Below are 72,089 nucleotides of genomic sequence, written 5' to 3'. Positions count from 1 at the left end.
GAAGGCACACCACCACCACTGCTACCCAAGAGATGGCAGCCCGGGACAGTGACGCCTCACTTTTCCCACCTGGCACCTCTTCATTTCTGGGAAAAATAATTATAAAGAATATAACAAACAAATTAAAGATGAGTAGGGCCTGGTGAGCAAGCAAAGGCATGCTGGGAAGGGTGTGAGGGAACACACTTCGGGCTTTCCCAAACCCAGCCACATCACCATCATCTGGCACAGTGTCCAACTGCACAGCCACAGCCCACCCCCTCCCAGCAACAGACTTCAGGCTGGACTGCAGTGAAGAAAGAATCAGGCTCTTGAAAAGATGGATGAGTGGTCCAAACCCATCAAAATTGGCAAGTATTTAGCTGACATTCATTACACCCAAAAGGCCATTTGGGCATGAACTTCATGCTAGATTTTAAGCTGAGACATGTTTGCTTAACAGAGACAGAGAGCAAACCCCAAGCTCTGAGGGAGGATGTGAATTTTAAAAACATCATTCAGATTTCAGGAAAACTGCAGTAGTTGCCTCATCCATGTCCCTGCCTATTTAAACTCCCTCCTCCAAAACAACCCCACCCAGAGATGGCTGCTATCCCGGGAAGTGCTTTACTTCAGCACAGCTTGTATTTTGAAGAGGCAGACTGAAAGCTGTACTCATTCCTTGTTTGTTTCACCTTTTTTCCCCCCTTTCTTTCCTAAGTGAACCATTTGGTGAATGTTTGACTAAAAAACAGCAGGACCTGTTCCCCAGAAATGAAAGACAGCAAGCTATGCTGTAAACAAAACAGATCTTTGCTGGACTCAGATATTAATGATGCTTCTTGTGCATCTGTACGGCAGAAGTGGACTGGTGACCATAGTCTACTCTATTTTTCTTCCTGCATTATAAAATAATGCTCAGACTCCATAAATACTGACCTTTCTGACTGGAACTTGGCAGCTCTGTTCCTTGTGAAGCAGTCAGAGCCAGGAGATCCCCAACCAAGATGTTACTGCTGGTGCTTGCTGTGTTACGCTGTTCAGCTGGGGGCTGTTCAGCAAGCCATGACCAGGCATGCTCCTCTGGGGCATCCAGGAGGGTCCAAGCGATGGAGAAAGAGAGCAGCACTTAGTTTAGCATTAAACCACTGAGAGTAATGGACACTTTTGCATTAGAATTCTTGGAGGGTGGTGGAGGGGCAAGAAGATAGAGGGTTCCTCAGACATAAGGAAACCAGAGGATGAAGGATTAAAAAGAAAGCACTACAGTAAAAGTAAATTATTTAAACTGCTGGAGGGATGAAGCTGTTGCTTTCACTCAGTCCAGATGCAATGGATACATTTGCCATGGTCCAGGTTTGCGTGGTACCAAAGCCTTAACCCCAGCAATTTCAAGTGGACAATTAATGTAGATGCATTTACAAAATGCTATTTGGACACAGCAGTGTGTGGGAGCATCCAAAACAAGCTGCTCAAGAAGGCAAGCCTCTCCCTTTGAGTAGGTTTGGGCAAAAAGAAGAAGAAAAATCCAGAGGCCTAGCAAAAACCAAAATGTGTGTATGGAGAGGTGAGCCCAAACCAAACAACAGAGAATTGTGAACACTGATACAAAGGATATGTACCTCATCATGGCTATTCCCAAAGAGAGATTTTCCTGTTCCTATTTGAGGTCAGGATGTGCACAAAACAAACCAACATATGTAACCGATTACGACAAACACAAGGGAAGGGTGTGGGCAGCTACCAAAAGCCAAGAAGTGTAGGATGTCACAAGCAAGCGTACAGCCTGGTGGACCCACAGTGCTTCTCCAAGCAGAGGTAAAACCTTTCCCGTACAGACGCAATGGTAATCTTGGACTATTTCTTATTGCTTGTCAAAGAATTTGGCACCACATGAAACATAAGTGAAGTTCCTCCTCCCACAGGCTGAACTATTAAGTCTTGCGACATGTTTAGGAGGTCAATACAATAGAGCACAGATTGGTTATTTACCCAGAGTTCTATGATAAGTGTGGAGCAAAGCTAAATGCAGAGCTGAAGCCAATAAAATACTTGAGTAGCTGCAAATTTGGCCCAACTGACTTTGTTATGCAGATTTTAATCACAGTAGTGCAAAATGGTTCCACTCAGACCTGAACATTTTAAAGCACCATCCTGGGTATGTGGGGAAGCAGGAGGTGAGGGATCACAGGCATTTCAGGCTGAGGACATGTCTGAACTCTGCATCCCTGTGCAAACACGCTGATCGTTAGATCTCTGTGTAAAGACTATCATCTCCTCCTCAGACTGCATTTCCAAAGACATGTGGCTAGGTGCACAGGATCTGTACACTGAACACCTAAAAGGAGCTTTGTATTCCTGCCTTTTCTGGGAAGTTCCTCCTTCCACCATTTTTTGCCATTTCTTATTCTGCATCTGTTTTATTTTAACCTAAGCTATTATTCTTCACCACAAGGACAAGGCCTAAGGAATGTCAAAAAAGCTGCACCCCAAAAGGACATAGGCTGGTAATGAACACATCATCCTTCTTATGTACCATCAGCTGGTGCAAGGGAAGGTAGGTGAAAGAGCAGGACTTCTTCCACCTCCTTCTTGGGCTGCTGGTCTGCAGAAGGGATTGTCTTCCACAGCCATAGAAGGAGTAGAAGGAGATGAAGAGGAAGAACCTCTGTCTTCTCTTTCTGGCTACACGGCTCCTGCTCAGTAAGGATGTAGCACAGGTTGTTTGTTCTTCAAGACATTTGGAGTCTGTAGGTCCTTTACTTCCAATTATTTCCATCAGTGCTGGAACTGAAAGTCTAGGGTCCTGCAGACTTGTATTCTGTGACTGGTTAAAGCTTGTTTAATTCTCACATTCTTTGCAAGTTCTCTCTGCTGCATAGATTTTCTGATAACTCTGCAGTCAGGGCACACTGAGAAAATCACCCTTGTCCTTTTCCACTTGCCTACTTTGGTGAACCTTCAAGAACACTGTTATCTTTGAGACCTCCCCTGTCTATCAGATGTGGTTGGAGATGGCTGAAGGGTCAAAAACCCAGAGAGACAGACTACTCTATGTCTGCCTGAAGAAACTAAAAGAGTGTGTGGCATGCCTCTGCAAAAAACATTTCATAAAAACTGCTTCTCCCATCTCTGTTTCTATCTCTGTCTTCAAAATCAGTTAAAACAAAGGCACACACTATTGCCCATGAGGTTTCTTATAATCAGGTTTCTGTCTCTGGAAGGCATCACTTTTCTACAGAGCACTGGATGAAATCCAAAGCACAAATTATGAGATCCATATGAGGGAAGCAGATGTTTCTAGGCAATGTTTATGGGGAACAGCAAATCTTTGGGGAGACTTAGAATTACATTTTCTTTAAAGCAAATACTTAAACCGTACAATAAATATCCAAAATATAAAGCATAAGAATAGGGAGATAGAGACAAAGGTGTATGTAACTTTGTTAAAAAAAGGTTAAAAAGCACTTACATAGATCACGTGCATTTTAGTGGCTTGATACGTTGGGCAAGTGGTGTGGAGTTCAGGAAGCCCCTCTGACTGGCAAGGCTGCAATAGGAAGCATAGCACCTCTGACCACCCTGGAGCTGCACGAGGCTGCCCCAAGTCCCCAGACAAAGCTGGTCATGCCAACCTCACCACCTCATCCCTGTAATCATTGACCTTACACCAGCGATTCCAAGGACAAGAGGAAAGAACCCTCTTAAGAGCAAAGCAGCTTTTTCCCATTTTGGGGAAAGATGCTCTCTTTGCAGCACTGGTTTGGTGTAGTCACAAGGTACCTCTCAGGCAGCCTTTGAAAAAAGTGTCAGGTCAGGCGTCTCCTGAACTCTGTCGGGACAGCTTTTTTTCTTTCAGTGCAATATCTGAGGCTAAGAACTGAGCCAAGTGAGGGAAACTGAGATCCTCTGACCGTTTGTTTTGTAGTTCCCATTATGCTTCTCGTTATTTGAGATCAAACTGTACATCAGCGTTTTTTTCCAGGGAAGAAATGAACCACATGGGAGAAACATTCAGCTCCTGAAGCACAGTCAATGTCTGCCAGCTGAGGAGCAGATGGCTGGCACCCATTTGCACAGTAGCCCTGCAGTCTTGTTTGAGAGGTCATTTTGGCTTAAGCAGCCATTTCTGCCTTGGAGAGCTTATTCGTGTATGAGGATACTGGGCCCACACTTCAAATTATGTATTCATCATTCTCCTCTCAGAAAGACCATGTGAAGCACTGGCAGAGCTTAATGGAAGCAAAGTCTTTGACGCATAGCACTTGAGTCTTCGTTTTCTATGCTCTTAACTGAATGCTACTGTACTGGCCTCAGTCTCCTCCTAAGCCTTCACAAAATAAATAGATGTCACCGCATACTTGGTTAACTTCACAACTGATGGAGAAGAAATCATTCAGAAATTATCAACTACATTATCCAGAAGAGTAGAGCCTTTTCTGCTCCACATACTGGAAAATATCAGCGTAATATGGGTTTTGGAGAGGGGTTCAAGCTGTCAGGTGACTCCACAGGGGACTATCTAGTCCAGCCAGCCTAACGAGCCCAAATGCAGGGGTGGTCATGCTGGACATTGGCTGACCCCTTGCACAACTACTTCAATGTCTTACCAGCATTTTCAGCTGTGAGACGGAGATGTGATAGCAGCTGGGGCTGGCTCTGGGGCAACCACATCCAAACCACATAAGTATACAGAACCTGCAACCTGAATAAAACACTCACATGTCAATGCTGACTGTTTCTTAAAAAAAAAAAAAAAAGCGAGGGGATTACAGACCTTTAAAGCAGTCTGTTTTTCAGAGTCAATGTGCTTCATTTAGCAATTAGTGTGCTCCAAAATTGTTTGTAACTGTTGCAATAGGATAGTGTAGAGGCACGTAGGGCATCTCAACTAGAAGGCTAGTTAATAGGTCAGTGTGGCAGGTAATGTATTACATGTTAATAAATCATTACAGAAAAAAAAATCAGACAAAATCTTCATCAGAAATGATTCTGAGCCCAAACTCAACTTTCAGAGACTGTGGGGGAAATCCTTCATAGAATTTGTACTCCTGTAAGCCCAGCTCAGAAGCCTTATTGCCAGATATCTGGAATGAAGTAGGAACCTTCTTGACCAGTGTTTCTAACATTTCTTGTTGTTTCTTAAAATTGATCTAATATATGGCCTTTCTAGTCAAGTTAAGAACTGCACCTACATCTGTTCAGGTCTTGCCAGTGAAAAATTCTCTCTAAAGCCACCAAACTCTTCACAAGCACAGTCTTACACTACTGTTACTTGAGACCCAACTGATACAGGTAGATGGTAACTGCTATGTTGTACAGAGAGCTGTAAATGAAAGGGAAACATAACACACAAAGAGGGAAGCCAAAATTGTTTTGTAATGTACTGTTTCACTGTACAAAGTTTATGTTTACAGTATAATAGGCTGGAAACATTTTCAAAAAAGCCTATGAAGGCTGCTGATCTCTTTGACAAACAGTTTCTAAAACAGGAAAATGTAAAACACTTACGGGAAACCCACCGCCTTTCCACACTTGCCTTCTTCACCCACCATTGCTCCATCTGCCTTTACATGCAGCACTAGGAAATAATCTTTTCCCTAACATTAACAAAAACAAATAACCTTTTCACTAACATTACCCAAGTCACCTGTTAAATCAGACTCCTGTGTCTTTCCCCTTTTTACTGGTATGCTCTCCTTACCCCTCTAATTCAGTTCCGCTCGGATAGCAGCATACACACCCCTTCCTCCCTTGCTTCATTTCACTATTCTCCAGAGTGCCGCCAAGCTGGTTTTAAAATTATTCAGAGAGATTTAACTTCAAATCTTCAGGCCTAGATATTTTCCCTGGGTACCATCCCAAGGGAGTGCTGTGAAATTTAATTTAGCCATCACACCTGCAAAGCTGCAGCACATAGACACTGAGTCCGCTAAAACTTCTGGGGTAGGATTATGTTTCATGCATACACACTTTTCCCTTTGTATTGTGGCAGAAAGCAGCTACCGAGGAAGCTGCTGTAAACCCATGCTATGCCAGTAAACACTGCCTTTCTAATTAGCATAGTTCCTCCAACTGGTGAAGAATGATTATTTTTGGTAAAAATTGGAGGGGGCAGAGCCTGAATTTGTTTAGTTCGTGCATGTTAGGAATTCACTTTAACCTCGAAAGAAATCTTTTAATTTTTCATCAAGACTTTTTAGTTCTTTTGCATCCATAGACTGACTTGAAAGTATAAATAGGGACAACTTTCACAGTCCACAAAGATTCAATGAATAACATCAGCAAGAGATGGTGTCTTTTTCAGAGAGGACTAGAAAAGTTTCTAATACTTTTAAACCAGCTTTTAAATGAGCTCACTAACTGGTCGCTTTTGAAGCGGTACAAAAGTATCAAACATTTTTCCCTTCTTTGCCTCCCCATTGTGTTCAGAGAGGGCTTAGACTGAGGCCCAACAGCAAGAACAAATGTACAAAGGCAGAGAAATCAGATTCACAAACAAAAGCCCGGTGAACAAATGAACTGCAAAATCATAAAGGGAGAAATGAACATTAGGTGTGGGAAGAAATGCGTTTTGTTATTGCTGGAGCGGAATTGGAAGTCCCAGTGGGAAGGTGGAGTGGGGAGATGGAGTCAACCAGCTGCCATTCACAAGTGTGCATCACCCTCTTCTCCAGTCCTCTGGTGCTCAGTAGCAGAATATTATTTCCACCAGCAGCAAATCCTATCTTTCAACAGGGATTGGCTTTCACACACTGAGGGAAGCCAGAACGGACATGTGTGAATTCAGCATGTAAGGGAAGGCATCTCGTAGTCCATGCCCAAATTCTACTTTCCAGCACCTCAGAGCATCAGAACAAACTGCAGCAATGGCTCCAGCTTGCAGAGAACTGGAAACGATTCCTCATCATAGATGCACACACACACAGTGACACACGCTACCCAAAGGGAGGGCAGCTTGTTTGGATTAGCAGCAGGGAGAGCCAGTAGCCTATTGCTGACAGTTACCCTGGGGGTCTGCTCTGCTCTGTCTCCCTGGGCACAGGCTGTAAAGGTTTTTGTTTTCTGTTCTCGGAGAAAATGACTCCTGCTAGTCTGCTGTAAACCTATCCTGCTCAAGGACATCTTGTTTGTGTTAATCCTGTAGATTAAGCACACAGCTTTTCAGTTGCAGCTTTGCAGCTATTGTTACCAGTAAACCCCTTAGAAGACTTGTGGGCCAACGTACATTAACTTCAAGGCCGTTATTGCAATAGCATGAATGACGAAGAGCCCCCAAAAATCATGAGAAGTGACTCTCACACCAAATATTCCATGTTAAAAAAAAAAAAGGTTGGAAGAGAATTGCCTCCTGTGATCTACTCTGCATTGAAGGGTCTCAGCTGTTACTGGCAAGAGGAGACACCAAAGCTGAAGCCTGCACGCTTGTAGCAAATACAATGGTCCAGTGTACACTGCAAGGGGAGCTTAGCAAGAGCTGGAGCCTCCAGGGACTCTGAAGCAAACTTGATGCTTGGGCTGGAGCCCACCAAGCAGGATGGTCACACTGACAGAGATAGCAAAGTCAGAATTTCCAACAGCATGCGGAGGCACACTCTTGCACAATCTCCCCTCCTGCATTTGGCTTAGTCATACCAAGGTCTTGGCTAAGCTTGCAAGTGTACATTAAGTCATCACTCAAGCACCAGGCATTTGTTGGCTTGCTGTTAATTATGAATGGTGTTACCTGTAAAACATTCACATAAGGTTTCATGTGGGTAGAAAAGTATAAATAACTATGTATTAAGGGATAATTTTATTTTTACAAATATACAGGAAATTAGGAACAGCTGGACTGTAAAATACTTCTTTGTATACAGTGTTTTTAATATGACTTCCATCAATTCCCTGAACTTCACTGTTCAGCAAAACCTCAGGACTAAAGAACTGGCTTTTAGATGGTGTTTTCTTGGAATCAAAGCTGGCTAAAGCATTCATGCTAACAGCAGGATTTTCACAAGCTTTGCTCGTTTTACTTTTTTTAGACAGTTAATTCACTCTACAAACAGCCTGTAATATTTTCAAAAGAGCAATAAACCATGCAATAGATTTATGCAAGAGCTTGATTCTGCACATCATGTTTATCCTATAGCTTAGGCTTTTGTTGAGCAAGATTCAGAAGCGCCTCACTTTTAAATACAGTTGATCTCAGGCTAACAACATAGAGACTGAAACACTACGTTAGCTCAGAACCTCACGTTTACTGGTCTCAAGCATCTTTAACACATCAGAGCACTCTGCCTGCTGGAGGCAGCTTTTGTGAACACTGCACAGAAATGTAAAAAAAAATAATAATAATTCTTCAGGTATTGTATCCAGTACCTAGGACTTTGTCTGTAGCGATGGAGCTGGGGCATTTGCAGTTTCAGCAAGCTGCACTTACAGAGAAGAACTTCCTATGTCTGTGTATTTAAAAATCAAATAGTCTACTGCAAATATTTCTGGACTCCTAAGACTGGGAAGTCCATGTTTTCCTTGCAAATAGAGCCTAACTTTGCCCTGAGAGGACTTGATAGTATAAACTGCCATTCCAGGATTTTTGAACTGAGATTTGGCCACACTCCAAAGATTTGGAAAAAAAAAATATATTTGGATGCCATCAACCCAGGGATGTTTTGGAATGTGCTAATAATTCCCAGCAGAAAGTGGCCAGGTTTGACTCCTAGTGACTAATGAAGCTGTCATACACCATTCCTTCCTGCTGTTTAATAATGCTTTCGAAAGAGCTCTTTATGGAGATGAATAGCGTAGTAGTGTTGCAGCTGAGGAACTGGCGTGCTGTCAAAGAAAACAGAGGCCAGTTTACTATGCATGGCACTGTATTTTTCATTATACTTCACAAAGACTTGTTATTAACTGCAAATGAATTCATCATTAGGGGACAGATACTGTTTAATAAATAGTTCAGTACTGTTTTGAGACTTCATTCCAATAGTCAGATTTCATTATAGCAGCAAAATTACCTGTTACTTTAGATGTTGACACAATCCTCACTGTTTCTTAGATCCTGAATTTCAGGGGATTATTATCAGCCCTACCAGCAAAATTAATTGAGGTGGAAATGCGGTTCATTCTTTCCACTTTCTCCTCAGTGACATATATATGCATACACACTGTATATAGCATACAGTTAATAAAGGTGGCAATTAAGTCAACTCAGTGATGAAAGCAACAGAGACATGACAGCTCCTACATTCAGATCCAGATATCAGCTTCTACTCTGTTTGTAGAGTGATGTAACCTTAAGTCACATGTGATTTTTACATTCCTCAATCGACTCTTGGTCGACTCAGGCAATTGGGGGGCACAGCAATATTACAGCTGTGCAGAACACTCATATCAAACATTGTTCCAGCCTGTAAAAACTTACGGGATGCTTTTTCCACCCACGTGGAAGTCCACAAGACTGCTACCTTAATGCTGTGTCCATGCCTGTCAGGTGAGTTCACCTATTTATGAACTCTTGTGGGGCCTTCAGCAGCAGCACTGGGAAGCTACAATACACCTCTACTCGCTTCTACTTGTGCTGTGAAGCATCTGGGAAAACCAAACGCTCTCCATAGCCTTACAAGCAGTCTTCACCACATGCTTTCAGATTTAAAGCAGGGAGACAAGACACTGCCATATCTTATCAGCTCTCCACACCAAAGCTCCATCAACATCAGCCAGAGCTTGAGATGAGTCCAAATGGGTTGCAGTGCATGCGTTTGAACTTTCAGAAGCTGCGGTGAGAGACCATAGGCCTTATCTTTTCAGGGAAATTTAGATTAAATAGTGCAGTTAGGTTGCTTTAGCATACCTTGGGCTTGCACAAAACCTACTTTAACTATTTTGAACAGATGCCAGTATCAGAGGTGGTATTACACAGAATGTAGCTTGTCATTTCTCTATTCTGCAATGGAGGAAAATACCCCTGATGACTTTAAATCAGTATATCCCATGTAGTTCTGCATTTGGAGAGTAAACTACTGCGTGATCCAGGGAAGCATCCCATCCTGCACACAGCTTCACTCCAGTGTTTCTTATTATGCGCTCCCTTATCCTTACTGAAAGGTTCAGAGCTGAAGAACTAGAAGTCAGCTAGAAGGTCCATAATTCTCTTGTGACATACCTATTTTGTTACTGCCATTTTTGAACTGCTGGCCTAGAGGTCCCAGTGCCAGATACCAGACTGCTATTTGTATTTGGAGTCACACAGGCAGATAAATTTAGCACAGCAGTTTCATGCTGCTTTTGATGCTGAAACCAGCTAATTGGAGAGGAATAACAGGAGAATTTAAATCAGGCAGTTACTTCTGTGAAACCTCTCTCCAGCAACTTCAGTCAGTAAAGCGTTATTGCTGGCTTCCATCAACTGGCAAGTGACAATTTAGATAGGATACTTGAAACAGCCAAGGCCACTGTCCTAAAAAACTATAGAGTGCTCACACCAGAACTAACATATCAAAAAGGCTTCAAAGGCTACACCTCTTGTCCCAAACTCAGATTCTAACAAGCAGAAATCTAAAGCCTAAGATAAGGGACCCCTGAACCTGTTAGAAAGCGGGATGTCTGCATCCCTCTCAGAATCTGAAAGAACCAGGGGGGTTTATTTGTCTTGTTTTTTAAAGTGGGCTTGAATCAATGCACAGGATCATTTTGCATCTTCCAGCATCTGTTGAAGCCTTCAGCCTTCACAAAAGTCCAGAAAACAGAAAAATACAAACGTTTTGTTTATTGTGAGAAGGCAGAATGTTTTGTGCATTAGGGAAAACACTGACAGAAGGATCATTTTTCGTCAAGAGGGCTTTTGAGCAGTTCTGTTGCCTAAAGAATACCCTTGTAACTAGATAGTCCACAGATTGGATCTTGAAAACAAATGAGAACCATTAACACCAAACACCAATGGCTAGCCAACCTACATATTATCTACCAGCATCCCTGCAATACAGTCCATTAATATCCCAGCCTATGTTATAGTACAAGTATTCCCCAACATGACATAGTGTAGACAATGTCTTAAAAAAAAACAAAAAAAACTGGTTTGTGGAAGTCTCCCACCCCATTTGCACAGACCATATCTTTATTTATTCATGATCCCAGTACATCTTTTTGGCAAACAGAACAGTGTCTTACACGGATAATAATACTTGGAAAGTGTCCATAAATTTTCAATTGTCTTTAATGCAGGCAACAGCTGGAAACACACAGACAAGCCAGCTCAAGAGAGACCACCAGCAAGCACTGCCCGCCAGAATTTCAGGGTTGTTGGTGTAATGATCTCAGCGCCCACAAACTAAACAGGGTGCTGCCAGATATAACGTCCTCGGAGGCTGGTGGACACTGCTAAACACAGCAATCTCCCTAGAAATGCATTCTTCCCTTTACACCAGCAGCTAAGGCACCCAGTGCAATGGCAAATGACACTGCCATGATAGGTGCTGTCTTTGGACTGAAACGCAACCCTTTGATTGCTGGAGGTTGTGACATGCCATTAAGACATTGGTCTAGATTTTGTTCTGGCTAAATTTCAATGATTTGGAAGGGAAAATTTTTATGTTAGCAGTATCATAACTGCTTATAACACTCATGCAATATTCCAACACGTGATGGAAAGCTCTATTCTGTAAGAAAACTCCTTAATAGGTGCCATCATTTATTTTTATCTCAGTCTTCTCTTACAGCTGTGACACTCAGCTGATATAAAAATATTTTTATTTCATCTGAGGAAAATGCACTGAGGAAATGCTGCATTACACATACCACATTTTAAAGGCACAGTCTGGAAAACACAACGGCTAAAAGAAATATCATTGCTTCTAACAAAGCTTAGCTGGGATATTTGAAACCAGATCCATGCACTTTAGTGCATTAGAGTTTCTTTGGATCTTACCTTTCCATCAGAGGTTGTGCACACAAGTTAAAATGTGTTTGCTATTTCATAAGAGACAGAACATTGTATCAATAAATGAAGAGGCTGGTAGCTGGAGAGGGTACTAAAAGCCCAAGGTGGATTTTGACCAATACCTAGGCATGAATAGCCACAAGAAATTAAAAAGTAAGGAAATCCCTATTCTATGTTACTCAGCCACAAACCCACTGTCACCATGGCTGCCAGCTCCTCTGCTGATGACAAACACCCAAGAAGTCTGTCTGAGCTGCTCTCCTCTTTTTCCCTACAATATTGGATCTGGTAACAGCAGCAGCATGTGTTTCACTGGTTTTCATAAACTTTAAACTGCAAAATTGAGGACCAGAGAGCTCCATTTCAACACAGGAGCAAGACTGAGGCACAGAGAGGTTTCAGCCCATGTTATTAAGCAGGTTTTATACTGACCCAAGATAAGCATGCAAGTTAGAGGTACCTAGGATCTCCTTGGCTTTGCTTCATATCAAGACCAAAGTCCAGGCAGCTTCAACTGTATTTTTTTCCCCCAAGTTGTTTTTCAGCTCCTCCAAGAGCTTGACAAAACAAAATGCAAACAAACGCAAAAAAGTGAGTTTTATTTCACATCTGAGTCATGGGCAGAGTTACAAGCAGAGTTCAAAGGTTGTCCATATGATGGGAGAAGGCAATAAGCCCTGGGCTTTGGCAACAAAACTTCACTACCCCATCACTGTGTCCTTTGGGAACCAGTGAGCTACTATCAGACATCTTTTGTATCCAAAAATTAATTACATTGTCTTGCAGTCTCTGACCAGACAAGGATACCGTTAGAGAGGATGGCCTGTTACAGTGCCGTTAGAAAAATGAAACCTGCCCCCAGCCCACGCCAAACCCACACTTAGTGGTATACAACGGACTTGCCTTCTGGTGGTATAAATCCGTAATACTGCATGGAAGCCAGGAGAGTCACATGACACCACCCAAGGGTCTGACCCATTCATTATAAAGGTGATTATATGCACTGCCAGTGTTTAGCAGAGCAGCTATACATGTTTTCTACTAAGACCACGCTTGTTATTTTTCCTAGAAGATCATTGCTTTCAACTTTAGACCTTCCTAATCCCTTGACAGAAGCTTTAACCACAAGTTTGCTTTCATGCCGCAAGACATGCAAGTGACCACCAATTTCAGTTTCATCCCCAGAGTTTACATTATGGGCTGTTTGCCCACATTGGAAAGAGTGCCTGACATCAGGATTAAATCAACTTCAAGGACTTCAGTAGCTGGCAAGTCAGCTGTGCTTCCCTTCTCCACCAATTTGTCAGATCTTTCTGAAATCCCACTCTCTCCCTCTTATGAATTGTATCCTGCTTACAGGTATGCTTATAAGGTGTCTACTTTTTGAACTTTGAGTGCTAGTTAACTCATGTTGGAAGGAACAAAGTAAAGAAGGAGAAGTAGTCCTACACATTTGCATTAAAAAAACCCCACATTGCTTTTTTTTTTTGTAACCTTCCAGAACAAAATCAAATCCATGTTAGGGAAAGACAGGTTAATTCCATATGAAGATAGGCCTTCATGTCCAAAGGAGATAACCGCTTTCCTACTGAATAGCTGCAGGGCTAACATTGCTTTACAGACAACTATAGCTTACAATGACACTGAACACCATCTTGCACATTACACTTGGAGAAGAACAGTAAATTGATAGAAGTGCAAGCATCAAAAGAGCTGATAAAAGGATAAACACTGAGCAACAGTTTATCAGATGGTCTCCATCCTGATAATCCAAGGGTACTTAAACCAATAGTTCAGCCACGTGCAGTCCTAAGAAGTCAGTTCTTACACTGCAGCCCTGGAGATGAGCTGGACTTGAATATAACTTTGCAAAAGTCACCAGGTACAGCCCAGGGGTATAATGCAACACTAAAACACTTCAATACAAGAGAATACAGTTAAATTTAGAAAGATATATCAGAGCCAGATAGACTGGGATGTGAAAACATGTTTTGCAAATAAATCACAAATTCTTTGCTTAAAAGACTTTTGTTTGTGTCTGTGGATGAAAACAGAGGTAGAGATGCTGCTTTTTTAATGAAAGGATTTACTTGGACAGAAATTTTGTAATCAGGATTAATTACTTATGATCCATAAATCAAAGGACTGATTCCATGCAACATCAAACCCAGAATGGCTAACTTCAGAGTACTTAGCCTTTTGAAATAACATCTCCTCATAATACTTTAACATCTAAGCCAGGGGTCCTCAAACGTTTTAACCAGGGGGCCGGCACGCGGATGCAGTGGCAGGCAGCCATCTGCGGCTGCTTGGTTCCCCCCCCAACCCCCAGCGGGGGAGGGGGGGGGGTCTGTAAATACCAGGGGCCGGATTGAGGACCTTGGGGGCCGTATCCAGCCCACTGGCCGTAGTTTGAGGACCCCTGATCTAGACATATCATATCATTAAACTGCTCTAATGAGCCTTGGGCACCTCCTATTTCACATGTGTGGTTCAAGAAGAGGAGTTCAAGCCAGAATGATGGCAGGTGCGGTATGTCCCAGCACAGAGTGCTCTGTGCCACTGTGGGCATTGATGTTGCCTTCCATTACGGGCAAAAAAGCTGGGCTCTCTCAGGGGTCAGTGGGGGTGCTCAGCCTCTCAGAGGAGATGCTAAAGACTCCAAGAAGACACTAAACCAAATGACATCCAGAAAACTCAACACCTCATTAGCTATGCTCTTCATTCATATGGATGACTTCAGTCATCCTCAGGGTGACAAGATGACTGGAGCAGAGATGAAAAGCCAGAATCCAGAAAGGATTCTGTCATTATTGCACAGAGCCTTCTTGTAGATAAAAGTCAATGCGAAAATTCAGCTGTATTGAAACAAACAGCCATTCTTCCATGCAAACACATTGATCCCTTACAAGTGTTTTGATTGCAAACTACTGCACGCTGCCTCCTCTGAAGCAGATAATTTGTAAATTTGTTCCTAAAAATCCATTCTGGTTCTACACAAATAACATTATCAGCTACGAACACTTACTTCAATCAATTTGGAGAACTGTACAAAATAGATCTAGGAGAAAGAGAACACTGTCTGCCATATTATCTCTTTTTTCAGTGGAGCTGACAGGACAGCTGCCTGTTATTACAGTGCACCCCAGGAAATGCTTAGCTACCAAAGAGCCCAGAGCCAACAAGGGATTAGCAGGCAAACAGAATTCATGCACCTGGGAGTCACACAGCTAGATGCGCCATCTTCATAGGATATGATACTTCAATCTCATTTGCAAGGAAACAAAAACAAACAGAAATAACTTAATGTCATCGTAATTATGATAAGTATTGGAATAATTTTGCAGCTTTGTGACTAGATTAAGTGGCAGTAGTTTTCATTTAATTGCAGTATTCTGTTGAAGGACTTACATAACTGTCATAAATGTAATTCTTTCCATTGCATGTTTAAACTGTTCCTAAATAATGCAGGATCAAAACCATGTTAAGTGACCAGAACCCTGATGGCTCTAGAGTTGTATAATGCAGATGGTGATAGGGCTTAATGATTTCATGTGCCCTGTGTAATAAAAAAAAATTAATTTCCTCCACCGATAACTTTCTAAAAGAAAAGTTTCTGCTACACAGCCCTTTTCTCATCCCACCACTGCATTTGTCCTTCAGAAGCATGCTCTCATAAGCTGCTGGAAGAGTTTCTCCACTTCTGGATGGGCATGTGCTGGGCTGTGGTGATGCCTGGTGCCACCCCCTTGTGCCCCAGCCTGCATGGGGAGGGCTGGATAGAGACACTGCACTGCACGGAGCTAAGCCACGCTCCAGGCAACTCCCTCACCCCATTTCCATAGATCCCCATGACCAGTACCACCAGTTTTAAGTAGACCTGGGTTCATATCCCTATCTCCACAAAAACGCCAACAGCAATACTGACAGCCTAAGGTTTCTCTTCTGTCAACAGGATGGATGATACATATCCTCCCTGTATCAATGAGCTCCTAACAGAGCTGCTGCACAGCCCACTGAGAAGTAACATACAAGCCTTGGTGTGCATTGGGGGTTAGGTGGTCCAGGAGAGTTCAGCTGGGGACTTCTTTCTAGTTATGTATGTACTTATCATGCCAAGGTAAACAAGTTAGCAGAAGAGTCACTGGAATATTTAAGAATTTAATAAATTATTTCTGTCTGTATTTTAGGAATACCTTCTCAGCAGGCTTATGGGCAGAAGTGACAAATGCTTTAAGAAGTTTCAGGAACTGAAAGACAGAAGTAAGCTCTGAAGTTACTACAGAAAAGCTGTCACACTTTAGGGAACAGGAACAGAAAATAGCTGGAGAGCACCAGAGTAAACCTGATTGTGGCTGGAAAAAGGGTGGCTTTCAAACCTGAGCTACCACCAACCTGTCAAGGTAGCAGCTATACATCACAGGAACTCCTGGGACTAAACTGGTAGGAGAAAGCACAGTTCATTTCAACCAAACACAAATTTATCCCAACAAAAACCACCAACATCTTCAGTCACTGACTCAAAGAAAATCAGAAGCAGAAAACTGATTGTGATGGATCTACTATAACAGCACACAGGATTGTTTTGAGAACAAGAAGCAGCTGTGCAGTTGCAGTAATAGCTCAAGGTTTGGAAATGAAAGTTAACAGACAATGCTCTTTTCTCTATTTTTCTTTAAGTATTATTTAGCTGTAAGAAAGTTTTATTATATTTGCATCATTTCAAGCTTAGTATTGTTGTCATAAATTAAGAACTGCTGTCTACTGGATCCAGCTGCTTGCTGCACTACTGAAAAGCCAGGGTTGGAAATAAAGGTCTGAATTTTCCTGTCCTTCCCTCTGCTCCCTCACTCCATAACCTGAAAGATGCCCCATCTGCTCCCACATATTTTATATCATAGTTAAAAAAGGAAACTGTCAGAGACCACAGTTCTGGAGTTGCATGGATCAGCTAACTCAGTGGCAACTATCTCCCTACTACAGAGGTGGTAGACTTCGAGGTCATATGCACATAGTGGGTAACAGCACTGGAGAGCTGCAGCCCATTAAATGTTCATTCACATCTACTGGCCTTCCCTGGAAATGCAAACATGTAAAATAAGTGGTAGCAATTCACAGAACTTCATCAGTCCCATGAGGATGTTACAAGCAGCAGCCTCTCTTCATGAATCCCTAGTGTTCGATTCATTTCAAGTTTTCTTGCCCAGACAAAATATTGAAAAAACAGAAAACTTGGTCTAAAAATAACTGTTTACCAGTTTCTTAATCCTGCTAAGCAATTTCCCAACTGTAACCTCTTCTTCTTTATGCAGCATAGCCTGACTAGAACAAATGCACTCCAGTGTTCACAGGTAAAAACCAAAAAATCCCACTATTTTTATTCCCAAGTCAGACTTAGTTTCAATGTAACATAGTTGCAATGTACAATTTTCCCCGTGTACCTATTGTTCAGCTCTTAAAGCCAGAAATGCCCACAAATCAATGAAAGTAATAGCTACCTGAATACTTTATAAAAAGTAGAAGTGTTTTCTCCAATAAAATACCACCAAAAAGTCAAATTAGATTGCTCTTTATTCTGGATGGAGACCACACAACAAAACCACTGTATCATTTTTTTCTTGTCACCATTTTCCAAGTATAATTGCAAGCCATACCATCAATCATTAGATTAAAAGCCCTCATACATCTAGGCTTTCAGTAACTTTTTTCCCCCACTTGCTTGGTTTCACTTTCTAAAGTTTCTCTCAGGAAGCCTTGTGGGAACAGAAGATTGACAGAAATCCCAAACTCATTAGAAACCAGCTCAAGCAGTGATTGTAGGGTGCTGATCTGCCCACTGTCTTTCTATTAATCTTTCTATTTCCAGCAACCAGCCTCCTGCATGATGCCTTCAGGAAAAAGCTCCAGACTGCACCAGCCACTCTGCATACAGCACTGATGAAGCCAAGATTTACCTTTTCTGAACCCATCACTCCTCTGCACTATTCTGGCACAGAAATAACCTGGAGTAAAAGCTCCCTTGGGGGTGGGGGTGTTGGGGAAAAACCACCACAGAAAGCTGCATAGTCTCCTCTAAGTTAAGTAGTAAATTTGACAGTAAATACAGGATCATCCTTCTTAAATAATTCATGCAATAAAATACAGAAACTGTCATAAAAGTAGGCGTGCAACACAAGCCTTTTGCCATTTCAGGACAAATGCACAGCTCCATGTCTTGTCATTTCATGAACTTTCCTTATATTGCCTGGAGAATTCTGAATATTCTTCTGTGCATTCTGAGATGTTGGAGAGTGAATATATTGGGGGTGGCTTATAAACAAGCATCTCTGGCACTCTGTCCAAGTGGGATACACAGATTTCAACTTGCGCTATACACAAGGGGATTGAACCTCTGTTTCCAGACACTTAGTCTAGCTTGTAAGATGAAATTGGAAAGCTGTGATGATGCTGTTAGAGCATCCTACAGATGAGATATTAACAGCAGTCCAGGAGCAGCAGAAGTGGCCTTGGAGAAAAAAAATAGCCTACAAAGGGAAGACATTATGGAGAGGAAGCCACATGTTTTCACATGTAGCCAGAGGAGAGGCCACAGCTGCCTTGCATTTTGGAGAAACTGGTGGCCTTTTGCAATATTCCCCTCACTCCCCAGCTTCTTATACCGTTTCTGTGGCTATAACATTCATTAGTTTGGATTTTTAAGGACTCTCACTACAACTCTGATCAGGGCAACAAGTGCAAGACAGCCTGAAGTAAGCTGACTTAGGAACTGGCAGCTGACAAGCCACCACAACACAGCATCCTGACAACACGAGTACCTGAACCATGTGGTGCTTGAAGCTTGGTGCCACCTGAGAGCCCATGCCACCATCTGGTGAGGTGGGCACTCACAAGGACTGACATTAACTGAGACCAAAACTTCCATGTACTCAGAATCACTTGTTGCCGATTCCCAACCTAATAACCTTTGTCTCCCCTCATTCTGTTTTTGCAATTGCAGCTACACTGGATGCTGGCCCCTTCTAAAGCTGCTAAAATCAAAATCTTTAGTCCTGAAGCCACTTGGAGAGAATATCATAGCAACTGTAATCCTGGATGTCCTTCCACTAACTTTAGCTGACTTTCCAACACACTAACTCGCTTCGTATTACTAGGCAGGAAACATGTTTCTCTCTGCCCAACCAAGTTTTCCTTATAAAGTGGTCCAGAATGTGCAATTCTAGGTCAGTTTCAACATATACTAGCAGATTAGATATATAATGTATTATGTAAGTTAGAAGTGCATTACACTGGAATAACTTCAGGAGGTCTACCTAGAAATGGTTCTCTTAACACACATGGAAGTAATTTATTTCAAAAATAGGAGAATCTGAGTACATTTTCACAGTTCAAGGTGTTTTTTTTTATTAAGGGCCTTTTTCTTCAATATTCCCAAGTAGGCATTTACCTAGTAAGTACTCACTAGCCAGATGCACACTGTGCCTGGGAGCACAACTATTCACGTTTTGATACTGGAGATTAATACTCTTTTCTCACCAGTGGTGAATTTGCCTAAAGTATACAGAGGCATATGTCTGGAGAAAGGAAGACTTTTAATTCAAGCAGCATGATTCACATGGATGTATGGACAATAAGCAACAAGTTGGACTAGATAACCCTATGGATTTACTTTACCCAGCGCTGATGGGTAAGACTAAAATATAATCACTGCTTTTCACATTATTGTTACCCATTGGGTAAAGTTTCAAAGAGTGTAACACAAGATTGTTAAAACATACTTAGGAAATTAACTTTTAGGGTCTTAAACTAGCTAAAGTATTTAAAAATAATCAACTAGAAGAGAAACTTGAGCACTAAATTATGCTGTGACCTAGATACATATATATACTGCAATGAAATTTCCATTGGTTTGCACCAACTTAAATATATAAATGACTGAGTTAGGTTTAAATGATCCAGAATTGAAAGTGTTTTTTCATAGATTTACTTCAAACACCCATTTACCTACTGAAGAATTCCTTTTTCTTTATCTTTTAAAGTACCACAAAGTAGCAAGTTCACAGACAGCAACTAAAGATGCTACCATACTATGTTCACAGTTATTGGTGGAAAATAAAACATACTCTGAGCGATGTGAAAGCTAGAAAGACACCATCCTAAAACCAGGCAATCCATACTCCTTTTTTGCCTCTAATAAAGAAGGATAAGGCACCTGTCCACACCATAAATGAGACCATTTCTGGACCAACATAAAAAATCAGATAGTTATCATTTCCAGAAATGCTTCAGCTTACCCAAGTGCTGCTCCTGGAAAAGCTTCTAGTACGAAAAGGTATCAATAAGTCAGTGCAACAATTGCCAGGAGTTCAATACCAATTTTTCTGTTCTATTGTGAAAAGACAACAAAATTACATAGTCACAAGCCACTGAGAATTAAGGGGTCTGCAGAAAATATTCTTTTTTAAGGTCATATAACCCCATGCATAGAAAACTGGTAGTAATCACTTAAAGTCAATAGAAGTATTTCTTACTATTCAGTATTTAAGATAAAATACTTATACATACACTACTATCTTGTGACTTCCTATATTAACATGCATTTTACCCATCTCTTTTACAAAGTAGACACACAAATACACAGAGGTACTAAAAGAAGACCACAAAACCAGAGACTTGGCCATTTTAAAAGAAAAAAAAATTCCTTCTTCCCTTACCAGAATTTCTCAGTAAACCTGTTGCACTTCACTATCAGGGTTAATTTTTCAAACTGTTAGAATTAGCAATCAACTGACTCTGCTGTGGGATTTAAACCCATGGCCATCTCCAATCTGTCAATGCCATGAAAATCAAGCGTATCGAACACCTTTTGGTTAACACACAAAAGGAGGCAACCAGGTCTTTAACACACCTTTCTGATTTCCTTTGTATTTGTGATTGAGCATGGCATGTTCATTTTCCAGAAAAGCACCCATGTCAGCTCTTTATTTTGGTATTCAGTAACTCCCTCAAACCAAAGCCATTTCTCAGGGCATGCTTAGCTCCACTGCATTCACCCAGTTCCCTTAGGGACAGTTAACTCCTACAATCAAACAAACTCTACTTAAAAAAAAAAAAAAAAAAAAGGGGGGGACAAAAGAAAACCAGAAATCAAATATCAAAGGTGCATAGCTAATTTCGCCCTGTGTCAGACCAGTGAACCATAGGAGCATTGATTTTTGCAGTTCTCTCACTTCCCAGCCCTAAGGACAGGCAGACACCAGCCTGAGCCTACAACAGGGCACCCTTGTAATTTTGTCAATTCAGCTTGCATTCAGGTGTGATAGCACCTTAGCTGCACTTTGTGACCCCAAAAAAAACTCTGCCTGTGGCTTTTACACAACAATCTCCCTGGGATCTAGGCTTCAAGAATTAAAGACCTGGGGAGAGTCAGGGAGCCTGTCTGCAAATGAAGGTTAAGCTATCTTTATTATTACAAAGCTAAACAAAGACAGCAGTTGCAGATGTATGCATAGTTCTGGATAAGCAAAGCTTCTTCACATAAGCAGCCCTGCAGCATCCCATATCCTAGCCAAGATTTCTGCTGAGCAAGGATACAGAACCATACAACCCATTTGCCCATATTCTAAATCATCACAGCACAAGCCATTTCTAATACAGAATCATTTAGAAGTTTTAATATGCCTGTTACAGTCAATCTGCATTGACAGACTTGATTTTTAATCCACAGGATCCCGGCCTCCCTCGAGTGCACAGCATGCGCTTTCTAGCAGTGCGGCAGAACCCCATGCTAAAGTAGCTGTTGTGAGGCAAGTGCAAGAGCAAAAATAGTTATACAGCCAAAGCTACTGAGTATTGCTGGGAACATTGGATTTTGCCTCTACTCTAAAGTCCAAACATGAAACAAAATTCATACTAAACAACTTAAAGTATTTTTTTAAGTGTTCTGAGCAATGCTGAAGTAGAAAATAAACAACATGCCATCATAAATCACTAAAGAGCCCCACAACAAGTATGCACTTAGAAGCAAAATTAGGCAATTTTAAGTCAAACTTTTGACTGCTTGGCTTTGCAGTTTTGATATAGCTCTTTCAACTCATTTTTTATGCAATTTAGCCTATATTGATAATCAAGGAGCAATTTCCCCAGTGTTATTCAGATGAAGTTCAATTGCCTTTTCTGTTTCTACGTTGTGACCAAAATCATGCTAAAGCAAGCTGAAATAACAAAACTGCTTGCAAGTTAACCCCCTGAATGAGCATGCCATGTGTATCTGATTACAAGTTAGCATATACACCTCATGATAAACCCCAGCCCTTAACCTGTACCTTTTCTGCTGCAGATGTAACGAATCCCTTCCTCCTTTCTGAAAAAGAATTGATGCTTAGGACCAAGGTATTTTCACATCATCAGTGAGACACTTTGCCAGTAGGCATCAGTGTACGACATCAGAAACTGAGCACAGGAGAAAAAGAAAAACCACCCCTACCACCAGCCATTTAAAACCTCAGCCCATCCCTGAAGCAGCTGCAGAAATGCTGTCAGTTACCTCAGAAATGAGAAGCAGCTGGGTTCTGTTCTCGATTCATCCTTACAAAGCAAACAAGGAGAGGGAGGGTCTCAGGGTCTTATATGATGAAGTGGGGTTAGGGTTGGTGGGAGAGCAAGTGATGCTGGAGAAAAGTGTAGAGTTAAAAGGCTGTCAGTGTGACAGTTGGACAATCTGTCCAAGAGGCCCTGTGGTTAGTTACTGAAAAGTTGGGGGACAGTATCCTCAGGTTTAAAAAAAAAAAAAAAAAAAGTGTGATCACAGCAGAAGATACTGAATTTGGACATGTGGGCTAGGCACAGTTTCTTTGGGAAACACCAGCAAGAGCCTGGTGATAGTCATGACTACAAAAAAGCAGTCCGGAGGTAGATCTGTATATTTTGTTTATTCCACTGCTTCTTCCAGGACACCCTGCAGATGGGGGGATAAGAAAAGATCAGAAGAATTTTTTCTACCTGCCCTTTATCTTCCTAGCACACAGTCATATATCTGTAGTTGCCATGTGTATGGCTAATAATGGAGCTTAGAAGAAAGGGAATGGGTTGAGATGAAAAGAATTGCTTAGCAAAGTATTATGAATGTTTATCATCATCTTTTTCTGTCTCTTGGCTATGTGCAGGGAGTGATCTTGCCTGTATAATGATCTCTTTGCAAGTTTGTCACTGGAAATATCATTTGTACAAAAAGCATTTATATATTTGTATGTACACTTCTGTAAGACAGCTGGCCAGGTAACTGTAAAACCACTGTGATTTCACAGCATTACAATCCATTCAGGACCATATGATACCACAGTCATATATGTATATGCAGATAATAGTGTGATTCCCCTTTGAAAAGTGAAACGCTTTTTTCCTTTTATTTTAAATAAGACTATTCTGCATGATCCTTATTCTTTGCTAGTGTTAAGTAGCATTCGGCATCTTTATTGTGGCTACGCTTTCATAAGGAGAATTGATCTTATGGAATCATTTAAGAAAGCAGATAACATGAAGGTGCTCTGTTAAGGGAGAAGACAAGTCATTTCCTGTTTCACACTAAATGAACGGGGAAAAACAATATCATGGCCAAGGGGCAGAAGGAATCAAATCTCAGTTTGTATGCATGATGCACGAGTCATTCTTTGGGTGATGAATGAAGCAGCACACTTCCCAATATCTCTTTCCTCCATGGACTTGGTTTTGCATCATTTGTAGAGTCAAAACGATTAAAAAGTACTTCACCTTCATGCTCCCTGTAGGAATTCAGATGCTCAAGTAACTCTATTCTTTCTGGAACGCATTAGTTTCACAACAGGTAAGCAGGAAGGGAAGACACCGAGTAATCCAGGAAGCAACGCAACACTTCTGATTGCTGGATGGGATACATGGCCTTGATTTGAAATAAAAATACTCTACCTCTCTGTTTAAAGCTATCTTATAAAATTTTGTAGATGTACACTTGCAAGAATTAAAGGAGACATCTCCAAAAAAAGTTTCAAACAGCTCACGGTAATTATATAGTACTTACTAGGAAGAGAAAGCTAAAGATCCTACCAACTGTTACAGGTAACTTTCATCTCCATAGAGTATTCCTCATTTCCACTAGGCAAGGAAAAAATATCCATCTGCTAATATATCCTATAGATTCATGCCATAATTGATGTTCTTTAAGTATAATCAGCTGTACAGCACATTTTACAGAGAAACAGAGAAGTACATGGAAATCTGACTAAGTGTCTTCATTTAAAACAGCACTTGTTAAACCCAGGTCATTCCGTACTTTATGGAAAAAGATGAACTTAGGAGATCTATTTTCCATTCTTTGGCTTGATACAGCTGTTAGCACTGTTGCTAAAAGCCAGTATTCATCTTTGAAGATAAGCTGCCCACATGTCTCTCTGGGGTTAGCCAGATGGTCGTAGTGCACTACTGATGCACAACTGCAGTGTTAGTACAGGCTGAGTGGAACTAATGAGTGGAAGCGTGGGTGGGATGCTCAATGGCTTAAACATTTGTTTCTTTTTTCTGCTTTGGATGATACTGGTGGTCCATGCAGACTAGCAAACTTTAACTTCAATTAAGGTTATAGGTGGAGGATTCACATTTTCTTCTTCTAGTGTGTGGATACTAATGACAGCTTGCCTCAAGGTACATCACCGTCAGATATGCCATACTCATAACTACCTAAATGACAACTAAACGTGTATTTTGTACTTCACACAAAGTAAAAGCAGGGTAAGATTTCTCATATAGTTACTATCAATATGTTTATAAAGTTACTTTAGAAGGTACTTTCCCAGACAGCATTGTAAACATCACTTAACGAAGATATGCTGAATATTGATGACAAATAGCCCTGCATTTAAACCTTAAAAGCTGTATCTTATTGGTTAGCTTGGCAATGCAGTTGACAAGAACCCTGCGCTGCCTGAAGCATTACAAATTCAAATCTGGGTTTTCCTGCAATTGGTACTTCACCACTATTTTTTCTAAACCCTGTTATTATGTTTAATGAAGCTATCAACAGCCTGAGAGACAGCGATAGAGAAGGAAGGGTATGCAGGAGCATAGAACCCCAGCAGTGAAATAAGTGAACAAGAGCCCAAACAATCCTGTTGTTTTCTGTTGAAGGCAGGCTAAAACTGACTCTTCCAAAGAAAACAAACCCAACCTTTCTGTTCCTTCAGTAGTCTGCCTTGTCCATACAAAATCTGTTCGCATTACACAAAGCCTCATGAAGAGAAAGACAGGCTTCTTTACCCCCAGTAAAGGTCCATTAATTCTATGAAAAATGTTGTCTCCTTCTGGGTGTTTTTTAGACCTATATAAATCACGATGTTAACCATTTCACAACGTTAGTCATCTTTTCACCTTAGCACTTCAAAATGACATCCCACAAAATATCAATTTAAATATAGGAATACTTAGGAGGTACTTTGTGATCATTTATATTTAATTTATTATAACAAAAAATAAACTATAACTAAAATCATATGCCCTTCACTTTGCTAGGTATTTTGTACTTTTCCACTATTTCTCTTCTAAACTTTTTCAATACTAAGAAAAAATAAGGAGACTTGGACTGATTTCGTAGGAAAAAGAACCTTGTACAGTCACAGTAGTTCTACCTTGGCTTATAGCCTGAACCACAAGGGTTACATTCTTCATTGCCACTCATAACTTTCAGCTTATGTTTTCCAGAGTTAAATTCCTGAGTTAGACACCATAGTTCCTGCAGAAAACAATGTAACACATTGTAAAGGGAGAGTTAGGAATACCTGAATGGGACTTGCAACCACCTGCACACTGACTGGAGAGAAGCTGAAGACAACACCCTGGGAACACCAGAGAACTGCAATTCAGCCCTCTCAGAGATGTAGGGTCTTCCTTGCAGCTTGAATTCATCTCCTCTCTCTGAGGCTGAGATTCACAGCCTGGAAATCCTCCTCTAGACACTGGCACCTGGGCAACACTTCTCATTTCAAGTTTGGCAGAAGAAAAGTAGTGGTATGCGGTTCTTTCCTCCCCCAAAGGACACAGATGCAGTCTTATGGCTTAAGCTGACTGCTGAAATGTAATTTTCCACTTTGATCCCACTCTTTCAGCATGCATGCCTGCCTTCTGTGTATAAAACTTGGCTTGCCAGAGCTAAGACTGTGTCCTAGCACTCCTTTTGCCTTGCCAGAGTGAACCTATTTGCCTCAGTTAGTTTTTATTTCCTGTGGCCTCAAAAAGGAACCCCTTAAGTCTGTGTTGTCACCTTCGACCACTGTAGTAACAGCAGCATTCATTATCTGTTCTGTTAATTAGTAAACCACTAGTAATGGTAGTCTTTTGTCTGTTGCCAAATTCTTTTATTCAACACGAAGAATATGGCAAAAGCCTGTCTTACATTTACATAAGCAGCAACTCCATTTTACTGTTTGTTTTTTCCTCTACAGACAAAATACCTTCCAAACTGTTCCTATTGTTGATAGAAGGAGGAAAGTAACTCTTTCAACCTTCAAAACCCAGTATTTTTTTAAAGTTTTCAGTCTCAAGTGAATAGCACTGAAATGCTTGGTATATAACAAAGTGATCACAAGTACAAAACCTAGCAGCTTTGAAAAAAATCAAAGCTGTCCATATGAAACAGTCTTGTCTTCATTTGAATAATGAAAACCAACCCCAAGTCATTGCAGTGAAGCACTCATTTTTCAATTTCTCGGTAGGATGCCAATATGGGAGAGCAGAGAAATCAAGGTGTCACCGTAAAATGGGAAACCATCTGCTCCCATCTCCTACTGGTACAAGGCTTCTTTATGACCATGTGCTCATGCAAGTGATGGCCTCAGAAGATATAGACCTTGCAGTCAGTAAAGCAGCACAGCCTGAAAATCTGAGATACAGCAATAGGATTTTACATTGTTTCTTACGATTTCTGTTGAAGTTTCTGATTTTTAGAAGAAATCTTCAACAAATTCATCTTTCTGGGATCATACTTAGGTCAGAGGTGTTACAGCATGAATTATTTCAGTCCTGAGAAGCTAAGTAGCATTGGACCTTAGTTATTCTAGGTACTAGCAGCATTTATTAGTTTCCTGACATGCAGCTAGGTTAGAGTCTTTCTCGTAAAATACCTGTAACCAGCTATCAGGCCTGTCTGTAGTCTGTTAAACCAAGCAAAATTAGACGCCCACAAAACCCCATAGACGTTATGTGGTGTTTCCAAGCCTTGTTATTTGTGCTAATCAGTAGCTGGGAAAGTTAAGTCCCTCCGCATAAATGCAGAAGGCATCTTTCTTGGCAATTATTCATCAGACCGGACTCTGGAGTCAGCAGAGGCTCGAATGCGAATGATGGACTGCACAGCAGCCCACTTGTGTGCCTGTAGTCTGGAGAAGGGCAGGCACAGCCCTGACTTTTAAACAAGGACACATAAACAGAGCCAAGATGCTGAAAGCCATCATTATAAATCCCGAGACAAAATGAAACAACAACAACAAACAGTTGGGTAACCTTTTTGAAGTGGATGTGCTCCTCTTTCACTGTTTTCTGAATCTCCTTAAATTTTGATTGGCTTTAGATTTGAAAGCAATTGGCAGATGGTCAAAATTTAAAATTGATGAAGTACAATTGGTCTGTTCATGGGATGTCTGGAAAAGAAAATAATGATCTTTCAGACAAAAATGTTCTGAGGAAGCTAAGCCACCATGTCAACAGATAAGAAAGCAAACAGTGGTACTGAAATGGCTGGAGCAAATAGTATTTAAAAGAAGGTTTTGTCCTACAGTAGCTGTGGTAAATTCAGAGGGCTCTATACTTGGTGATCTTTAGGATATTCTTTTATGCTTCCAGGACATGCTGGCAGTATAGCAAGGTCCAGGGGTCATACCTAACTTGTATTAATTGCATTAGTCCAGAAGGGAGACCTGAAAAACAGCAGTTCATAGTAAGGAATGACATGCCCTGTTTTGATCCAAAAATTTTAAAATGTCAGCCCTACATAGCGCAGTCTAAAAAGATACCCCCAAACAAAACAAAACAACAAAAAAAGCAAACACTGTTGGGGTAGCTTTGACCTGTGGACAAATTCAAGAAGGCATACAAAATATATGTAAGCCAGCCTCTCCTTGGCAAGATGTGGAGCAGTGCTGTATCATGTCTATCACTCTCCTCCCTGCGTGAAAAGCAATGAACTTAATGGAACAGCTGCCGGGTCTTGGCTCAGCAAAGTACCTGGGTTCCTAATCCACCCCTGGGTCCCAACGGCAGCCTGTGAGACATTAAGAGACTCAGGAGGCTTGTGACTTCTACAGTTCTGGGGTCTGGATTTGTATATCAAATTTGATCTGCTTTTGCATCTGTATGTCTGAATGACACATCACTGTCGACTCAAGATCAGAGAAAAGTGTGAGAGACAGAAAAACTAAAGGTTTGTAATGATGTCACTCAAACTGTGACCTACCTGAGGATTTGGAAACCTCCTGTCTTCAGCAATGAAGCCGACAAGATTTGGTGATCAGTGGGACCAGCATGAAATAGGGTAGATTTACATTGGATATAAGAAAGAAATCCTTTCTGATGAAAGTGGTGAGACACTGGAACAGGTTGCCCAGGAAAGCCGTGGATGACCCATCATTGGAAGTGTTCAAAGTCTGGTTGGACGGGGCTTTAAGCAACTTGGTCTAGTGACAGATGTCCCTGCCAATGGCAGAAGGGTTGAACTAGAAGTGCTCTGAAGGTCCCTTCCAACCCAAATCATTTTGTGACTGTGATTCTTTTCACATTGTGATTCTTTTCACATTGGAGAATTAGCTTAGAGACTTACGGAGAAGGGTTTGGGACATATGGTTACATCTCTTTGGCAAATCTACACCTCTTTATTGGCATCTGTCAGATAATAAATGAGTAATTCCTGGAGTAAAAATGGCAATAATTGCTTCCTTCCCCTTGCCTGCCAGGAAGTGCTGTTACAAGTAGAGGACTTAGATTTATAAGCCTACCCCAGAGGAATCAATGTTCCTTTTGATCAGCCAAGCGAGAGCTTGCAGTGGCACCAGCCGGTGTGCTGAGGCAAAGGTTGGCCTTTTTCTAAGCAGGAAAGTAAGAGCAGGGAGAGGATTAAGTAAAGGATCTATTCTTACGGGTTTACCAGTTGTCTGCTGGAGTCATTAGAACAGGTTGGGGCAGTAAAGGGAGGGCAGCAGGCAGTGTGTGTACATGTGTGTGGAGCTGGGGAGGGGATGGAAAATCTGTAACTAATAGGCATCTTTTCATCTTTCTCTGTTTTCTTTCCAATGGTGCCCAGATAGGGGACAAATCTTCCCATAAACAGTAATCCTTTAGAAAGTGCTCAAGTACAGCTATTACTTAACTTCCTGATTAATAGCAGTCACCACCTGCTACTTCTGCTCTTCATTGTCCAGCATAATGGAAGTGTTCATTTCCCTGGCTGTGAAAAGGTAATGGGAGGGGAGTCCCTCTTCTCTGTTTTGGCAAAAAGAGCAACAGTCCCTCCTTTCCTCCTGTAACAAATCCCAGACCATATTTATCCAAGAAAATAAAATTCAATTTCTGCTGACAAATTATCTGGATAAGGCAGATTATGAATACTAGAAAAAAAAGGAAAAAGAAAAAAAAAAAAAAAGAAAACACAAAGCAATCATTCTGATCTCTTTGAACTAAATTAAGGGTTCCCGCTGCAGGGCTTTTTTATTACCTAACCATGGCTTTGAGAACCCAGAAAGCACTAAGCAAAGGCAATATATTCAATATTTTTGACACCTCAAACATGCAAAGCCTTTGCAAAGACTTCTGTCTTCTTCAAACCTTACCAGCTGAAGCTGCCAAGAAAGCTGCATGTGTTGTCTTGAAAGACAGCTGTTAAAATAGTCTCCTTTGATCAGAATTCTTCCATGTTTATAGCTAAAGCAAGATAAAGTATTATAGGATTTTTTTAGCATGGACTGAAAATCATAAAAAGAATGAAACTTCCAAAATCTGAAAAGTGCGTTTGTCATGAGCGGGCATAACTTTTGAAATGTCAGTTAAAAGGAGGCAACCCATGAATAGACTATGAGGATTTACAGACTTTCTATTTCCCTAAAGTCCTCTTTTGTTTTACACTGGGAGTGGTGGTGTCTCTTCCTAGGGAAGCACTGGCAGGCAGTAGATTAGTCCTTATTTAGATGGTAAGTTCCAGCCTATTTGAATTGTATTAAGCATTCTCCTTACTTCTGTGGGATTTGTCATAAATCTTGAGTAAATATACTTAGCACAATCTCAAAGACTGAAGTTTTGATTTCTCAGAGAGCTCAAATCTTTAAGCCTTAAAACTTCTCTTGTTTAAGAGAGATAAAGCAAAAGAATCTACTTGTCAAAACAAACACAGGGGAAAAAACCCTCAGTCCAACCCTAGACATTATCTCAATGGGAAGTGGCACTCATTTGGGGCTTTTCGGTACATTCTTTGCCCAGGAGTGAAATGTATTATAGGAATTAGTACTGCCCTTTAAAATGGTAGCATCACTAAGAAGCAAATCACTAAGAAGAATCCTACTCTCTTTCCCTCTGTTTTCCTATCCATTCTCCTTCTAAACAGTATTCAAAGTTTCTTCAAAGGTCTTCATCCTACCTTTGTTGCCATGGTCTCTCACAGAGTTGAAACAACATTTTCAAAACTAATGCCTGCTCTAAATGCATTGTTGTTGGGATGCTGAGTCAGTTCTCTGCTGACTAGGGTGAAAGAAAAAGAATCTTTGAAAATCAGTTTTAACATTCAGCTAACCTGAATGGGGAAAAGCAAGACATCTATATGCTGCTAGCCAGTAGTGAAACTTTTCAGGGGTGAGATGCCTTGTATTTTGGGAAGAAAACCAAATTGTCTTGAGGGTTTTGTGTCAGCTATGCCAGTTTTACTCTTTCTTTTTATTCATACCAGACCTGAGAAAGACAATCGCTTCTCAGAAGGAGAGAAAAAAACAACAAAAAGCCCCACAGAAGAATCCTGTTGATTAACACACACCTCCCCCCCAACTAAATCCTTGCTGTGGGGGTGACAGGGGACGCTTGGTATGCATTAGCAGTGACAGGCAGACCTAGCTTTGGTGCGGTTGAAATGAGTAGGGGGAAATGATGAAGAAGCACCATTATTTCTGAGGGAACTAACAAGATATTTTGCTTGTATTCAGCTTTTCTGTTTGCCTCTTTTGTTTAACTACTTGCATGTTCTTTCAAACAAGGTCCATCTCTAGCACACGTATTTGTACAGCACGTAGAGAAACAAGCTTACTATCCTAATTTGAACTTTTAAGCTTCACTATATAAATACAAACACCTATTTGCTATGCAAACTAGTGCACCACACACTTCATAGATGCATTTCAAGAAAAGGCTAGATCTTTGTCACAGACTTGGTTACATGAACTTTAAATTGGTTTTAGCTGCCTGGCTTCAATTTTTTACAGATCCTTTGAACATCTGTCCTTAGCCCGTGGTCTGGCATGGCATGCTAAATTCTGTATATTTGTTCATTATTCCTACGGGAGGAATTTGCATGAAAATTCTGTTGGTCTAATTATATGCCTCAGCTAAAGAAACTCTATTCATCTGTCTACAGCAAATTTCACCTTTATGAAACAGATGATGACTTTGCCAGAGACCTTCTGGACATTGTAGCAACTGAAGGTTTTACAGCTATGTTTGTAATACGGGTCATAAACTGAATTGAAGGGGGGAAAAAAAACTTAGATCATTACAGTGCTTTTAAAAACAACCCTTCATCTTTAGGGAAAAAAATCGGTTTAAGGGGAAGGATGTTTGTAGCAGCTTATTAAGGGTAAAACGCAGTCTCCCCTGCTACTCCTATCTCCCCATGTGAGGGAATTCAGGTTGTGAATGAGGAAAAGCTCAGCAAGGATCTGAGAACACAGCAGAAGAGCATGTTGTGGGTCTCGATCTCTGAGATAGTTGGGGGACTGAATATTGGAAGCATTTCAGGGTGACAGGATGCAGAAAGAATAAAATGGGGCAAGAGTTCTTCCTGTAACTTAAAAACCGCATGAGTGTGAAAGTGCATTCATTAAATGGGAATGGTAAGGAGCTTCCCAATTGTTCATTCTATAGGATGAAGATGGATATGCTGAAACAGAGCTGATGGTCATCAGGTTTGCTGTTTCCAAAGCTGTCCATATTTTAGAAGGTTTAAAAATATTCCTGAAGAGGTTGTACACAGACTGTACATTGTCTGTATACTCCTTCTGCTCCTTTCCCGCCCCCCCCCCCCTTTCTCTGTGACTACCTCATTTCTTCCCCCCCCCAGTTTCAATTCACATAGCTCTCCCCTTTTCACCTCTAAATCCTTTCCCTCCTGGTCTTCAGAATTACCCCTTATTTTTTCTTTCTGTACTGTCTGTCTTCCTTTGCTCATAATTCACTAATTTTCACTACACTTCACTACATACTTCTCCATGTTCTCCTGAATTCCACTCTCCCAAAGCTTTCTTGTTCTCCTTTCCTAGTCTGTTCTTGGCTTTACTAGTCTTTTTAAACAGTTTGTACACTGTTGTTGGGGCTTCCATAGCCTTTTTAAGGTTTCCTTTCTTTATCTCCATTCTCTGATCAGCTGCATCAACCCGTCAGTCCCATAGCCTACCATAATCTACCATGCACCCTTCTTCCTAATCAATTTACTTCATCATCTGAAATTCATTCCTCCAATTAATTTCTTTTTTGGATACTAGTGCTATACATCTGCATTGATCTCTTCACTTTCTACTGCTTGGATCCTTCCACGTTCATTTACTTTCTAGTTAAATTGCCTCTTCTAAGAAGTAAATGCTCTGAACTTCTCAGTATGTATTTCATTAGCCTCATCTTCTTCCTAAATGGGCTGCCCTTTTTTCTGACCACTTGACTAAACCCTCCGTCCTTCCTGTACCCAACACAGTGGCATCAGAGATCCCAATGACAAGAATGAAATCGAGAACACTCTCCGCTTGCCAGCCTGTGCTTCCCCTGCCATGTTCCTTCCTCATCACTTGTGGACTTTCTATGGAAATTGTATTTTCCCTAGGGAGCCATCAGTGGGATTCACAGAGCTGTGGGCAGAGGAGAGCAGTGCCTCTCACGCTGCCTGCCGGATGCACTGCAACCGCAGGCTTTCACTTCTGACGGGTCGCACCAGAAGTGGGAAGAGTTCTCATCCTCATCCCCATCCTTACAACACGGCTGGCTCTGTCCTCTTCCCCTCCTCAGGCAGATTCACTGACTCCCACCGCACTACGTCCGGCAGAAAGCAAAGCAGAATTTGGCCCCGAATCACAGACCCCACTGATGTGTTGTTATGTGAGTCAATGCATGATGTGTCATAATGTGAGTTAGCACGAGTGTCTGTCTCTGCTGGGGAAGGGCTAAGAGCTAGAATAGCAAGGGTATTTCAGGTCAGGCCTGAGGCGAATTAGCAGACAAGTTGTGAAGCTTACACAACATGTGGCCACATTATGTGTGGCTCCAGTCAGCGCTAATAGCCTGTCATTGAGCTCCACGTTTAAACAATTTGAGCAAACAGCAAACACAGAAGATGGGAGGAGGGAAAAAGGCCTTCGAGGAATAAGAAAGATCAAGCTACTTAGTACATTTGGCAAGCAAATATTGCAGCGGTGAGGAGAGCAGAGTACCTACTAGGTAGGCAGAGGCATGACCCAGTTCCTACCGTGCAAAAGTAACATAATACAAAACCAAAAATAAGTTGTCCAATTTTAAAATTCACTCAGCCAGCAATTTTTAGAGCTATGTAGGAAACCAACTGTTGGTTTAGGCTGTGTGTGATCATGCAAATTACCTGAGAGAAAAAAAATAAATATGGTTTTGGTTTAGTGGCAAAGAAACCAAAAAATGGGGGGAACAGGATGAAAAGGAAAAACAAGTTTTAGTAACAACAAAGAGTAAAATTCAACCACATCCATATAAATAACACTGATACCAGTGTCGGGAAGTAAATATAAAAACATTTTAAAATAGAAGAACTTAGAAACCATACTGCATTGTTTAGTATAAAAATAATAGCCTTTCGAGCCAGTACTATTAGAGAACGTATTTAATCCAGTGCTGAATTGGCTATGAAACCATCCACTCTACCATGGGAATGCTTAGCTCAGTATCTGGTAGGTTGCCAGCCATTTAAAATGTTTTTGTGTTGGTTTAATGATTGTTCCCATGAGCACTGATGGTAAGGGTTGACATTAATTAAAATACTAAGTCATCAGAGCTTGCATTGTGAGGAGAGAGAGAATGGGCTGGATCCAATTGTCTTCAAGGTCTCTTTGGCCTTCCACATTTTTCTCTTAGATGCATCATACATGCCAAGTATCCTCTTAGCTGAGGTATAATAATGTAAACAGACTGTTTCCACAAATATAAAGTAATCTTTTTAGGTTTTCCACACACTTTCATTTAACTGATTAGAGGACACTCATTAAAATCAGCTAATCATGTAATGTGGCTGTGTTCTGAATGCTAAACAAAATGCCTAAATGAAAGAGGATTTTAAAACACTGTCTGTCTCTCTTAATTTATTTCTACTGTATATTCAATGGCACACAATACGGTAGGAATTCTGTGCCTTATCCTCATTAACCTGAAAAACTCATCTCATATAAAAACAGGCACTTTCCACGGACTGTGTTGGAAAAGGTATGAAAAAGCATATTAAAGATAATGCATTTGGGCACGTGCTTTTGAAACACAATGAAGGATTTCACTTAGAACTGTGAAATTAATGCAGAATAGCACAAAGTCCTGAGTAAAACCTACTGCTGAAATGATTTTGCATAATTTAGATAGAATAGCTATCCTTACACATTTCTCTCTCCTTATGAAATACCGCTCAAGATCCAGATATTCAAAGGCACACAAACAGGAGTAAGTCATTTAATACCTGGAGTCTTCAGAAGGTCACGCAGAAGAACAGGTAGAAAGGCTGAGCTTTTTTCCTCCTCCCATCTATTCAGCAAGCCTGAGTTCCTATCCTACTGGCAGGAGCTTAACACTGCAGAGAGTGAGAGTGCCAGAAAGAAAGTTTATGCTACATATAACGTGAATAACAGTCTGAGAATGAAGACCTCTGGCTTGAACAACGTGGAGCAATGTGAAGAAAGAAGCCGAGCCTACATAAGTGCAACGGGACCTTTTCGCAGTAAGCAGTATACAACATCAAGCAGACTGCTGGTCCTGATGCAAAAGGCAGAGCAACCCTTTCCATCTCGAAACACATTTGCTCCTTTGGATCAGAAGTCAAGCGACACTGTGACTTTGGTTCACCTCCCCACGTCAGGGGAAAACCAAAACCTAAAGCAGGTGCCGAAACCAGTTATTGTCCCAGCTGGTTGGTTAGCACAGGGCTCACAGCACTTCCCCGGGACACCCGAGGGCTAGGCAACAGAAGTCCTCACCTCTGAATATCTGCAGTGCAACCACCAAGGCGCTTTGCAAGCACAGACATTGCTCAGCAAAGGCTCCTGTACCTTGTTCATGGACACAGACCCAGGCCTTCACCATGCCATCCTGACACCAACCAGGGGGCAGAGGTTTAGATCACCGCAGCCAGAAGGTTTCTGTGATGGCAGATCCCAGAAGATGGGAACAGTCTTTGGCTTTCTGGTGTGAATGTTCTTTGAATAATCTTTTCGTGCCAGGTCTTTGAGTCCTTCAGGAGCTCGCCCGTGTAATGCGGAAGAGCGAGAGCAGCCAGGGGAGGTCCCCGTCCACCGATCACCAACATGAGGGCGGGAGGCCCAGTGTCCTCCTGGGGCTTGTCCTCAGCGGAGTCATCTACGAGCACAAAGTTCAAAGGCTTTGGGTGTTCTCAAATTGTGTTTTGTTAATTTAAAGTGTTGTTTTTTCTTTTTAGTTTGGTGGGCTGGTTTGGTTCTGGGGCCGGGGGGCTGTCTGTTCCTAACGCGCGGGCAGAGGTGGAAGGCTGAGGCAGTGCCTGGCCAGCCCCGCCGCCCCTGGCAGGGGCAGTGCCCCGGGGCGGGCTCCGGCCACAGCCCGGCCCCGGCGGCACAGGGACACAGCAGGTCCCGCTGCGCTCCCGTGCCCCATCGCAGAGCCCGGGCGGCGGGGCCGGTGCGAGGGCGCCCACCCGGAGGGTGCGAGGGCGGCGGGCGCTGGGCCCCGGGGCGGCCCGCCGAGGCCGAGCCCACGCTCCGCCGCCCCAGAGCCTTCCCGCCTCCCGCCGAGGGGGCGGCTGCCCGCGGAGCGGGGGCCCGGCTGCGGGCACGGCAGCCCCGAGGGGCGGCGGGCGAGGGCCCCGGGACGGCGGGCGGGGGGCGCGCTTTGTGGCGGCCGGTCGGAAGCGGCGGCGTAATCCGCGGAGCCGGGCCGCGGCGGGTGGGTGGTCCGGCGGCCGGAGGCGCGGGCCGTCCCCGCTGCCCCTGCGCCGGCCCGGGCCCGCTCCCGCAGCTGGGCCGGAGGCGGCCCGCAGACCGCTCTCGGCACATTTCTTCATTTCTCACTTGAGTGCCCTTCTTTAGTTCCCTTTCAACTGCCCACTTTATATCGGCTTCATTACACCACCGCTCCATTTGTAATGTAAATTGGGAAACTCAGGGAAGTTTTTCTTTTGGCCTTGTCTACGGAAGAATACCGAGAGGTATTCAAAACGTATTAACACAAATCAATGGCACCAATAAAAGCAAAATCTCCTTAGCAACATAATCTTGATTGCAAAAGGAGAACTGAGAGCATTTAGCAGAACAGTGGCCCACATGGAATACGCATTTGTCTAGAAGAATGCGGCACAAAGCCGAAAAGAAAGATGCTGAAAAAATCCAAAATTAACTCACACTGAACAGTTACTCTTTTTTTCAGAAGTACACAATTGGCTACATTAAATCTATCGTCCGCTTTTCTGCTCAGTAACATTGTATCATACCGCTTTGCAAGCCCGAATTACAACACCCGGGACGCCCCGCACCGCCGGGCAGCGCCGCCCGCCCCGCCCGCGCTTTTTGCACGGCCCCGCTGGAACACACACGCACGCACGTTACAGGGCACAGACAGCGCGCGTTATGAAGAGCCTGTTCAGATCGCCGTGCTAGGGTAACCGAAGAGCTGTAAAATGTTCCACGCAAAGGAAAGCGGCTGGGTTGAGAGAACCGAGACGGTCCCCGGAGCACACCTTTGTTCGCAAGGTTCGGGTTAACCGGCCCTTCGGACCCGAGCATCTTAGAGATGCGGGAATTACACAGATGGCGGCGATTCCTTTCTGAATAAATGGGGTGTGCCTTAACTAGATGGAAAGTATATCTTGTATATCTCAGAACCCTACTGTATTTTTTTACAAAAAGCATATACACAGCTTCAACATTACTATCCAACCATAATGGTGATACGTATAATAAATTCTACCACCAGTAGGGCTTGAAAAGCTTAAAGAACTCTAAATGTGGACTTAATGAAAAGCCAGTCTGAAACACTTAAGGCAGGCAATGCCTCTAAACTTGGTTAACTCCAGTCCCAGAGTCACCTGAATTACTCCAAATCGTTTTAAATCCACCCACCCCCAATTCAGACCAAAAGTATCAACTGAAAATTAGGAGACACCATTGTATCATAACACAGAAGTTTCGGGGTTTTTTCTTTTTCTTCCCCTCCCTACCACCCCCACCCCCTAACATACTGGATAGACAAAAACCAGTAAGGCTTAGTGGATTGGTTAACAAGTCTTTTATTTGTTTATAATACATACAACTTAAGAAATGCTTTAAAAAAAATTTTGGAGTCCATTCCAATTCTGGGTCAGGTCAGGAAAAAATGATGTGGATGCATTAAATAATATTCTATAATTCAACAATAGATTAACTTCAGTAATTTAGCAGACATGGTTAAATACTCTTAAATATGCATATATACAATTGTGCAGCCTTTAAAAAAAAAAAAAAATCCTTTTCTTCCTACCTTCTCCTCCCAATGCCGTGCACCGTGTGAACACAGTACTGGCCTCTAAGCTTTCAGTCTCCCACCCAGACTTAAATATTTGAAGCGGAATGTTACAATAGTGGAAATCACAGCAACCCTGTATTTCTAAACTCTTGATGAGAGGAGATGCCCAACAGGCAAAATTACCATCAAGCCTCTCTATAAATAGCAGCTTCCTTAATATCCAGTTCTAAGTTGAATTATTGCTTACGCATTTTCTGCCTGAAATGGATTTTTAACATAGTCCAAAACACTGTTTTTTAAGTTGACCTTCTTGAAAGATAACATCCTTTCAGTGATTTATTTACCGCTACTGGTTCAGACATTTAACAAATTTTTCCTAAGCACACACAATCCTATGCAATTCTCTGCAAATTCGTTTAAAGCAACATGAATTAGACAGAACAAATTTAGCACACAGCATTTAGGCACTGTTTTGTCGTTTACTGTTCTTAAAATTTATGTTTGGAATTAGTTTTGTATTCCGATTGCCACTCAGGTTTGGTTTTTTTATGGAAAGAAGAATCCAAGTTACACTCTTCAAATCAGGAACTACTCTGCATTCCTTGTAATCTCACTAAACCAAACTGCTCATTGACAATAACAAGGAGGTACAGTGCATATCCTAACAAGTTAGAAAGCCTGTTGCAAGCACTCCTAACAAGTTAGAAAGCCTGTTGCAAGCACAGAAGGATCAGAGAGAAACATTTAGAGTGGATGAGTGAGATATTTATATTGGTACAATGAGATCAAGTTTAAACATAGAGCCACTAAAAATTATCAGTTGTGAGGCTATCTGACTTTTTTTAAAAAATTCTAAATGTGATTTAAAAAAATGGATTCCCAAACCTAAAAAAACTGTAACAGAAAAAAAATGAGCTAACTACCAAGTCTAGTTTTCAACATGAGGTAAAATAACCTTCAATGATGAAGTTTTAAGGGGGTGCGGGGAGGGGGGGGGGGCAGGGAGAGAAGGGGGAGAACACGCAAACATATTTCAATAAACATTATAAAAATCTACTATCTGCCCTCCAAAAGTGAGCACTTGTCAATGGTTCCCTTCTCCATAAAAGCTGCCACTAACTACAAAAGCCTCTCTTACTTACCTGAACCTAAACTGTCCTAACTGGATCCTATTCCTGGGCCTTAGATACACTGTCACATGCCAGGAGCTGTCTGGACAAGTCAAGAATTTTCTTTGGAAACAATCAGCCATGCATTACAGGCTCCAGCTTAGGAAGAGCCTGTCCTCTACTCATTGGGCAGCTCTCAGCGATTCCGTTTTGGTCTGGATATTTTCAACTAAGAGATGCTGAGTTTAGAAGGAAGCTTACCTCAAAATCAGCACAATAGCAGAATTGTCTATCAGTTCAGGCATAACCAAAATAAATCAATAACACACTTACTCAAATCAAAAAATGTAACAGAAATTAAGACACTCTACAAAATTACTGAAATGGATTGCTAACTTTTACTTTTCGTTATTCCATACCATTTCGTTCAGTTCAAAGCTATTTATCATCAAAGTCAAAATTCCAAACCTAATCCCCAAATTCAGTCTTTTGGATGTTGCTTCTTCCAGTTCCTACATTTCATCTTTTGCCTCGCTAAACCTTTCCTAATGGTCCATTGTATTCTGAGGAAACAAGCATTTATGAGTCTTTTTTCAAAAAAATAATTATTAATGTAATATGAGCTAAACAAAGCAGAGGAATATTTTAAAAGGACTTCTTCCATGAGAACAATAAAATGTAGTTTATGAAAGATGTATTACCCAGGTGTCACATGGTAGAGATACATACACCAGCACAACTGCCAACATATGAAGTTTCATGCAAGGAGGTTTTTTTGGTTGTTTTTTTAAGTCTTCAAGGTTAGTCTCTAATTCAGTCCATGCTGACTGAAACATCAGTGTGCAAAAAGATGAAGTTCAAAAATTAATAAACTGCAAAATACTGTTACCAACAAAACAACCCAAGTAGCTATCTGTAACTAATGAACAACAAATGCATGATTTCAGCAGTGAATTTTTTTGCTTCACATACTTCTCCCCTCAAAATTTTTCCACTTCCTTAAGAACGATACTGTTTTGTCAGTACACCAGTATCCCCTGATTCACCCAGCCTACAGAGAGAACTTTACAAAGAATAAACACAGGAATTAAAAAGGTAGCACCATTAGAAATAATCACTCTATCCAAATCAGCAAAAAAATTTCATTTATCCTTATCCAACATACTTTTAACATTCAGCAGCCTAACAATACAGGGTGAAGGGAGCTCTCATAGCTGTATATTGATAACATTCACAATGGTCATGCATAATACAATCAGAAGCTTTGTGGGGTGCCATTTGCAAAGTAAGCCTTCGTGCAGATAGGCATTCAGCTCATTAATTCCATTTTCATATTTCCTATTAGTCCCTGAGAAGTTAATATTTCTACCTACAATATGGCTATTAAAGGCATTATAACGATCATACACTTAGCTGTTTGTGATGGAAATGCAATGTGGCTTTAGGGAGAAGCACAGAAATTACAGCAGATTAGCAGTGATGAATAGAGATTTTATTTCTAAAATGCTTTCTTTTCATAAGCAAGGTTGCTGAAGACCAACATAAATTATTTTAGTCACTGATACAAAACTAGCCAGCACCACTTATCCTTAATAAGTCACTACTATGAATCCAAGACATTTGGGACTCTGTGACCTCTCTAATTCAGCATTTCCTTTACATAAAATCATCTGGATTTTGACCTAATGTAGGGTCATCATGATCCTTCTTTTAATTACTCAACAGCAGTGCTGGGAGAATTTAAAAGCAGGGATTTTCTTTGCTAAACAAGGCTTTTGCTTCTTCAGTTAAAGTGATCTCTTTAAATTGTTCAGAATACAAATGGAGCTTTTTTGGTGGACAATTTGCATTATTGCCAGCTGCTCAAAAACCATAAGCTAGGGCTCCCAAAACAAGGGGACTGATTTAAAATTAAGACTTTGGGGTGGGGAGTGGAGGGAAGTGAATAAAGACAAGTTCTTTTTCTTTGCCTTCTGACTTCTGAGAAGTTACAGATTGCATTTTAAAGCTCTTCCCTACAATCTTCAGGGCTAAATAATGACTTTTAGAAAAAGAATGAAAAACTAGTTTTAAGCAAGCATGTACCTCAGAGACAGAGTATTATATTTAAACACCATTGTCTTGATATATACAAAAAAGTATCATTTAAGAAATTGATACAGAGATTATAATATACATCTAAGTACTGTAAAAAGTTTTTACAATCTACTCTTTTGAGTATCATGGGAAATTCTGGATTTGCATACATAGTTTATTGAAATGATTCTTACTAAGCTATTACCAAAAAAAATTACTGACTTCCTATAACCTATCTCCATAAATATTTTAATTTCTGGTGAAGTCTGCCAATCCTAGTATAAACTTCAAATAGTTATTTAACACCAGATGAGCTCTACAGAATTATTCATGTAGGGTCAGACAAAAAGCCTTTTTGCCCCAGAACTTATTTCTACCTATCACTACCTATCACTAAAAGATTTGAAAGAGTAAGAAAGCAATCTTTATTGGCCAGTTAAAGGCCAGCGTATCTAAAAATAATAATTAACTTTAACAGGGAATCATTGGTGCCTTCAGCATTAGTTTTTCAGGCTAAAGTGAGACAGACATAATTAGCATTTGTTAAATGCTTATTATCAAGTGGGTACCTAACCCTTACTGTTCAAGGAAACTGGAAATAGAAAAGATTATTTCTAGGAATTGTTGAGTTGCAAGAAGCTGAACAAGTTAGTACAATGTAATATTTATTTCAGCAGCGTAGACTGTGTCCTGTAAGCCCTACCATAGCTTCCGGCCTGCTCAAACTGTTGCAACTTCATTCTTTGCAAGTTGGACAAAAAAAGGTAATGTACGTGCTCTCACTAGCACACAAAATAAATAATTTAGTATTTTAGAAACAACATCAAAGGAAAATCCTGATGACTGCTGCAGGCATTAAATAGTTTATGATATAAAGTTCCTGCCATGATCAATTTCTATCGTTATAATTAATGAATCTAAAGGGATTGTATGAAAATGTTTTAACATTCTTACTAGGTGAGGGTTCCACCTCATCAGAGGACTAACACTTGAGCAAAACAGAGATAGACACACACACACACAGAGTTTCTCAGGTTTCCTGGTTTTACTTTATATCAGAGACATTGTTTTAATAAAATATCAGAAATGCTTTAAGAGGCAATTAGTCTATCCTCCTTACTAAGGGATTTAACTTTTTATTTGCTCAGAGGTCTACTTCGCACCCCTATACTAGAATTCTCAGAGAGAAAGTCATTGTTAAAATACAGAAAATGCCTGCTAACCAAGTAAATGACTGCAGAGGCACCTAAACATTGACAGGATCTTAACCAGTACTACCACTTATGTGGAAGCTTTACTAACAAGATACTCTTTGTAAACCTGTAAGCCACACTGTTCACTACTCTGGTTTCAGCACACATTGTGCTCAAATTAGCTTTACTGTAGGTAGGTTTGGGTGCTGCTGGCAAGGTAGTTGCGGTGTCATAGAATGTAGTATGGAAAGTTTCAGTAGTAAACTAAGGCAAAGAGCTCACGCTGAATGCGGTGCTGCTATGAATGTATCACAAGCCATATCCATCCTATCCCTCCATGCTAGTGAACTACCAATGGAAAACTGCATCCATGACCTATCTATACAGTCAACTGGGAATTCTGGTAGTAAAATCTAGGCCTTATATGTTTCAATATTCATTTTATTGAAAACGAACACTTGAAGAAATTAATGTATGTTTCTGGTCATCAGTATTTATCACCAGTTATCATTTCTGTTTAATTTCAACCCCTCCCCTACACCTCCAGCCTCCACAACTTCAGCTGCCATCAATATTAGGCTTCTGGCCTCCCTCATACCCCAAAACTGGTCCAAGATTATAATTCATACTCTAGATGAGAGGAGGAATGCTGCAGAGCCAGGTTTGTACTAAAGAAGCAGCTGAAATTGATTTTAAAAAAAATTATAACCAGTTACTGCAAGGAGAAACCATTGTGGGACCCAGAAGACTGAGGCAGCACAAAACCGGTATTTGTTAATTAAAAATCGTATTCCATCAAGTCAAAGAAACACACTTGTAAGCTTCCATGAAAAGCATGGCTGAACTATTTTCAAAGTGAACAGAGAAATCCACAGACAAAAGCTGAGCAAAGGATGAATTTTGGGAACAGATACAGAAGGCTTAGATTTAAGAAAACTTAAAACTTTCTAGACCACTCCCACTATCAACAATTTAGGAATATAATACTCACTAGAGCATATTTTACAGAGAATAAATATTTCGAAGATATAGAAAAATAGTTCACAGCATCAAGGTATCTGTAATACATTACCTTGAAATAAAACTTGTATTTAAAAGATTAAAAAGAGATTATTCTTGTAGTGGTATCAACTTTTCATTCATACAAATATTAAGCAGAGTATATCTGTTTTTTCATATATTCACATTATTGCTTGCTACCACAACTGTACAAGGAACATATCTTAACTTACATTAATGTTCCTGTACAGTAATTTCAGATACCTACAGCAAATTTAAAAATATGATTGAGTTGCAATAAAAAGAAAAAAAAACTACCTGTAAAGATATGTACAACTAAGATATAAGTAGAAGACAACAAAATGCAACTGGCCTGACCCAAGCATACACCATATATCCAGTTAAAATTATTATACTTGCACAGAAAATAAGCTTTGTAAACCAAAATGAGCAGAAGCAAGGGTGCAATAATTATCTAACACATTTAAACTTACACTGTTGCCCAGTGTACCCTGCTTTGATTATTTTTAATACACAGCATCTGCATTTGCATCTGGAACTGTACTGTTCAAGATTTCTTTAGTAACTCTTTTCTGTTTATGTGGCTTTAAAACAAAAAAAAAAAACACAATCCCATCCCTGAAAGGTCGTCTTGGACAGTAAGTTTTAGTAAAACAAATCCTTCTGCACTCCTGTACAGGACCTGGTAAACAGTAGGAATAAAGCTGATACATGGCCTTAGCCTGAATTAAGACAGCTACATTATAAACTGCAATACTAATATATTTTTGTGAACTTTAATTCTACTAACCAGATGCATGCAATTGCCTCAGCCATTCTTCTAGTCTGAGTAAAATAATTCTATTTTGCTGCTTTGTTGTGGTTTTTTTTAATCTTTAAATTAGAACTTTTTCAGAACCAGCTGACAGGACTTCTTCATGAAAAGCACAGAGATTTCTACTAATGCAATGACATTTGGGTTCCAAAAAGAACTTCATCTCCTTTTGTTGGAAGAGGCTAGCTGATATCCCAAAAAGAAATAGAAACATTTACAATTGACTAGTTACTGACAAAAGTTTAGGAAGATCTTAGAAGGTACTTCAGCATGTAAATGAATGATTAAAAGGACTTATACAATGTACAGTCAATCAGTTGTGTCTTTTGGGATAAAAAAATACCTGCTCACTTGTATACCATTTTCAGCTGTGTATTTATAGTAATATATATGTATGTACACACGCACGCGCGCACACATATAAAAGACTTTGAAAATCAAGATACATGAATAAACAGAAGTAGCAAAAGTAACAATAACTTAAGTGGTAGTTAACATTTGTGTGAAATTACTTTGCAGAATTTGACCAAATGCACTTAGAACACGCTCTTATTAAAAAAAAAAAAAAAAAAGAATGAAAACACCACAAGATTCTGTAGAACCAATGCTATGTCACCACCAGGAGAGCACCAAGCAAGGCACCATTGGAAAGACAACATACTTGAATAAGTCTCTATAAATAAATCAAATGCTAATCTGGTCGAAAAATCGGTGTCTTTGGTAAAAATTCTATAAGGATGACCTGTATAAAAAGAAAACAAATATATATTAAACGGAAGATGGCAGCAATCCTATTATCTATCACAATTATAATTTGCTAGGTGGGCTTTGGGTTTTGTTTCGCTTTGTTTGTTTTTGTTTGGTTGTTGTTGTGGAGTTTTTTGAAGTACATCAAGTTTTAATGACTATCAGAGACCACAGTGCTCTTGTTAGGTAGGAAACCATTAGAAAAGTCATGTTTGATATAATTGTTTTGGGGCAAAAAAACAGAAGTCTTAAAGAACCAAATTCAACTGGAAAAGTTTGCCTACCCATACCTAACACATCTAAACAAACTGAAATAAGCTAATAAGTACTTATTTTTTAACATAATTAAATTACTTTATTAGGAAAAATTATGAAAGAGATAAATGTATTCATTTAAAAAAACCAAAACACAGAAAGCACAATGTATGTAAAGTTAATTTTCAATTACACATGCAAGTCCCTTTACTTCAAAATTGTTTCCACTTAAGGTAGGTAAGTCAAGTTTATAGTACCAAACTTGTATAGAAAGTGTACTAACCTTTGCAAAGTTCCTGTATCTAACAAATCTGCAAGTAGTTAACAAGAAGCTTAACTAATGCTTTTGTATGATTATTCTTAGGGTCCTGATTCAAATTTAAACTATGTGTTTCTGAGCTACGTACACATGGTAGGGTACAGACCAGAATACTGCCCAAGTATTTATCCTACTTTAAATAGAAAGCTTGAAGAAAATGTTCACCTCTGCATTTTCTTTCTTTAGAGAGTCGTAATACAGCAGGATGTTTGTATTTATAAACAAATAAGTGCATCTGGTGACATAACTAAGGATTTTATTTACTTGTAAGGGGAACTTGCCTTTTGAAGAGGTCTGAAAAATTTTTGAATGTTTTTGATTGTAAAGGAGAACACAACTTTGCTGCTTAGAGAGTGAACCCTTCTATCTCCGATAGCATACTGAACATCAGAAAAGAAGTCAGTTTCTGATTTTAATTCCAAGGCAAACACTTTTGAAATAATGTATATCAAAACCAGGTGTATAAGTTTCTTTTTTGAGATACTCAGAAGTGACTTATTTTCAGCAGCAATGCAAACTGCTCAGAATTCATTGATCATTGACATGAGTCAACCACTGGATGCTTCAGAAGTACCAGGGCTTCTGATATTCAGGCAAAGTTTCAAAAAGGAAGCAAGAAGTAAAGCTGGAACACTGTGTTTACGCCAAAGGTGTAAAACTATCTTGTCTTTATTTCACCTATGTAATTATTTACTTAATTTAATGTCTGCAATAGTGGATTTCAAATCTCAAGTTGGCAAAGCACCAAGTTTTGGGTACAAGAGTAATTTAAATCACCTGTTTTTAAAAACCTGAGGATAAGTGTTATTATTTAAAATTAAATCACGAACACAACTTTAAGGGCAGTTTTTAAGAGATAAGCAAATCAGTTCACTGAAAATGATAAAATGGTACAGAGAAGTTTTGTAAAAATTCTCATTAAATTTATCCAGAGTTAATGTATTAGACATTCCACAAACAACAAATAAAATCTTTGATCCTTATTCTGTAAAACTATATGCCCATGCTTTTATAAACAGGTCAACTGATTTTAAATTGTATTTAATAGCATTAATGTTCATCTGTAAATGTTGCTGGGCCACAGCATTTACAAACTAACATAGTATGTGGCTTTTTTCCAATTGAATCTGCAAAACATTGGATGTGACAATGCTTTCCTTCAGAAAAACAAAATTCAGTGAAGTTTAAAAACCCTTAATTTAGCTAAAGCTCTAATCTACCTTCTGACATTTGCTTTATTCCATTTTCAGTCACATCTCATACAACTAAACCAAAAAATTTTGCAGAACAGATGTTACAAAAAGTCTGCTTATTCAGTGAACTGAATAATCACTGTAAAAAATGCATTTTAAAGATCTTATGTTTCAGGCTAGAATTAAGGTCTAATGTAGAAACAGGGATAAGGGGAAGATTAAAAAAAATATTTTAGTATCGTTTCCAACTATTTAATAAATTTTAAAATTTTTATATGCATGACAGCTTTGCTGTTTTGAAGAACAGACAAAGTAACATGTAATGAAAGATCACAGATATGTTAGAACTAATACAGTAGATATTTCTCAAAGGCTAATCTTTATTTTAAAACAGTTAACCCTTCCTGCCACCTATTTCCTAGAGCATTAAAAGAAATTACACAAATTCTAATGTTTCTTACATTTTAACAGCTTAATTTCATCCTATTTATGTACTGCCAAGGTATTTTGAAAATGGAAACAAAAACAGCACCAAAAATAGCAAGAAGGTTGCAAGCTAAACAAACTGAAATCCCACATTGGACATCATTCATTTTAAACCACTTATAACTTCTCACTGTATAGTTCCAAGAAGGGCTTATGGAGTCTCAGTCAAAGACTGAAGTCAGAACTCCAGAGACTAACTTAAAAATATTTTAGTGACACCAATTAAGAGATAAAGATACTTTCACGACAGCTGAGGTAAGGGGCAGTTAAAATCTAAAAAGGCTAAAGGCTTCTTAAGCTCCAACAGCTTAGTTGAAAGGTCTTCTTCCATACTTTTAGACTTGATTAACATTATATAAAACAGCCATATCTGACTTGCTGCGTAACCAAAGTTGTGGTGATTCTTTATACAGCATCTAAAATTTCACACTCCATCAGCACATGTTCAAGCCATTTTATCTTGGCAATTAATTTATTATTTTTCAGAACACAGTGAAGCCTTGTTTTCAAGTCATTCATAACTTTATAAATCAGTCCTGCACATGAAACCATGCATCTGTGAACCGTAGAAAATCCTTGCACTCAGGCGATTAAGCTCCTGACACCTTTACTGATTAATAATCATGAAAAGAATAAGATCAGAAGCAAAATAAATGATCATTTAATAGAGAAACTCACAAAACAGCCCTTTAACTTACATATTCCATCATGTTATTCGTTTCACATTTCCTTTTGCTTAGTCTCCAATGCAAGCACAGCTAGACAAGGAGGAAAGAAAAAGAAGAAAAATGAGCTGTATTTTATTGCAGCACACAGACTAGCCCATTTGTCCACCTTTCATATTTTTTGTTCAACAAAAGCATCTGTTTCCATACTGTGCAATTCAAACTCCAACAGTACGAAGCTGCTCCCTGCGGCACTCACCTTGTGGTATAACCTATTGTTTTCCCATTCTAATAACTTCTCAATCGATCTTCGTGTCTGGAAGACAAATGAGAAAGAATTTTACTCTTGACTGGTTTTAGAAAAACTTTGTTTTGCAGCTGCTTTTGTGTGAAAAGGAGAGAGGTACAGGACAGTGACTGAGTACAGGGTGGTCCGTAGTACTATCAAAACTTCTTTGGTATTAAATAGTAACTAGAACAGAAACAACATTTTATGACGCCCAAATAACTATGTTCAACCATTCTGGAACAAAAACTATATGCTTTCTGGATCTTATAGCAGTTATAACTTTAAAACCACGGAAATTTTGAAGTGATCCAAGTATCAAAGCAGAAACACTGATCGCCCAGTATCCATCTATATGGATGTTGCAAATGTTGCAAACTATTTTGCAGTGCTGTAGGTCAAGTATAAATACGGAATACTGCAAACAAAAGAGAATTTTTTTGTTACTTTTATATCCAGATTTTAGAGACTGAAAACGAAATGCAGAGTTACAGTAAACTGCACAAATCAGTGTTACTAAATGTGTGATGTATAAAGAGCAAACCCAACATACAGGATCCTAAAGCAGTTTTACTGCTTATGTCTACACCTGACACTTCAGAGAGTCTTGAAAGCTGTTCTGCACAGCTTTTTAAGATCGTTCATGCTAGTATTAAAGGACATTCTGTGCTGTAAAGTTTCACAGTATTTGGAATATAATTATTCAATTATATTTACATTTGAGAAATACATACTGACATTTATGGTCATTTGACTGCCAGAATATACACTGCTTAGCTCTAAATGGGATTTGCTACTGACTGAATAAAAAGAGGATAATTCATGGTGCCAGGTGTTATGATGAGACCAACAGAGCTGCAGGTGCAAAAGGACAGAGCAATGACAAGGATCAAATACAACTTAGTGCAGCTGCAGCTCCCTTACAAGGCAGAGAGGGGTGAGGGGAAGGGATAAGAAAGCATCTTGCTGTTACTACTACAAAATACAAGTACTGTAAATGAACCTTAACAAATCAAACTAAATGCTGTCATGAGAGACAAGAATGTCTGAGTAAAATAAAAATTAGACAGCAAATTATTCATTTCCCACCAAATATTAACATCTTGCCATTCAAACATCAGTTTCTCTCTAGTTTAATATCAAAGTGGTTGTGGAGAAACACATCTAAGCACGTACTGTGGTCACATGATTAAAAATTAGATCATTGCTATCTATGAGTAATCACTACACTGAATTTTTTTTATGTTTTATTTTAAAAAGCACAAGTCAAGGAATTATCAGAAGGTGTGTGTGTGCCAGTGCCTAATTTATCACATCAATTGGGAACTGAGTATTTTTGGGGTTATTGTTATTATTATGTTTTTAAAGACAGTGCCCTTTAACAATAATCAGTAGACCTCACTTGTTTCTTTGTAAAGATAGCCTTTTAGAGTCTGCTCTCCTTTTAAATGAAAATAGGGCAGCAGTTATGGTCACACTTTTGTTAATTTAGTTGCCAGTCAGCTCCAAATCAAAAGAAAATAAGGCTGCAGAGTGTAATTAACATTCAGTTCAGTCGTTTTGTCCCTTGTCTAGCCCCCAAGCTTTGTTAAAATTGCCATCTGAATGCTGAAGGCTGTAGGGAAATCGATTTGATTCTAATCGCACCATGAAAAGAACATGATCTAACTGCTTTCAGCCCTCCGTAAATCTGTACTAGGTCTTTAGCACAATGCAACTTCCAATTTAAAAAGCACTGAATGTCTCGTCAATGACTTTGTGAAGAAAAAAGAACAAGGAGCAGACATAAAAATTCCAATAGTTGTTTAAGCATTAAAGTTCATTTGCATCACAGCAAACCTGAAAAGGGCTGACCTCTCAAACCGCCTCTCAGGTCTATGAAGTTGTAGCCTTGACAAGCTCACATTGACAGAGCTCATTGACTCTGAAAGGCTACTCTATCAATGGTGAAAAATGGCAATAGGTTCTACTCTGAGCAGGCATCTGCCTGCCCACCCGCTGCTAAACCAATGGCAAAACTGATTCAAAACCTGAATCTACCTTGTAATCTTCCTTTCCAGGACCTTTTAATAATAGATTAAGATCACTATACAATTTAATTTCATTGTTTGCCCCAAGGAGTGTGGAAAACATCCAAGCTTTTCAAATTCCAATAAAATTACATATATATTGCAATACATACGCATAAATATGAAATTGATAGGTAGTTACGTACTATTAATTGGTTTATTTAAATAAGCCAGTTTAAAGTCATTTGACTAGCATGAGATAAAAACGCATGCAGCCTTGAAACCACGATTATTTATGTTCCCAGAGCCTTAAATACAATCCTTCCTGTAGTATAATTTGGGGTAGTCATAGGTCCCAAATCACTCCATACTATCAATACAGAAATGTTAATGAAAATTAGACTGTAAAATATTTCTGCAAACCTCAGAGCCTGGAATAAAAAGAAATTACTTAAACAGCATTGCACAATTCACTATAGTAAGTTTTCTTCCTACTTGACAGGTGAAAAAAAGCACTTGCACGTGCAGCTTAATTAATCACTGCTCTTGACATCTCAGTGATTTACAGTGAGGAGCAGGTGAGGATATACAAAACCAGAAAGGAACACTTGATTTGAGTGTAGCATTTCCAGCACACTAGGATGACAAGCTTATATATTCTATCAATGGTGTACAGAAAAACCCATACAGCAAATTATTTGTTAGCCACAACAAAAGCACAAATTAAGTGGAAGAGAGACTTGCTTATTAGGAAGATTTAATACTAGCCAGCTTTTAAAAATTTTTTCTTAAAAAACCCAATCCAAAATTTGAGCAGCTAAAACTGCAATTCAAGTACGCCTTTTAGCATACCAATGATAAGAAAGTATGCTTTGTAACACACTCTGTATAAAAAGCAGATAGTCTTTAATGTTATCCACAGAATTTTGCAAAACAGACCTCTTCAATCAACTATCTAGATGCAATGTTTAATGAAACATTCCTGTAAAATAACTCATTATTTAAAGATTTTTGACAGTGTCTTTTTGAAAAGTCAAGCTACCAAAAGAGCCCAACTCAGAATACACTCTCACCAACGCTTATTGTCCCCAATAAAGTAAAATACAGTTTTGCCCTTAAACATGGAAGGAAAAAAAAAAAAAAAGGAAGTACGAACTTCTCATGCAGAAACAAGGCAGTATTTAATACAAATAGCGTGCTACCTGTATAACCAACTGCAAGACCTTTCTGTTACACCTTTGCAGTGTCTAGTGAAGTTAGCTTACAATTCCAAATGCAGTTATGATCTGGACTGGGAGGCTGTGCAGCCACACGGTCCCCTCTTGCAGTGCATGACCTGGAACATGCACGCTACACTAAACCAAACTACTGAATGAGCCAAAGCCCCCTCAACTCCCACTGTAAATCAGTAAATGACTGGTAGAGTATTAAACAAAAGGATCTTACAGGACTCCCAAAGCAGTGCTAATGTGAGTACTTCCTGTTGTCTTGTGAGGAAACAACATGGACATTAACTACAGGATCCTCCACCATCAATTTTATTTGTAGTTCTCTGGGAACAACAAAAGAATCTCCCCGTACATGTATTTCATCTTTGACTTCTCATGTGAGAACTCCAAAACATATGTTCATGTAGTGCAACATTAGTCCAATAAATAGTATGTGGAGATGTTCAAATTCCTTCATACAAAACTTCAGTACAATCAAGTATTAATAATTCTGAATAGTGCTCTGAAAAAATACACCTTGTGCTCAAATTTCAAAATACAAAGAGAATAATTGAAGCAGATTTTTTTTGTTGACTCTCATAAGGCCAGAATTTGTATTATACCCCATAGAAGAAAGGCAAAAGATCCTATCAGAGGTCTGAACTATACCATCTCCACTCAATCAAAAAGAAATGATAGAAGCAGTAATTTCTGTTCATTCTCCAAAGACACATCTGACTACAAAATTTATACCCGAGTAATTTAGTTATCAGCACAAACAATGAAACATACAGTTAGAAGATAACCGAATCACACAACTGTATGCTTACTTTCAACATGTCAGAACATCCCCTGAGTCAACACTGAGGCCTGTATCAATGCCATGAAAATGCCAAAGCTGTACTTGGAACACACATAACTGAATTACATGTATCTTTATCTCTGCTGAGGAAGTCCTCACCTTGAACAAACTGAATCACAAATAAACCCTTCAGAAACTACAAATTGGCAAGATTCCCATCTTACAGAAGAATTCTCTATTTGTGAAGGGCAAAGATGACAAAGATGAAACCTTAGTTGATCCTGACATCCTGGAATACCTACTTCAGCACATACAGTAGTTTGGAAAGGTGTCTGTTCAACCACTGAGGTGTATCTTGCATCACTTTTCCTATTAATAGCCAGGGTATTTGAGACTACTGTAAGGGTGCTCAACCCAGAAGCCACTGCAGCATCCACACAAGTCAGTGAGTGAAACCCATTCTACATGGATTGAAGAACATCTGGAAATACATGTAGCATTCTGGTGCTTTTTGTACAATTCTGAAATAACTGCCTTGTCCAACAGGTTTACTACTGCTGCATCTTGTCTTACCTTATAGAAGTGGGCAGAAAGTGAGCCCAGACAAAAGCACAGATCAGAGCACCTGATCAGGCAAGGAGAAATATAATCAGCAGAATTCTAAAGCAGAACTGACAACATCAAGCTGAGCTCAAGAAACTTCCAGTTCTAAAAGACAGTCCTGAGGATATTGTCCCAAATCCTCACATGATCAATAAACTGGCCTAATTTGTATGGGTCTCAACCCTGGGTTGGTTCATCAGAGAGATAAATTTAAAGTTTAATGAATCAAATCCGATCAATTACTTTCCAGAAAGGTCTCTTCCACCACTTTGTCTGCTGATATAGAGGAAAGCAGCATTGTTTGACATCACTGCATGCAACAGTTTTTAGTATCTAAGCCAAAGACTATTCTTCAGAGACGCTGGTTATCTCAATTCTCAAACTCTAGACTGTTTAAGAAAGCACTAAAGCCATGAAGCATGTGGAGAATGGAAAAGGTACACAGAAACATACACCTCCATGCATATTATCCAGGAGTACCATGGAGAACATCTTGTAGTATTATCACCAACATATTAACTGATAGATAAGTATTTTCCAAAGTCATTTTGGTGTGTAGTACAAACATGTGGCAGAGAGAAAATATCAAGGAAAGTTCCTAAAAGTTGATTACAGAAGTCTCATACATAAATGTCCTCTCAAATATAGACAAGCCAAAAGACTCAAGATGCTAACTTGGTATTTCAGCCACTGGATAGTTTAGCTGTTCTGTAAGAGCTAAGTCACCAAGTAAGTATGGCTAACTACTTTCTGTAATGAGGTGACAACAACTAGAACCAACCATTGTGGAAACTTCACACCATAGAGAAGCCTTGTAGAAGAAATGGTCTCAACCTTAGCAAAATTAACACGCTTCCCTTGAGAAGGTTTAATTGAGATATGGAAAAACACATTTCACAGGCAGACAGATGTTGAACTGATCTGTGAATGTTGTTACTTGAATTTGTAAGTAAAGGTTTCTAACTTTTATTCTAGGATTTAATTGTAGCTCTGATTCTCTGTCATTATAAGGAAACAAAACCCATGAAGCTTCGTTCTCTCCAAACAAATTATTCAAATCTGGCCATCGCAATCCAAAGTGCCCACCTCCTGCTCAAGGACATTCTCACAGAAAGGGCCACAGAAAACGAACATGCAAAATGAAACTGACCATAACAGGGATGAAAACAGGATTGAATCTCCACCAAATATCTCATCTGGTGTCATCCACTGTGGGAAATTATAAACTGAACATGGATGAAAATCCCACCTTCATCTCCTCTTTTAAGGTTACAGTCGTGTTAATTTGGGTCTCCATCACTTATTTCCAAAATATCCAGTAGTATGCTATGGAACATAGTTCAAGGCCAGCACAGGTGGAGAAACTGAAGATTCTCAGGTTACATCTCTATTAGCAAATGAAACTATGCCCAGAAACATTCCCATTCACTTGAAGCCAGCTGGCAGAGAGCAGCTTACATCTGTATCAGTAAATTTTCATAACCTCCAAACCACTCAGTGCATTCTGATAATGCCTAGGAATTGTTACACAAGACAGACTCAGAGCCTGCCAGGGACCTCTCCAAGAGTACAAATTACAAAGCACCAATTCCTAGGAACGTTCCCAGGTTTAATTTATTAGTATGTAGGAAGCCTTTGACTCCTGCTGTTAGGAGTGTCCAAGGGCAGGCGCCAAGAATGGAGGAGAAGCTACACAGCCAAATAAACCAAAAGGTAGCAGAACTTGACAAAATAATTCTAGAAGGCCCTGTAAAATCCAACGCTTCACTACTGTGTGTGCTGAAGAGGATGATCCCTCTGAAAGGGACAGGCTCTACAGTGCCTTGCCCATCTAGGATTGAAACAGAAAATTACAGAATCCCAAGCAGGTTGATCCTGTAGCTAGTTAACCAATTTAGAAAAAATAAATCTGGCTACTTAAATATTTACCATCATCATTATTGCTCCAAATTCAACAATTTATTCCAAAATTCAGCAAAAATAATTTTTATGAGGAACAAAAATGAAAATATCTAGTCACTTTCTACTTCACATGTATGTTTGGTACAGTAGAAGGCTTATCAACTCCTTCAGTCTACTCTTTCACAGAACTGCCGCCCCAATCCTTCCAACTATTTTGTCAGCAACGTGTTTCTTGAACTACCGGGGTTGGTTCTTTTTGTGAAATAACAAGTTACTTTATGTATACATAGTGCTTGAGTTACTGACAGTGCTTCACTTACATAGAAAATAACATTATACCCTGATTTGTTTAATAAAGTGAAAAAGCGAGCACATCTCAGAGCAAGATTACTTTGAGGAAAAGCAAGAGGCAGCCCAGAAGCATCGCTACATCACACTTCCCAGCATCCCATTCCAGTTTTGTTTGTTTTACAGTAACATAGACTAACAAGTTCTTGTTCAGTGAAGTACTTTCTACTTATTTTATCATATGAATTTCAGATAACGTTGTATTCTAATATTTTCCTCAGTGTTTGCATATGCTCCCTATTTGGCATCATCTACAAAGATGTCTTGCTAAAGACAAAACCCTAAAAATTACCCTTCCTAACCTGATTTCCAAATCTGACAACTAGCTAGACAATTTTTAGCATGCTACTTCAAAACAGCTCTATGCAAATTTCAACTAGCTCACATTTGTTTTTTCAGGAACGTGTCAAATTGGACAGGAAAAGCAATACAAAAATGAAACCACTGCATTATCTATGGCTCCCTCTAGATACCTTAGCCATCACAATGTAAAAGGTGCTGTAACATGGAAACATTAATCCTACATATACTATTTGAATTAATATTAGAATGTTTACAGATATAATTTTAATTACAAATGCAATTATATTTCAAATATCATTTAGAATATTCACTATAGAAGCCAAAGATATATGCTGCATTTAAGATGAATATAAATATTAAGAATATATGAAATTACAAATTTAACTTTAAATACCTTTTCTAAAAATATTAACGGACTTGCATTTGAACTATAAAGAAACGAACTAGTATTTTCTGATTTACTTGTATTTGTAAGTATTTTTCATGCCAATCTTATTGCCCCGCCCACCCAAACAGGTTTGCAAATTAAAAGACATGGCAGAACTACCTGCTCCCACACCTCACTATGCACCAGCTCACTACTCTACCCTTTAGGAAAGCACATAAAAACCCGATAAACATTTACAGGGTGCTCTGAAGGAAACAAAATCTGATTTCAGACATAGGAAAAAAAAAATCAGAGCTATACACATGATTTCACATTTATAGTGTCCTACAAGCTTTCAGTACTTGAAGGACTTAAGTGACTCTTCTGACCAAAATCATAGTGAACAATTTTTAAAGAAAAATACACCAGATCTGAATCTTCTGGCTCTTTTATTTCACAGCTAATACTGAAAAGAGACATGATTTTAAAAGACCTCTGAATATATTTGAAGGCAATGGTCAAAAATGCATATTTGATACAATACAAGCACTACTTAAGAAAAGTTTTACTAAGCTGACTAGAGCCAATATAGAGATTACATGTGTTCTGGTTAGGATAAACACAACAAAACACAGTACAATTTTAAAGATTCTTCCAAACTGAACGACAATGTAAATTGTCACAGTAAAGACTTCAAAAACAAGGCACCTTCCTGTCTTCTGTAATTGCCTTGAAGAACTGCTTAGAAAAGCATTACGGTATTAAGAGCATCTCCAGTGCCAAGTCCCTGGCAGTCAGGCAGAGGACAAAAATATACATTTCCTTCAGTTTTGAAAATAAATGTAATGTATTCATAGCTTTAATAAACTGAGCTAATGTAGTTTAACATCAGTATCATCCACTGACAAGCAAGACTACTGTATTTAAGAAAATTCATTCCAGCTCCTCTACCGCATTTAATTTAATCAATACTTTGGAAGTTATAATTAGGTTATGTTTATACAGCATTCTGAAAATGTAAACTACTATGTAAGTGACAACTAACGATGAGGCTTAAGCAGCATTCATCAGCTTTGTGTGAATTCACAAACAAAAAAGTAGCTCTTGAAAGTATTACTAGAGATTGCTATTAAATATCTCATTCTGTTCATTTTAAAAGATTGCCCATGAACCTTCTGAAACATGCAATTTACATGTACAATACTGGCTTTGAAGAAATCTAGCAGTACTGCAATTCTATCATAGCTTTCATTGTTACAGTTTCTGTTGAAATTATTTATCCTATTTACACACTGTGAACTACAGCATTTAGTTAATACTGAAAATGAGTGTCAATTCATTTGAAAGAGTGGCTTCAAATGGGCACCTCAGCCTGTAGTGCTTTTTGAATTATAATTCACTATGTCATTCTTTTTATTTAAAGAACAATAACTTAAAGACTTAATGTTCATGTGTACAATCCGGAACTTGTCCCAGAAAGGATGGTATAATCTATGAGTAAAACTGCTGATGATCACCGACAATGTAGATCTGCAAATGAGGAACTATTTCCTGTAACTTTCTTGCAGCTTTTATTCATTAAAATCAAATCAAAACCACATAAAAGGAGAAGGGCAATAATATATTGAATCAAATTAAACATTTATTCTACCGGTGAAGAGTAGCATGCTTTTTCTCAAAAAACTCTATGCACAAGAAGGAATGAAGCAATACTGTACAAAGACTTCCAAAACTAGCACTGAACAAAGCACTAGGAAGAAAAATACAGTGAAGGGAAAGCCCTCATAGCATGGAAATATATTAAAGTGATATAATTAACAATTAAGCTTACAAACATCTGACTTAAATTCCTAGTTTGAAGCACCTGCTGATTTAAGGAGACAAACCCATAACTTATTTTTCACTGCACAAAAATAAGCACATTCCCATTATACACAAACTTTCAGAAATTGCCTGTAATTTCAGAATTCATATTTACATTTGTGAGAACAGTCCCACATTAGAATTTAATAAGTCAATGGAAAGCAGTAAAAATACAGAACACAGAGAAAAGTTAAAAGATAATTATTCTAACTTCAAACACTCTGAAGCTGCAGCTTCTTTTTTGTCTACAAGAACCTCAAAAAATATTTCTCTGAAAAAGAGCTACAAACTATACCAAGCAATTTAAGAACATGGTAGATTGATTTAGCCTCATTAAAACAAGCATTTCTTAATTGGTCATTCTGAGAAAAATTACTCTGCTGTATTAAAAGTAAGCAGTTGTATAGTTGAAACTGTTGTTTCATTTAATAAAAATCTTTAACTTAAGAAACATGCCCACTTGTTAACTCACTGTATAGGCAACAAAAAGTTTTTGTTTCTAAAAGATTTTTTAGTTTCAGCAGAAAAGGGCAAAGATGAAGGCTGTCTATTTTTATTGTGTGATTACAGCATGTTCTACACAAATTTCAGTTCTACATGGAATACTCCCATCCTGCTTTCAGAAATCAAGCCAATTATATGGTCTTGGGAGTCTTTCGTGATCGCTGCAGCAAAGGATGTAACAGGCCAGCTCCAACTGTCCTTTCACTAGGAATCACTTAGACAAGGCTGAATTAGCAAAGCTTTCTGGGCAATACTTCCAAGACAAGTGCAGGTACTGTAAAATAAGTAATATTTTATTTATTGTTAATCTTTTATCATTGTTTTACATTATGAGTGCCAGTGGGAAACAATCCACTGTATGTAAAAGCTGAAAGGAAGAAACAGGCACATCAGCCTGGATTCCTGTTTCCTCAAGTGAATCCTGGCTGTTGTGACTATACCTATGGCTGAAGTTTGGCTCGTGAAAGGACATTTAAAGAAGTAAAAGCATTGAAGATCATTTGATCAACACAACCCTACTCCAAGACCCAGTAAAGTCAGAGACAAGCAGTTCAAATGTGATTACTTCACACTGAGTAAGTCTTCTACATATCAGCAAAACTGTGACACTAGCAGCAAATCAAACTAGTCTGTGGATTTAATATTTTAATTTTTTTAGTGGAAGATTATAAAATTGCTTCTTGTCACAGTTCTACTGGAATCTACTAAAGCAAATTACAGATCAGAACCTAGATGAATCAGGTTGCATTTACAACTGCTGTCAATTTGCTGAGCAGCTGCAGGTAATTCACACCATGCACTGTCTCTCACTTTCCCCACTTCTAGGAAAATACGTATGAGTATTTTCCTGCACTTGTCATAGCACTCTGACATAAACTGATAGAAAGTCCTGTATAAAAGAAAAATCTGGCAAGCTTGTAGATGCAATTCAGTACTGAGATCTTAAAGGGTACAAAATCTGTAATTCCAGGTAAGAGGGATTTAAAGGATTTAAATCACCTTGTACTTTCCTGATTTGGGTCTACCAAGAAATAAAGTCAAATCCACCCATACCCACTCAAGCAACTCAAGTGGCAGTAACTTTTCACTGCTTTTCTGTGAGTAGTAGCCCTGGCTAGAATCATTGCAAATTCCTCTGCTTGTTTCCTATACTAGAATTCGCAAATACATCCCAGAAAATATTCCACAGCTTTCCTCCTTACCTCCTTTACCAGAGGAAAAAAAAGTCTTTCCTAGCCAGGTCCAGGATTAAGAGTTATAGTTTGGGAAAGCATTCTCATCCCCTTCAGTTTGTCTTCAGGAACACAAGTTAATTCTTTTCTATGTTATACTCTTCCAGATGCCCAACTGGCACCAGGTTCTGGATTCTTTGTCTGACAGACAACCCTCTAAGCAGCCATCCATTTGCTCAGCCTGCTGATACAGACAACCAATGTCACAAGATGTAAAGTCTCCAGACTGACTTAAATTATTTTCATTCTGGAAGAATAACCACAGTTCCTAAACAAAGGTATTCAGTGCCATGCACAGTGTCACAAGATACTGTGTTTAGGCAGCTGAGTCTTAACCTCAATTTCACTAATGCTGGACATCCAAGCCTGAGCCTGACTCACCCAGTCTTAAATGCAGGAAAAGGTGCAAAGAGGTCCTTAAAGGTCTCCTGGTACCAGCTTTAACAGGAAAAATGCAACATTTACTGACAGTCTGGGCCATACCTCTAGGATAACTTCCAGAACTTCAACCCCAAGTTTCTGTCCTTACTCCTGCTGTTTATTCTCTTTCAAAGACTCTTCTGTCTTTATGCAGTCTGTGTATTACAGCAACAATTACGCCACTAACTTCCTTCCAGCATCCTCTGAACAGAGTATTCAGGTTTTGAGGGTTTTTATTTCTTTTTTTCAGATTTATCCTTCTGGATGGAAGCTTACTTTAACTCCTATCCCATGCGAACACCAATGGAAGCACTTCTTTAACCATTCTTTCACTGGGTTCCCACACAGAATCTCCTTCCCCAGCTTCAAACACTGTCTTTTGGCCCCAGATGCTACAAGTCTTTTCTCTGACTTTGTTTAACAATGGATAAAGAGTTGATTATTGGTGATTCCTGATAGCAGATTAAGAAGCCCCAGTTTAGAAGATGAGGGCTTGTGGCATCAGTCCCTACCATGTTACGTGCTGCTATCATTTCCTGCTACAACAGCATATTACGTGAGAAAAATGTGTCAAGCTAAAGAGCGCCAGAAGCTTTCTCCTTTTGAAGTTAAATATGGACAGTAGCAATGCAAGCTTTCCTTGTCTTTGTAAAAAAAGAGGTATGCCTAGAACAGTAGTCTTCTCTGCAAGCTAGTTAAGTCACCAACTCATCTGCTGAGGCAATCAGCAAATTCTTATTTCTTCTAACAGACTTTTAGGCTATGGAACATACAACCATGCTACAGGAAACTTACTAGTTTGTGATAGTTTAAATATGGACAACCTGCTATACTTCACACTTATGCCAACATTTTTGTATTTTTTTCTCCACAGACTACAACATTACCAGGCGGCTTTTCTACCTTATTTTGTATACAATTAAAACCAGCCTTAAGTAATCACTCAAAGGGACTAACACAGAAAGTTAGACGATACAAAAATGCATGCAGGTTGTTATGATCAGTGTTCATCCCATAAATATTTTTTCAAAATGCCTTGATTTACCAACTCTGTAAAATGAGGACTTTCATAAAGAAAATCAAGCCATGTTCAGTGTACCGACTTGTACATAACTGGCAGCATTAGGAGGTATCACAAGAGAGAATATACACAAGCTTTGCCATGAAGCAGAAAAATGAACAGGACTAATAGGGAGGAGAGGATGGGGAGACACAGAGACTTCTTGCAAAGCAGTGAAATACGACTAGCTAAAGGCAATTTTTACACACATGAAAACAGAAGAGATGGGAGGGCAGCCTAATTAACAGCACTGAAGGAAAGGAAGTGAAAAACAGGCATATGCAATGAGCTTCTGTTGAACAATACACAGTGCCAAGTGTACACAGGCAAAACAACTTTCTAGTTCTTAATGTGTAAAAACAAACACAAAAAAAAAAATCTTACTCATCTACAGCTTCAAAGGAAAACCCAGAAAGAAAAAAAATTATTATTACATTTTTATATTTTTTTTAAACAAAAACATATGGCTATTTGGGCCACAGTGTAACGAGAAGCTTCTCAAAACAAACTGCCACTAAATCACTGTCAGATTCTGATAATCCCAAACAACTTATTACAGAGAAGATGCAGCTATTAAAAAAAGTATGTTGAAAGCTACTTCAGTAATAGTAAGTGCTGCACAGTCCATGGTTCTAGCAGAGATATTCAGCTATACTACCACTCAGTTAAAAGCTCAATGTCTGACTGGTGTCTGTTGGTAGCTTTAACCAGCATGACAGACAACTGTTACCAAAATGTATGAAATCAAACTAATTTAAGTAAGTTCTAGCATACAGTTTTTAAAGGTCGGGGAGACAAAAAAATTGCAACAAACCCAGTACAATTCTAACTATCAAAAATTATATTAATAGTTCAACTTACTCTTTTACTGAGGCAGATAACTGGCCACATACTACAACCTAAAGTGCAGCAGCAGCAAAGGCATCCACATAGTAGCCATCGTACATTAACTGGAAGGTTCTTCTTAAGACAACTGTTAACTCTACTGATGCTGGCTTTAAATTCCTCAGGTGCAACCTACAAGGGAAAAAAAATAAAAACCAGAAAACAAACTAGTCCCACAGCAGTGCTATTTATTACTTTTACAGTGGTCTATACCTGGAACTCCTGTATTTGTAATAAAATCTTAACATATCAAATTCCTACTCTCAAACACTCACCTTTCCAGTTAAAGATGAAGGAAATTCTGCTTCAAATTTGTTGCTTAGTCCAAACCTGCAAAAACAAAATTAAATTCATACCAAAATTATCAATAACTCCAATACATGCCACAAGTTACAAGCACGTCATAATACTCTCAGCATTTGTATCACAACAACATTATTTTCAGGAAAAAATGGTTGTTATTAAAATTCCTAAAATTATCTTAACAAACAAAAGCACACCACCATACAGTTTAAAATCCATCTTGCCTATAGTGTCTTCTTAAAGTTCTGTTGATACTGTTGACTCATCCCAAACTCAGCAAAATCTTTATAAGCAATTGTGGCAAGCATGAAAAGTGAAGAGAAGTACTTATGGGCAGAAGGTAAATTAAGGCCATGGCTTGAATTAGCCCCTCCTCCACCAGTACAGATATATCTTGAAGAAAAGCTCATCCTGTGCTATTCCACTCAGGCCATGCTAAGTAACAGTTTTGAGCATAACAATTGAATAAATACCAGCTTGTTTATTCAGAAAAAAATACTGAATAATTCAGAAAAAAGTTTCAGAACACAAAATACTACCTAATAAAATGTTATTTAAATGATAACTAACTTGAAAGAAACATATGTAAAGTTATGAGACAGTCTGAGATGAGCTGGAGTTACTGACTATTCTGGTTGCAGAAGATCTAGAAATTAAAAGAGTTTCACTTTGTCTTACAGCTGGCTGGTTGGGTTCATGAAAGGATGAACCTTGAAGAACATTCGAATATTTTCTGGCATCTGGTCTGGTCAATAACTTCTAATAGGGACTATACAGTCTAACAAAGTCATTAATAAACCTGTGTGACTGCTAATTTGTTAAACAGCACTCAATGTAAAATTTAAGTTGTAATCAATAACCTTCTGATATAAACCAAAGCAGTCTTACTATCAGATACCACAAACAACACAAATCAGAAATTAAACTGCTCAAGGCTAATACTGGCAGCAAGACCTATCACACATTGCTCAGTTGGATGCAGAAAAGCTTATCTGAGTCTTGACAGTTGCAGATTTTAAAGGCATAATTTGCTTTGACAATATGTTTATTGAGCAGCTAGATGTTTCTCAGGGTTTTGCTTTTGGGTTTTTTGTGGGGTTTTTTCTTACTGAACAGAATGATCTGCATGCCAATGGAGAACTTTGTCCAAGTAATCAAATAGGCAGTTAAGTGCTGCACCAATGGTGAGCTGCTATGGAAGGGCTTCACAAAACCCAGTGGACAAAAGGTGACAGATGAGCTTCTGCCTAGATAAAGGTGGTGAATCTTGGGAAAGCTAAACTATGCTTTTGTGACACTCAACTAAAGTTTGGTAGCTACAGCTCAGGAGAAAGATCTTTTGTCACCACTCATGATTCTCTCAAACATCAGCCACTAGAAATAGCAATAAAATACTTGGCACCGCTAGGAAGGTGATTAAGGACAACACAGAGGGCATGGTTTTGACTCTCCATAAAACCCTCGTATACCCACATATTCAATACTGGGTGCAGTTCTGGCATCCACATTTCATGGAGGAGTTGGTAGAGTTAAGAGAAAGCAGAGAGAAGGAAGACTAGTATAATCAACAGAATAAAGCAGCTGCATTAGGAGACTAATAAGGCTGACACTAACTTGGAAAAGAGAAGGCTGAGGGGGTATACGATCAAAGTACAAAGATTCAGGAAGGTAGTGGATAAAGTGAATAATTAACTGTTAATTACCAAATCCCACAACAGAAGGCACTCACTGAAACTAGTCGATCTCTTTAGAACAGATGAAAGAAGATGCTTCTTTATGCTGCAAGTAGCAAACTTCTGGGTTTGTTTCCACTTGAGATTAGTGACGCAGACTATGCCAACAGATTTGGAGAGGGTACACAAGCTCCATAACAAAAAGACACTACAGTTGAAGTATACATCACCTCACACAATTGCAGATGTCAGAGAATACAAGAAGAATGGACACCAGGAACAGTCAGATTTGCATGCAACCCGTAAGTAGCAATGCCTGTTGCCACAGTTGGCAACAGCATGCTGGGCTAGATTACTTTATGAATTTGATGCTGTAGGCGATTTTTACACGTGGTCTTATGGAAAAATAAACAAGTCATCTCCCTATCATTGACTGCAGGCAGTATAATCATAGAAACATAAAGTGATTTGGGCTGGAAGGCACTGTCAAAGATAATCTAACCCAAACCCTCTGCCACTAGATCAGGTTGCTCAAAGCTCCACCCAACCAGACCTTAAACACTTCCTTAAACACTAATAATGGGACACTCACAACTTCCCTGTGCTACCTGTTCCAGTGCCTCACAACCCACACTGTAAAAAAGGTCCTCCCTATATCCAACCTAAACCTACACTCTTTCTGTTTAAAACCATTGCCCCTTGTCCTGACACCACAGGCCCTGGCAAAAAGTCTCTCTCCATCTTTCTTAAGCCCCCTTTATACAGTGAAAAGCCACAATAAGGTCTCCCTGGAGACCTTATTAACACCTAAGATAATATTTACACCTAATATTAACACCTAAGCATATTTGAGTATTTGTAATTAGCATAGGAGCTCTGCAACTCCCTCAAATCCCTCAAAACTGGTGAAGTAACAAATGAAAGTTGTTAACCAGAGAAACGTGTCAAGTTTACCACTTCAACATAGAACAAAGAAAAACTATACTTAATGGAAACATACCTCTACCATTGAAAATCCCATTGAATACTCCATGATGGGAGGACTATCCACCCTTTCCCCAAAAGAAAGGAGGGGAAGGACTCCAAGCTCAAGATACACAGATGCCATCAGAAGTCTCAAAGCTAAAAGGTGACACCCCTTTACTATGTAATTAATTCATCAAATCAGACAGATGTCTAAAGAGATACCCCTTCAAAGAATGATCTTCATGTACTTGATGCTTCTTCAACATGCGGAAGAGTTTTACTATGAATAATGGAATTAAATAAAAATCTGAGCAATAAGGGAGTGGCTAACCACAAAGATAATTTGATCCAAAGTAGCTCTTGTTAAAAGAACTAAATGAAGCCAAGCCCCTGACCAAGATATAAGACAGAATTTCATCTGTCCCTCTACCCAGAATACTGAGGAAGACCTTTACTCTGGGGCATGAGCAGGTACATCAATGCAACAGGGAAGTCTCCCTGCTGTCAGTTAAGTCACAAAAGTATATCATTCCAAGGAAAGCCCTGCTCAGTCTCATGATGAAGACTGGCTGGGAAATTAGCAGGACAGAAACAACGCTTTTTTATGAATGCATGATCCAAAAGTATTCAAATGTTGATAGCTTCATCAAACACAAGCAAACATTCATGGAGACCACAAAAAGTCATGCCTGACAAAGACAACCTTACTGGAAAGGCTCTAGAGGTATCTGATTTTACAAAAATGCTGAGGTAGAGTGAGGCACAGAAACTACTGGCCAAATACAGTTACACTTTGGTGAAGTTACAAGCAACTGAGACTCCATACTCAAGGCTTGTGGCGATGCTTAATACATGGTGGGCTAGCAAAACTGAAACATGAAAGCTAATTTAACCAGCTACCACTATCACTCTGAGCTTTCCATGTTCCAGTTTTGTCACTATATGCAGGCAGTAAAAAAGGGTGGCTCCATACATTAAAAGCTTTGGTAAGTAATTATGTGATCTCAGTATTATCACTCTTGACTGGAAGCTGCAATGTGGAAACTGAAATACTAGAAACTCCACAGAACACTACCACATCTTCACTGTAAAGACATAACAGCTCCAACAAAAAGGCAGCAAAAAGTGTCTTAAAATCAAACAACCAGTATTTTGGAGATGCATTTCCTCAGACAGCTGTCCTCATATGCAACTTCATTTCTTTTACACAATACTCCCATCTTCAGTGACACATACCCTTCTCTGCTTGCTCTACGCTTTTCCCAGTCTGTATCACGTCTTCAACAGATCCATGCTCACCTCATGCATGAGTACTTTCTTTAACCTTCCTGGAACCTGAAAGAGTGTTTGTTGAACATGACTCTGCTTGAAAGGTTCAGCTGAGTTCCTGCCCTTATGTACAGTGGAGAAAGAAACGGTGAGAGGTGCAATCCTTGAAGTACAGGAGTTTACAGTATAGGACACAGCCAACCTGCAACCTTTTCTCAGCTTGCAGCTCAGATCTTCCTAACACAAACACATGCTATCCTCTTCCTCCTTGTCCTCTCTTATGGGGACACTAAACCATTTTTCCATTGCTTGCAACCATACTCTTAGTTTCATATGTTCTCAACCCTTACAAAATAAAAAGTATTCCACAAATCTTGACACACTCCATCCATAATTCTCACATAACCCTGTTTCCATTCATATGTCCTTGATACAGAGTAAGATTCAAAAATGTATAAGCAGACTTAAGTTTAATATTAAAGAAACTGACTTGGGTGAAAATATGTTTTGTGAGGGTTTTTCCCCCTCCAAACAGTTATCTTGCATCAACACACAATGCACCAAGATGACAAACAGCACAGACAGGCATTCACTAGCACATCACAACAGCTCTCCCTCATTCCAAGACTACAAAAACCTAATAAATCCAGTACTACTAACTAATACAGTCTGGTATATATATGGCACATATGTCTCAACTGGTCAAGGAACAGGAAAGCACAGAAAACAGCCACTGAAAAACACAATCAGACACAATTACCACAAATATTCTCTTCACAATTTCAAACTCGCCATGTACCTCTCTTTCCACCCTCATATGATTTTAGAAGCATGAAATACCTTGGACTTTCAATTCAGTTGTATGTAAAGTTCTACATTTTCTCAGCTTTCGGGTTTCTTGCCATTAGAATTCATCACCTCAGGTTATCAGAAACCAGGTCAAATATTACTCCTGATTACTGAGCTATCTAAACTCTGTTGGTGTGAAAATAGTTTAACTGATTATTTAAATAACATTTAAAAAAAAAAAAGTTTTAGAACTGTGTGCAGCATGCTCCAAACAATGAGCTTTGGAAGAAAACTCTTAGTGTTCATCAAAAGCCCCACACCCTGGAAAGGCAAGGCCTTTGTATGTTTTATTTGGAAAATGTTCACCTGCTTTAATTGCTTTTAACTACCCAGCTTAGAAAGGATGAAATCAAGTAAAAGTAAACATCTTTCCAACATTAATCTGTAGTCACGTAAATGACATATTTCAAACTGAACATTATGACCCCTGTGTAAGATCAGAAAGGATATGACAATAGACTATGAAAAGAGAGTTTCTGTTCAAATACACTCACTGCAGAAGCAGTCAGCAACTTTTTAAACTGCAGAGCCAGGGACAGATCAGTATTTGCTTAACTGCTGATAATTTTTGTCAGACCTTCAAAACACACACATACTTTAACACCAGGCAAGACTAATTCATTATATACACAGGACTTGACCTATTCCTTAAACCCACCAAGTGAATGTTCTGACAGTGATCTAACTTTTAATAATAAGCTTCTCAATCAATGACAAAAAAAAAGTTATAGGCTGTACAAAGGTAGAAGTGGCTGATGCTATTTAGTGAACTGTTCAGACCTGGTGCAATAAAGAAAGTAGATGGAGATCAGCTGCCTGATTTTGGAGGTACATGTTCATATTTCATTGCTCATCCAAAACCTAAAGAACAAACATTTTAAGGAAGATCTTAATAACTAGCTAGTGACCACTAATGAACAATTAATGAGGCAACCATCTTTCAACCACAATGCCCTTACTAGTCACAGACACTATGCAAGCTTCTTCACATTCCACTAACGGGCCTTGATCTTGTCTCGCACAACTTACTTCTGGTATTGGAGAAGAAACCATTCTGTGCCTCCATTTCAGTTCTTTACACTTTCGCATTTGCTAATATGAAAACTATCTAATTGTGGGTTTCCTCTGTTTACCAGATACAGGCTACAACTACCAGCTTATTTTCAGAGAAGTCACTGGATGGTAACAACTTCTGTTTACAATAAACAGTCATATGCTGAACACTTCAGTTACATGCCTCTGATCCTTTACGGGGTGTCCTCAGCCTCTTGCCCATCCACATCCTTGCAGCCCTCCAAATCTCCCTCATTCTGTCATGTCTCACTTCCTGTTTTTAACCAGACAGCAAACTGCACTGCCCAGCTGTTAGTATTACTTAATGTCAACCAAGTATTAAAGCAGTAAGGTACCAAAGTGCCACAAAACCAATATAATTTAACCCCAGATTTCTGGACAGGTCAGTATCTGAAAATCAGGAGAGTTCATGGGACTCAAAACAACAGACCACAATACCTTCAACTTCCACGCCTCTATTGTAAGCCTAGTCCTACTGAACAGTGAATACTAAAAAAAAAAAGTTTGTACTGCTGCATTTCGTCTCCAGGTCGATATTTCAGCATCTGAAACTGTACATCATAATGGACAACTACTACACTTCAGAAGAGTGAGCCTGACAGAACTGACTGAAGGGAAGATACACTCATCTGTTACATTACTGAGAAGTCCTACACTAACTCCTGGTCACTTGCTGCCAGATTGTCAGACACACCAAATATGCACAAAACAAAACTCACAGCTGCTCCCGTGTTAAACACTGTGAAACAACACCTATCAATCACAGCTCAACATGACTTTACATGTACCTATCTGACTCACAGACATCTCTTATTTCTTAAAAGTTCTCAGAGCTATAGTAGCGGCCACATGTTAACTGGGAGTGGGCAACAGATACATAAACAACCCTAAGCAATAGTCCAGGCGGTCATGTGCTGGCACATACCTGCTATACGCAGGGACACGGGGACCTTACTTCCTGACAGCTCATCATTTTGGACAAATACCTCACATTCCTCTGTCAGTCACAGCCCTGTTTCCTCAGCACCTCGTTAGAGGTTTGCACCCGCTTGCGAGCCCCAGGCGGCAGCCAGCTACCCAGCGGGGCCGCAGAGAGCCCCTTCGCAGTTCCACGGACATGGGGGCAACGGGAGGAGGGAAGCAGTACCGGCCCGGTGCTCCCCCAGCCCACCTCCCCGACTCGCCCCAAGCTGCAATCGGCGGCTGGGCGCCCCCGGCCGCCGCCGCCCCCAGGCCCGGCACGCAGCCGCCACCGTCCCGTCGCCCGGGCCTCCACCGCCCGCTCCGGCCCCGCAGGCCCCGGCGCGGCTCTTACACGGTGACATGGCCGGAGCCGCGCACCACCACAGGGTCGGGGGAGTACTTGAGGAGCTGCTCCTCCAGCGCCCGCTCCTCGTCCTCCTCCTCCTCGTAGATCTCGTCAAAGTCCGCCATGGCCGGGCCCGGGCGTCCGCGGAGAGAGAGTAGCCGGGGCGACGCGACGGGTCCGGCCGCGGAGGCCGGCGGGAGAGGGCCGGCGGGGACGCACCGGTGCCGGGGCGAGCGGCAGCGAAGCCGCGGCGGCAGCTGAGGAGGCGGCTGCGGCGGCAGCGGCGGCTCCGGGCGAGGAAGCGCCCGTCACCCTCCGCGGGGGGAGGGGGCGAGGGGCGGGGCAGGAACAACAACAACAACATCCGGCCGCGGGGCCCGCCCCGCCCCCGCCCCCGCCCCCGCCCCACCCACCCTCCGCGCGGGGCGGGGCGGGGGCGGAGCGCGGCGGGGCGCGCGGCCGCCCCGATGTAAGGCGGGAGGAGCGCGCGGGCGGCCGTTGGCCCGTGGGCGGGAGCGCTGCCCGCCGCGGGGCCCTGCCCGGCCCGGCCGCGACCTTTCGCGGGCCTTTGAGGGGGGTGTTCGCTTCTTCGAGCCGAGTGTTTGCTTTTCCCTGGTTTTAGTCCCTTTTTGGGCACCAGTGAACAGAAGGAAGGGGTTTAGCGCGCCTGCTGTCAGCTGGGGGGTTGCCCCCTGGGCCCGTTGGCTTAGTTCAATGGGATGGGAGGGAAGTGGGCCATAACCCAGGCCGGCCCGGCCAGGTGAAGGCCAGTGCCACGTGTTCCTGTGTCCCTTGGTGCTGTTGATGTCAGGGTCTACCGACTCCCCAGAAGCCTTTCAGCCCTCTGTGGAAAGCACCGTGCCGAGACCGTTGTTTGCAGGGAGCACAGAGCAGACAAACAATGAAATTGCAGAGGAGTGGCCCCTTTTAGGACTATATATGTGAAAGTTAATCAGAAAACCCTAAAAATGAATGGGACTCTTGTTCTCTCTCTGAAGTTTTGGTATATGTCATAACCAAAACCTGAAGCAAAGGCTGGAAAATGCCAGTGCAAGCATAATGGCCTTAGCAATGGGTGGGCCATCAGCTGTTGTGACAACAGGGGCAGGCAGTGCTGACATGGGATTTAGCAGTAGCAGGGTGACATTTTAAGAAGGGAGAGCAGATCTCTTTTATTTGACAGGGTGGACTAGTGGATCATGTACTTGCAGCAGTATTTAACATATAGATTAGTGCCAGTTATGGGGTTCAGCCCCAAACAGTCAAGAAACTGGGCCTGAATCTGCTTTTCATGAGTGTGAAGAGAATTCTACATTCCCCTTTTCTTTTCTAGCACTTTACTCCATACATCTTAATTACAATAGCCCCTTTCTCATATTAGATCATTTTTCATCTGAAATCTGCAGGTTTTTCCTGTCTTGTCACAGTATATATACTGATTATCTTATTTTCTGAAAGACTACGTTGCCGCTTAATCTCGATTCCTCATAATGATCCTTGTAGCGTATTTCTCAGGAATAAAGTATATACAAAGGTGTGATGGTTCTTACTGCTCTGTAAAACCAGGGTAGAAGCAGTGTGGGTTGTGAGATAGTCTATGACGCTGTCTTTACTGTGAAGGAAAAAAGCAGCACCTTTTACTGTCACACTGGAAAAATGTGACAGTACTTCTGTCACAAGCTGCTCGCAACGGGTTTCATTTCCCAAATAACAGAATTCTACAGAATAACACAGGATTCCCCTGAGTAATAGTTTGCTTTCATACAAGTATGCTTATGTGTGTTTTCTTTACTTAGTCACCGTTCTTGCATATGTGTGTCACATACAGAAATTGGATTTAGCGGGACTGATGACTCATTGCTTCTGTCTAACAGTCCTGAAATTGAGAAAATGGACCAAACTTAATACTGGCAAAAGCAAGAGGAAATCCACTGGTATCAGTGAAGCTATGCCTCCCTGTGCTAGCTCACTCTACAGATGAGTTTGGTAACTTGTTTGTTTTCAGATGACTGTTTCACAGTGGCAGCCATGTAATCAGAGCCTGTGCTGTGCAGCACCATGCTGGAAATCTTGGAAATAACACTGAAGGGGTGAGCTTACCTGCACCACACTTGAGCGCCTGTAGCAGTGCTGCAGGAGCCAACTATCCTGTTTGAGGTCTGAGATCCCTGTGCCGCATGGGGTGACATGCTTGGTTAGCTCGCTTCATGAGCTTGAGATAAGGAGAAAGAAGGTCCCAGGACCCTCGACTAGCTTATTGCATTAGGTGTATTGTACTTACCTAACAAATACCTGTTCCATGGTCTGCTGTTTCCAGCTGTTCAGGATGTGGTAGCCTTTAACGGATGAAGAGCTGTGGCAGATATTAAGCAGAAGTACTAGGTTTCTAGGTTGAGATGCCCATGATGTTTCAGCACGTGTTTTGTAGCACCTGGTGGGCTCAGAGCATTGCAACCGATTGCAGTGATAAGCACTAGGTACTTCAGCATGTCAGACGTCTGAGACAGACACCAAATCCAAAGTGTACACAGCTAGAAGCCATATATGAAAAATTCAGTTTAAGTAGCATTTTAATCATCTCACGTGGGCATCGTTAGGATCTTGCTCTTCAGGCAGAAATGAACTATCTTAATCTTGAGATTGCTGTGTCTCTCTGTCTCATTGGCGCCGACACTCTGCACTCTTCTCAGCAGTACTAGGCTGCCCTGAGAGGCAGTAAGTGAACTCCCCATTCTGTGCAGCTGCCTCCTACCACACACTGAAGAAGGTCTTGCCATGGGCTGCCCCTCTGTTTCAAGGAGTATCATGCGAACAGTCGCTCCTCCGCTGCTGTCACCTCATTGCCATGTGCCAGACCCCCCACCAGCCGCACACTCCCGAGTCTGTGCCTTCATATCACAGCATTTGCTTGTGACTGTTCTGGTGTGTACTCTGACCCAAAATGGTGGGACACCTCTCACATTTACAGTGCATTGTCCTTTCCCTGGGAACAAAGAGAGCAACGCCAGGCTCGTACTGATTGTGGGTTTAGGCCACTTACTCTCTTTATATCTAAATAAAGGACAGTAGACCTAACACCCGGTTTGGAGAGCACTGTGCTGTTGTTACGGGCAGCAGTGCCCTCC

The 72,089-nt window shown here is 40.2% G+C and overlaps 1 protein-coding gene across 1 annotated transcript; it reads right to left on the bottom strand.

Annotated features, from left to right (window-relative positions):
• Nucleotides 1-37,617: 37,617 nt before the first annotated feature.
• CHIC2 (cysteine rich hydrophobic domain 2) lies at nt 37,618-69,303 on the bottom strand. Its single transcript, XM_056333016.1, has 6 exons — nt 68,971-69,303; nt 61,797-61,851; nt 61,498-61,653; nt 47,989-48,045; nt 47,763-47,822; nt 37,618-44,806 (listed from the first exon to the last, which is right to left on the bottom strand). Exons 1-6 carry the CDS (start codon nt 69,087-69,089, stop codon nt 44,756-44,758), a joined length of 498 nt encoding a protein of 165 aa, XP_056188991.1. The 5' UTR covers nt 69,090-69,303; the 3' UTR covers nt 37,618-44,755.
• Between the last annotated feature and the right edge of the window lie 2,786 nt (nt 69,304-72,089).

The sequence above is a fragment of the Falco biarmicus genome, chromosome 1 (assembly GCF_023638135.1).
Source record: "Falco biarmicus isolate bFalBia1 chromosome 1, bFalBia1.pri, whole genome shotgun sequence".
Lineage (NCBI taxonomy): Eukaryota > Metazoa > Chordata > Aves > Falconiformes > Falconidae > Falco > Falco biarmicus.
This window is presented reverse-complemented; position numbering and strand designations above follow the sequence as displayed.

What these genes read in the sequence shown, in the direction of transcription:
- CHIC2 (XM_056333016.1), bottom strand. Translation starts at nt 69,089, where the DNA reads ATGGCGGACTTTGACGAGATCTACGAGGAGGAGGAGGACGAGGAGCGG. An exon ending in GGCTCCGGCCATGTCACCGT is followed by an intron (nt 61,852 to 68,970) that starts GTAAGAGCCGCG and finishes TTGTTTTTGCAG; the next exon opens with GTTTGGACTAAGCAACAAAT. An exon ending in CTTCATCTTTAACTGGAAAG is followed by an intron (nt 61,654 to 61,796) that starts GTGAGTGTTTGA and finishes TTTCCCTTGTAG; the next exon opens with GTTGCACCTGAGGAATTTAA.